Raw genomic sequence first — 71675 nt, forward strand, 5'->3', positions numbered from 1 at the left:
TCCGCACCCACACAGGGGAGAAGCCCTTCGCCTGTGACATCTGTGGGAGAAAGTTTGCCAGGAGTGATGAACGCAAGAGGCATACCAAGATCCACTTGCGGCAGAAGGACAAAAAAGCAGACAAAAGCGCAGCCTCTGCTGCCACCTCCTCTCTGCCTTCGTACCCGTCCCCGGTGGCTACCTCCTACCCATCCCCAGTTACTACCTCTTACCCATCCCCAGCCACCACCTCATACCCATCGCCCGTGCCCACCTCCTACTCCTCTCCCGGCTCCTCGACCTACCCATCCCCTGTCCACAATGGTTTCCCGTCCCCGTCGGTGGCCACCACATATTCCTCCGTCCCTCCTGCTTTCCCGACCCAGGTCAGCAGCTTCCCCTCCTCAGCTGTCACCAACTCCTTCAGCGCCTCCACTGGGCTTTCGGACATGACAACCACCTTTTCTCCCAGGACAATTGAAATTTGCTAAAGGGAAAGTGAAAGGGAGAAAACGAAACACAAGAGACTTAAAGGACAGGAGGAGGAGATGGCCATAGGAAGGGGGGGTTCCTCTTAGGTCAGATGGAGGTTCTCAGAGCCAAGTCCTCCCTCTCTGCTTGACCCCAGGGTCACTGTGGAAGGTCTGTTGGCCAACAGTTCTTTCCGTCCACTTCCCTTTCCTCCCCAGTCCCTATTCCCTTTGACTTCAGCTGCCTGAAACAGCCATGTCCAAGTTCTTCACATCTATCCAAAGAACTTGATTTGCATGGATTTTGGATATATCATTTCAGTATCATCTCCATCGTATGCCTGACCCCTTGCTCCCTTCAATGCTAGAAAATCAAGTTGGCAAAAATGGGGTTTGGGCCCCTCAAGAGCCCAGCCCTGTACTCTTGTACAGTGTCTGTGCCATGGATTTTGTTTTTCTTGGGGTACTCTTGATGTGAAGATAATTTGCATACTCTATTGTATTATTTGGAATTAGATTCTCACTTTTGGGAAAAAAAAAAGAAAAGCCAAGCAAACCAATGGTGATCCTTTGTTTTGTGATGATGCTGTGCCGATTCAGTTTGAAGCTTTTTTTTTGAAACAGCAGTTCTTGGTATTAATCGGAGCATGTGTCAGAGTGTTGTTCTGTTAACCGTTTTGTAAATATTGCCCGACTGTACTCAACGTGGCAAAATACGGTTTGGTTTTTCTCCTTTTTTTGAAAGTTTTTTTTTTTTTTTTGTCCTTTTGGTTTAAAAAGTTTCACGTCTTGGTGCCTTTTGTGTGATGCGCCTTGCTGACACGGCTTGACATGTGCAATTGTGAGGGATGTGCTCACCTCTAGCCTTAAGGGGGGCAGGGAATGGTGATTTGGGGGAGGCTTTGGGAGCAAAATAAGGAAGGGGGCTGAGCTTGAGCTCCGGTTCTCCAGAATGTAAGAAAACAAAATCTAAAAATCCGAACTCTCAAAAGTCTATTTTTTTAAACTGAAAATGTAAATTTATAAATATAATTCAGGAGTTGGAATGTTGTAGTTACCTACTGAGTAGGCGGCAATTTTTGTATGTTATGAACATGCAGTTCATTATTTTGTGGTTTCATTTTACTTTGTACATGTGTTTGCTTAAACAAAGTGACTGTTTGGCTTATAAACACATTGAATGCGCTTTATTGCCCATGGGATATGTGGTGTATATCCTTCAGAAAAATTAAAAGGAAAATAAAATAGCTGTGGTTGGGTGTGTTTCCTGGGCTAGGGGGAGGCCTTTGTAGTTAGCCATCTCTATTGAGGGGTTTGAGGGACTTTTACGGTGACAAGGATATTCTAAGCAGAGATGTACCCAATGTGTGTCACTGGAGTGAATTCTTAGAAAATTGAATGTGGGTCTCCTCTTTTTGATACTGGGCTCATTCCTCAGTCTGGTAGGCTGTAAGCTTACCTTGGTTAATTAAAGCTACAAAAGGCCAGATGTGTAGGTGGAGTAATTGTGGCCAGAGGCAGTGCCATTCTGGCCACAAATGTTCAGCCAGCCCTGACCACCCTCCAACCCATGTCTATCTGGGCTTGGCAAACTGTATTCTAGGGAATCCCTGCCATATGCCCTTGGGGGAGTTAAGGGGTAGGCAGAGGGCACTGGGAAACAGTAACGAATGTGGGATTGCCTTGGTGTCCCCCTCCTGGCTTCTAGGTCCCCAGAAGCCTGAGGGTACTGAAGAAGACTAGAAGAGGCGTGGGCCAGTTCTCAAGCCAAGAATCCTTCCAGGAAGAAATCTCATCACTTGCCAGCTGGAGCTGGGATCCTTGGCAGCTTTGTGACACAGGGCAGAGTGGGCAGGAGGCTGGCCTGCTGTCTAAGGTTCCATCTAGACTAAGTCTGTCCCCATTGTGTGGGAGGCCTTAGGTGCTAGGTTCCTCTGGTCCCCGTCCCTTGAGGGTCCACAACTGTATACAGAGCAATACTCATGGGCTCGTGAGCATTTGTCTATCGTGTGAGAGGCTTTGAGTTGGCCACAACAACAATGCAGACTGTAGGCTGGGGAGACAGAGATGTAAGGCAAAACTTGTAACATGGCGTTAGGTTATATAATATGGGCAAGCATGAGGCTCTCAAACCCATCCAGGGGCTTAGGAAAGGTGGAAAAGTTGAGTTTGTCAGGGCAAGTAGAAGTCAGACTGATTGGTTTGTTTTGTGTGTGAGCCAGGGAGGATGGATGGATAGATTCTTGAAGGGAAGCACAGCCTCCAACCTGCATAGGAGTGTTCTGTGACTTGGTCAGACACCCCTTCCATTGGTCAGTGTACAATAGATTTGGAATCTAATAGTTCTGGAATTCCCAAGCCTTGGCTCCTCTCCCAACTTCTGACCTCCAAATCAAGAACAATGAAGTATCTCCTCTATCCAGTATGGATATCAGGCCCTGGATGAAATGGAGGTCTAATCTGCCTCCACACCTTCTCTTCTCTCTGAGTCTCACTGGTTACCAACCCACACCTCTCCTGGAGCCAGGGGAATTCCATCAGTCCCCTGGCATCAGCCCAATTCTTCCTCTTCCATTCTAGCCCTCAAGCACCAGCAGTGTTGATCTCTGCCCTTTCACAGGACACCAGACTCCTCAGCCTGGAACAGGGGGGAACCAAGCCACCTTCTCTAGCAAAGAGCACATCCCTGTGAGCCTCCTGGCAAAATTGCCATGTCCTGATGGGACAATCCTGTGCTGGCACACCTCTTGCCAGCCCCACCTACCCTCCCCGTATTGGCCCAGAAACACAAGTCTATGCCTGTTACACATTCTTAAGAATTTCTCATCAGACTCCCGAGAAACAAAACATGACAAGAATAAAACACGAAAGAAGGAGTGAAGATACTCACTCTGTTCCTTTAAAACAAAGGGCCTCCTACATTGTTACAGGGCATTAGAGTCAGATTCCCAGGCCCCATTCCCAGAGTGTCTGATACCTGAGGTCTGGAATTGGGTTCCTGGAACTGGCCTTGATTACAAGCATGGCAGGTGATTCTGATGCAGAGCGAGAAATTCTGCCAAGCCTGCTAGCTAATTATTACTAGTCCTGTCACCAGAGTTTCTTTAGGTTCTAACAACTGAGATTCAAGTTTCTTCGCATGGTTGAAATAAGCCAAGACTCACTAATTGCCCCATTTTATAGTCCTGTAGTATAAAGAAAAAGGAAAGTGTTCATTTTAACTCTGGCTCCTGTGAGGGAAATCTAAAACCAAGGGCACAGGGTAGCGCTGATAAAAGCACTCATCATCATAAAAGCTGAGGTTTGGGAAGGAACCCAGAGAATGTTGAGCAATTGATTGTTACCTGGGGACATTGTCTAGGCCTTTGGGGTTGTGGAGAGGGACAGAGAGGAATGGGGTAGAAGAGGAGAGCAATCAGGGGAACTTGGCCAGCAAAGGACAGGTTTCAATTCTGAAACGAAAGAAAGAACCAAATCCTCAGGATCCTTGACCCTTACCTCTTAGTATCTGAGAGAGAGTCTTTTCTCTTAACTTCAGGATTGTTCAGTCTCATCCTTTTTGAAGAATCTTAAGCACTGAGAAAGGCGGAGCTTAGCATTGTCATCAGGCTGGGTTTGAGGTGTGTTTCCTTTGACCTGCCCCACTTACAGCCCGTCCCCAACTTCAGGAAGAAATGGGAGTCAGGAAAGGGTGCAGTAGAGTCAGAGGTCTTCTCTCCAACATCCCCCTCTCTCCTCTGCTGTTTTCCCTGGTGCAGCCGCACTTAATTCAGTTTGAGAGGGGAAGATTGGGCAGAGTAAGATCCTAGTGGTCCTAAGGGGAAATGAAACAAAATCTAAAATAATCAGGTATTGAGCAAATAAGATTTCAACATTCTACCCATACACCTTTGGGTGTTGATAAGATTTTGCGCCCAAACAGCAAATCTATCCCTCCACTGCAGTGATATTTCATCCCATCTCGCTTTTCCCACTACTAGAACGTAGGAGAGACCTTTGAGGCAAAGCTTAGTTGATATGTTCTCATAGGTTAAGTTGGGGGCTCAGCTCCTCAGATCCAAGTAGCATGATCTCATCTTTTTCAGGAAGCCGTCCTGTAAGTCTATTCTCCTCAGCACTTAGGCTGTTTGTTATTATTATTGTTGTTGTTGCTATTATGACTTTATTGAGGTACAGTTGATGTGTATATATAAGTACAAAACACTGATACAAATACAGTTGAGGTACATGTAAAGTGTATAGTTTGATAAGTTTTGATACATGTGTACACAGGTGAAATGATCACCACAGTGAAGGTAGTGAACATATCCATCACCTTCAAAACTTTCCTTATGCCCCTGGGAAATCTCTCCTTCTTCCACCTCTGTCCCCAGGCAACCACTGATCTGTTTTCTGCCACTATAAACATATCAGTTTGCATTTTATGGAGTTCCAGACAAATTGAATTATTCAGTATCCACTGGTTCTGGCCTGGGTTCTCTCACTTAGTGTTATTTTGAGATTCATCCATGTTGTTGCATGTATAAATAAATAGTGACTCCTTTTTATTTCTGAGCAGTATTCTGCTGCGCAGGAATGGCAAAATTTGCTCATGTTTTCATGTGTGCATGAACATTGGGGTTGGTTCCTTTAAGGGCTATTAGAAATAAAGCTGCTGTGGGCAAGTGAGTCCAAGTCATTGTGTAGATGTGGGCCCATTCACTCCCAAACTGCCCCCTCCCATTTCTGGCTCCTTCTTACCATGTCCCCATTCACTGGCCTCTCTCTTACTCAAAGCAATAATCACCTGCTTCCCCCGACACTTACAGAATCAGTACTCAGCCTTCTAAAAAATTTTTGTTTCATTTTTCTGCATGGAAACAGAGCCAGTACCTTCATCATTTTTACTGCTCTATTTCAAACTCCCTCCAGTTTGTTTATACCCTCTTTTAACGAGATGTCTGGGGCTAAACAAGGTATGTTTATTTATAGGTCATTATTTATTTAGCTTGGCAAATATACTTAAGTCCTCAGCAATACTCTTCTAAGGAGAAAAGGTGCCTGGTGTGTGATGGGCCACACACTGATGAGGTGCTCCTACCTCAAAAGGAGGAAGTGGCAAAGATCAGATGATGTGGGAAGCAATCCTGGGAGACTAGTCCTGGGAGCTTATCTGTACACACTGCATTTTGTTACTATCTTCTGTGGGATCTTATCTGGATGGATTTTCTAGAACACAGGCCCCCCTCACTCCCTAGTTATCACAAACTCTGTCTTACCACATTTCCAACTCTCCGTTCCGAGGCAGTCTTGTAACTACATCTTTTGTCTCTCCTCTTTGGGCCGAGGGAGCCTGGGACTGGGCAGCAGCCTGAGAGTGAAAAGACAGCGGGGGCCAGAGGGTAGGTTCCCAGCTCTCATAAGCTGGTACTTGTTGCCTGCCTGGGTATGTGTTGGGATTAGGCTAGAGAGAGGGTAACTTGACTTATTTTAGAAAAGTATCCTTAACATTTACCCTTTCAGACAGACATTACCAAGTGTTAGTGATGTGAACAAACTGGAACCCTCATTCATTGCTGGTGGGCATGTAAAAAGTTACCACTTGAGTCATTTAGAAAATAGCCGTTTCTTCTTCTTTTTTGAAATATTTATTTATTTGGCTGCATCAGGTCTCTGTTGTTGTGCATGGACTTAGTTGCCCCTCAGCATGTGGGATCCTAGCTTCCCTGCCAGGTCTTGAACCTGCATCCTGCCCTGGAAGGCTGATTCTTAACCATTGGACTACCAGGGAAGTCCTTAGTTATTTTTTGTCAAGTTAAGCATACACTTACCATGCCACACCATTCTAAGTTGCTTCAGTCGTGCTCAACTCTTTGGACTGTAGTCCACCAAGCTCCTCTGTCCATGAAATTCTCCAGGCAAGAATACTAGGGTGGGTTGCTGTTCCCTTTTCCAGGGGATCTTCCATATGACCCAGCAATTCTACTCCTGGCTTCTACCCAGAAGAAATGAAAGCATGTTCACACAAAGATACAGATGCCTGTATTCATAGCAGCATTATTCATGAATCAAGAAAGTGGGAACAAGCCAAATGTCTATTCAACTGGTGAATGGATAAATAAGATGGAGTATATCCAAACAAAGAAATAACACTCTGTGATCCTTAAGGAACAAAATATGAATGTGCGCTACAGCATAGATAAACCTTATAGACATTATAATGAAGAAGTTTGGTGCATATTGTATGGTTTCATTTATATGAAATATCCAGAAAAGACACATCCATAGAGACAGAGAGCAGGTTAGTAGTTGCCAGACGCTGTGGGTAAGAGGAGATCTTGAGGGACTTCTTGGTGATCCAATGGTTCAGATTTTGCCCTTCCACTGCAAGGAGCACAGGTTCCATCCCTGGTGGGGGAAATAAGATCCTGAGTGCAGTGAAGCAGCCAAAAATAAATTCAAAAATGACATTTTTTAAAAAGAGTAAGTCTTGACTGCAAATCAACTTGTTATTTTGAGGATGATGGAAATTTTCTAAAAATAAATTATGATATTTGAACTCTGTAAATTTACTAAAAGTTATTGATTGTATTCTTAAAATGGATGAATTTTAGGATATGAAATTATACCTCAGGATTTGCTGGTGGTCCAGTGGCTAAGACTCCATACTCCCAATGCAGGGGGCCCAGGTTTGATCCCTGGTCAAAGAACTAGATCTCACGTGCTACAACTAAGAGTTCAAATGCAAATAAAGTTCTAGTATTCCCCAACTAAGACTCGGCACAGCCAAGTTAAAAGAAGAAAGTCAAAGTATAGTTGATTTAAATAAAAAGAAAGTATAGTATTTTAAAATCCTTTATACTCACTGAAGCCAGATTTTTAAAATCTTTTTCTTCCCTGTCTTAGGTGCCTGTTCCCCAGGTGAGTTTCCCAGCTCACTCCATCCTACAGACTTGTCCTTCTTCCCTGAGGGGGATTCTCATGGGCCTCTCTCCTAGCTGCCCTGCTGGGAGGACACAGCTTTCTAAAATCATGATGTTGATTTGCACCAGAGTCCAAAGAACAGACCTGAGGGTAGTAGGGGTGGAGGCCCTCTTAAGACTCTCATTTGGGACTCATTTTGAGGGAAGGGGCTTAGTTAATCTGGAGAGGCAAATGGATGGAAATGAATCTACGCTGAAGGGTCTCCTCCCCAAATCAGGCTGTCCATCTGGGCCTGGGTGCCTTTTCAGTTCCCAGACAAACCCAGAGGTTTCCATTTCCGCAGAACCAGAAGTGAGTGCCCTCCTCAGAGACAATTATCTCAGCATTCTTGGAAGCTCTTTTCTGCTCAGAGCCAACTTCTCATCCTAGAATCTTTTTGGATCTGAAGACCAGACTCCTGAGAAACAAACTGTGACTCGTTTATTGAACAAAGTAACTAAGCATCTATCGTGGATGGGTTGATTCAGGGGATTTGGAGGAGGTGGGGGAAGGAAAAACAAAAGCATCCCAGCCTGCCAACCACCTCTGAATGTCTTTAATTTCCTCACATCAGCTTGTCAGAGACAGTGACTCTCCAGCTACCTTATCACAACCAGTTTTCAATCATCTCAACACCAATCATCCATCTTAAACTCTTCTCAAAACCAGTTATTTAATATTCTCAGGTCCACCCAACCTGGGCCATTTGTAATTCTTCCTAGATCAGTGATGAGGTCAAGCAGTACTTTGGGAATGTTCTCGATATTCTATGAATGATGGAAACGCACGTTTGACTGCCCCAGGTTGCTGTAAAACAGGAACTCTGGAGTGCTAACTGCTTCTGATCCCATTCCGGAAGGCTCAGAACCAAGTTTGTCCCCTCAGATCTGTGATGACTCCCCTGAATAGTCTCTTCAGAGTCATCTTTCATTCTCTTCAGAGTCAGACTTCATTTTTGGCTAATGAAACTGACAAAGTCCTTAGAATTTTCTTCTTAGAAGCATCTTGATTCTATCCAGAAATACCTTTTTTTCAACATCCTCGGATCCAACCGTCAGGCTTCAAAAAGAACAAGTCTTTTAAAGTTATTCATCCATGGGCCTCATGTTTCTCATCTGTTTAATGGGGGAAATAGTGCTTATTTTCTTCTTCTTTTAAAAAAGAACACGAGTACTTCACTGGCAATCCAGTGGTTAAGGCTCCATGCTTCCAATGCAAGGGCAGGGGTTTGATTCCTGGTAGGGAAAATTCCACACACCACGGGGTATGGCCCCCTCCAAAAGAATGTGAATTATGTTCTGATTACAAAATATATCTTTGTTGTGAGAATATACCTATGTTTTCTTCACACATGGTGAAATGAGGGATAGCACTTTGAGGCACGAAAGTCTCACACACTGATGGAGGGAAATAAACTGGTGCAAGCCTTCCTGAGAGCAATTCAACAACATGCACCCAAAACCTTATAAAAATTCATACCTTTTGACCTAGCAATTCTTCCAGGATTGCTGTTAATTATAGTATATTATTCGTAGTGGAAAAAAAAAAAAACACTGGCAGCAACGTAAGTGCCCTATGGGTGATGGCTGAAGTCGATTTTTATATGATGAACTACTATGCAGTCATTATAAATCATGTTCTAAAATAGTCATTGACCTGACTAGTAACACAATATACCACAGTTGAATATATAAAACTTTTAATGACATGATTCCAATTATATAAAATACACACATGCACACACACATACATCAAATGTTAATATTAGTTTTGGTGTGATTATAGGATATTTTTATCTCATGTTGGGGACCTGTCTGCATTTTCCAAATAAGCAGGTATTTTTTATCATCAGAAGAAAATAATTTTGTTTATGAAAGAAAAAGAGAAAAAAATACTAGGTAAGCAAGCAATTATTTTCTAGAATCTGGTGTGATATAAGGGTCTTTATGAAGGTCCTGTGTTGGAGTACTTTCTTTCCCTGCACAGATCTGCTCCTTCAGTTGTAAGGTGTTAAGAAGAGTGCTAACAAGAAAAAAAGGGAAATTTTTTCCAGGGACTCAAGGCTCTAGGTTTTTGCTGAGGGGACACAGGTTGCCTGTTTAATATTCCCTGTAGGTGGATTGTCTGTCGGATCTGGCAGGATAGAAGCATCAGAGAGCTGCTGCTGGCTTCTAAATTTGGGGGCTGTAGGCTTTTTAAAAGTCAGAAAGTACTATTTTATTAGCTTGTCACCTTCCCTCAACTATTAGAGAACTCTTGAGATCTTGCCCCCAGTACTGAATTATCTCTGTCCTCATTTTCAATACACAATTCATGCATACTACCAGGTTCAAAGTTTTTCTCCTAAACTTTTTTCTTCTGCTTATAGCTGAGTTGTTGTAAACCAGGTGATTTTGTTGGTTGTTCTTGGATCAGACTGTTTGCTTTGTTGTATCCCAGTGTAGCAGGCACATGATGGGAGAGCCCAGGTCTGGGTAACTGTCTTGGGGCCACCCTGAGCACTGGGCCATCCAAAGTCTATGCTGCTCCTCAGTCACTCCATCTATCTATTATCCAAAACATAGTCATCAAGTGCTACCTGCTTTATGTCAGGCCCTGAGATTGTAGAAATAAACAAAACAGAGTCTGGGGCATCACCGAATTGGGTGGGGGAAAATTTAGAAATAAATAATTGCCTTGCACTGTGCCAGAGGTGTGTATAGAGCAGGGAGTGACTAATTCTATGAAGGTGGAGGAGAACAGGGTGTAAAAGGAAGATGAGGCGTTCACAGGAGAGGGATTTGCAGGCAGGGGAATAACAAGTATAAAGGCAAGAGGTCAGGGTGTTCAGGAACCTGTGACTTAATGGTGGTGTGGCCTGAAAGCAAGGAAAGTGAGGAGGGGGCAAGAAATGGGGCTTGAAACGCAGGTTGGGGTCAGAGGCCAACAACTTAGTTTGACTGTGTTTCTGTGTATTTGAAAGGCTGCACTGCTTCCTACTCCACTTCCAACTTGGTTATTGGAATAATAACAACAATGGTAACAATAATTTCACTTGTCCCTTCAGATTTTATACATGATCTTTGATTTCAGCTTTCAAGAAAACATGAGTGACCTCACATTCAATTATTTGATCTTTGCCCATTTTCCTTTAAATAATATATAACATTTAAATATGCCCCAATTTCATGAGTAAGTCGAGCCTCATTTTTACATGTGTGTGTAAATTTTCAAACATTCACAAAAGTAGAAGGGAGTAGTGTAGTGAACTTCTCTGTAGCTAACAATCAGTTCAACAACTGTCAGTTCACAGCTGGTCTTGTCTCATCTACGCTGCCTTTCTTGCTCCCTGCCAATATCCACTGGATTGTTTTGAAGCAAATTCTAGATATTACATAATTTTATTTGAAAAATACTTCAGTATATACTTTTAAAAAATTATTTATTTACTGTTGACTCCAGCTGCAGCGACTGGGAACTACTCTCTAGTTGCCATGTAAGGGCTTCTCATTGCGGTGGCTTCTCTTGTTGCAGAGCCCAGGCTGTAGACGAGTGGGTTTCAATAGTTGTGGTGCATGGGCTTAATTGCCCTGTGGCATGTGAAATCTTCCCGGACCAGGGATTGAACCCTCATCCCTCATCCCCTGAATTGGCAGGTAGATTCTTAACCACTGGACCACCAGGGAAGCCCTTCAGTACACACACATATATATATATATATATATATATACATGCTACTGCTAAGTCACTTCAGTCGTGTCCAACTCTGTGCGACCCCACAGATGGCAGCCCACCAGGCTCCCCTGTCCCTGGGATTCTCCAGGCAAGAACACTGGAGTGGTTTGCCATTTCCTTCTCCAATGCATGAAAGTGAAAAGTGAAAAGTGAAAGTGAAGTCGCTCAGTTGTGTCCGACCCTCAGCGACCCCATGGACTGCAGCCTTCCAGGCTCCTCTGTCCATGGGATTTTCCAGGCAGGAGTACTGGAGTGGGGTGCCATTGCCTTCTCCGATATATATACATATACATATATATATACATATATATATATATATATATATATATATTTATGAGTATTTTTGAAGTTCCTTTGTTTAAATCAAGACCTAAAAAAGACCACATTTTGCATTTGGTTGATATGTCTTTTACGTTTCTTTTCATCCATAATAGTTGCCCTTGCTATTTATTTACTGAAGAAACCAGGTTACATGTCCTGAAGAATTCACCACTTTTAGGACTTGATAGATTGCATTGCTTTTCTCCTCTCATAATGTTATTTACTATGTCCTTCTATCTCATGAGTTTCCTATAAATTCGTTCTACACCTAGAGATTTGATCAAATTTAGGTTCACTTTTTAGGTCATGTGGTATACTTGCTCCTGCAGTATATCAAGAGACATCGATTCTCTCTCTCTTTTTAAAATTTCCTATATATGATTTTTTAATTGAAAATAATTCATATAACATAAAACTAAACTTTGAAGTGTACAATTTCATGGTTTTTAATATAGTCATAATGTTGTAGAACTATTGCCACTACCTAAGTCCAGAACATTACCATCACCCCTAAAGAAATCCTATAGCTATTGACAGTCACTCTGCATTCCACCCAACCCTCCTGCAGCACCTGGTAACCAACAATCTACTTTATGTCTTTATGGATTTGCCTATTCTGGACATTTCATGTAGATGAAATAATAAAATATATGGCCTTTGGTATCTCTGTTCACTTGCTGCTGCTGCTAAGTTGCTTCAGTCGTGTCTGACTCTGTGCAACCCCATAGACGGCAGCCCACCAGGCTCCGCTGTCCCTGGGATTCTCTGTTCACTTAGCACAATGTTTTTAAGGTTTATCCATGTTGTGGCATGTGTCAGTACATCAACCCCTTTTTTTCCACTGAATAATATTCCATTGTATGGATATACCACACTTTAAAAATCCACTTATCAGTTAATGGACATTTGGGTTGCTTACACTTTGGCTATTACAAATAAGGCTGCTGCTATGAACATTATATACAGGTTTCTATGTGAAGATGTTTTCACTTCTCTTGGGTGTTCTCTCTTTTCGTGATGCTAAAATTAATTGATGGGTTCAAGTATTATTGATGTTATAAAATTTATGTCAATCCTTCACCACCCAATGGTTTCAGGAATCCCCGGATTACTGATGATCCTTATCTAAATCTATTATCTCATTAGAGGTTACAAAATGGTGATTTTGTAATTCTATCATTCCATTAGCATTTGTTAACCAGAATGTGTTGATGATGAATTTAGGCTTAATCATAGTTGTTAAAAAAAAAAAAAAGGATAAATCCTTGACTATTTTCATTTATTACATAATAATATTTTGTACTTTCCTGTATCCCTAACAAATTCTGGATCTCTGTATGATTATAGCTCTACAAGCTTTGCAATAAACAGTTGCAAATAAGGAATTACGACCCTGGAGCCAGAAAGTACAATTTATTTCAATCTCTACTTGGGGAATTATAGAGAATCTACTTAATGCCCTATGATACTTTATAAAATTCCTCATACTCTTCCTTTGTACCTTTCTTTCTCCCTCTCCTTCTTTGTTCTTTATTAAATACATCAGCTTAGCCTCTATGCCCAAGTCCTTTCCTTTCTCAGACTCTCAGGCTCTGGCACGCTGCAGTTCACGGGGTCACAAAGAGTCAGCTACGACTTAGTGACTGAACAACAACAACAGGGTCTACATCTCCAACTATTCCCCTCTCCCAGTTCTGATTCTGCATGACAAAATGTCCAGAACTGGACTGCGAAGACTGAACTCTAAACTGGAACACGGGATTGGATTCTGAACTGGAAACCTTTTGGTGGGTTGGTAAGTTAGGAGAGGAGAAAGGCGGTGGGTGGGGGATGCTTTCATTGGAACTTCTCTGGCAGTCCAGTGGTTAAGACTCCAAGCTTCCAATGTAGGGGGCATGGATTCGATCCCTGGTCAATGAACTAACATTCTACATGCCACGTGGAACAACCAAAAAAAGGAAAAAAGGAAGGAACACTCACACTAAGAAACTTCATTTCCATCACATGTATTTTCTGCAATAACATGCATCACACATGGTATGATAAAAATTAAATACATAAAATGTTTTTAAAATAAAAGAGATCTACCAGGGAAGGAAATGCGCACGATTTCTTTTCACTTTCCAGTTACCCTTCCTTTCCAGATACACTGCCTGCTGCATCCTTGACCTGCTGTTCCAGGGAAAGTGAAGTGGAACCTTGCCTCTGACTCAGAATTCCAAGTGTTTCTCACCCCCGCAGTCCTGCAGTAGGGCCGGGAACAATGGAGTCTCCTCATATAATAGTGCAGAGGAGCCTCTGAGAAAGGCCACTGGGAGCCTGCCCAGCTGGAGAGGCTGTTGCTTTCGGTTTTCACTGGTTGAAGTTGCTGGACTCCTCATCCTCTCCTGCAAGAAGCACTTTCCTGGGTCTTAAGGAGACCTCCTGAGGACTGTTCAATTTATACATCTTTGTATCTCTTAGGGAAATCTCAAGGCATGAGGAGGGTAGTGAAGACCTCTCTGGGTTTCCTCCCACCTTGGGAGCCTGGATGGAAGATAGCCAAGCCCCAAGATACAGGGCCCCACATTACCCAGACCTATCTGTTCAGGCCCTACAAAGACTCTGATGGCAAGTCTGAACTAAACCAAGTGAACGCTTCTGGCTGGATTTTCACCTACATGGCAACTACTAGGAAAATGCAAGTGTGGGCAGATATTTGTGGTCCCAGGCTATGTGAGCAGAAGTCCCCAAAGGCATGGAGAAGCCTTGGTAGCAGCAAGACAAAGTGGTCGAGCATGTGTCAAATTCTAATCCCTCACTCTGCCACTTACATTAGTGATCACAGGCAAGTTTCCTGCTTCTCAGTTTTCACCTCCAGAAAATGGGCACAATGGTTCCATCTCACTGGTTCGTGGTGAGGATTAAATGAGACAATATCTACAGAGTGCTTGGCCCACTTCTATTGGGAGCTATGGTCATTGAGGAGCCCCATAAACCTCAGTTTTGTTTTCTCTAAAACAGGGGTACCAGTAAGATCTATTAAAGAGGTAATAAAGAAAGTGTGGTTGACACACTTTGTTTTTTAAATAAATATTAACTATTAATACTATTAAGGGATCCCCTGTTTCGCTTGAGGTCTGATAGTTCCCACCTCCTACCGCTTCCTACCTCACCCTGCTTCAGTTGCCAGGAAATGACTGTTTCCACCTTTGGGATAAAAGGCCAGAAGTCCCACAGAAAGAAGAATGACACCCAGAAAAGAGCATGACAGGAGATCAGTGATCAGTGGCCTTCCTCCCTTCTAAGGTTGCCTCTCATTCCAGCCCCCTGCACTCAAACCTTGGACTTTTCTACTAGCCTCTCTCCCTGGCATACCTTTTGCCCAAGGGTTCATTTTAGAGACTTCTGTAATCTCCAGAGGATCAGTACTAATCTTCCCCACCTACAAGATGAGTGGCAGCTGGAAGCCAAGTGCTTCCCAGCCAGAGAAATTTTTTGTTCGGTGTCTCTCTGCCCCTCCCTTCTGCGGGGGAGCCGAATGTGCTCACTCTGGAGGGACTGAGGGAAGCCGGGGCTGGCGCTAATGCAATTTTGTCTAGATGAGCCTGCAGCTGGGAACCACTTTCCCTCAGCTTGCCCTCTGCCGGGGAAACTCCATGACGGAGACGAGGCAGCTGGTAGCGGGAAGCCTCAGGTTTGAGGACGCTGTTACTGCTGTGCCATGCAGGGCCACACAGGACCCCGCAGTCACGGACCGACGCTGATGCCCATTTCATTCCTGAGGACCTTCTAGAAAGGGAATGCCTTGGGACCTGGGGGCAAGGATTTCTTTACCAGTAGTACAGTCAAAAATACAAAGGAACACAGGACTTTTGTGAGGGCTGGGCGTCTGAAGACCTGGGTTCCAGTCTCAGTGCCATCACTTCAAGGCCATGTATTTCTGGTCAAGTTGCTTGAAGATCTCTGCCCAAATTTTAGTTTCCCCACTTGTAAAAGGAGTGTTTTAATACTTCCCTCAAAGGACTGTGGGAAGAATTAGTTGAAATAATATATGGGGAAACTGGAACTTGGGAGATGGTTAATAAATATTCATTTATTCCACAGGGCATGAGGACAAAGGAAATCACTGGATTCTGGAGGCTTTTTGGTTTAACAGTTTATTCTACAGGGTGCCAGATTTTAGTGAAGATGTGTGCTTGTCCTTCACCACGAGATCCAGAGTGGCTCCCTACATATTCTGAACCTCAGAACTGGTTTCTCTGGTGGCTGAGGATCAACACATACAGAAGGACAGAAGGAACAGAAGGAAACTGTTCCTCAGAGATCCAATCAACATCTCCCTTAAGCCCTTCACTCCATGGGCTTAAGGAAGCCATGGACCACTGGCTCCATGCACAACATCCCCATTCTGGGGGAGGCCAGATGACACAGCTACATGTCACCCTGTGATCTACATGGGGGAGGTGGGGGGAAGAGGCCATGTCCCCGCTGGAACTGAAAAACATCCTTGAGGGCTGCAACTTTTACAGGCAAGGTTACCATGCCAACGACAGCCTCCTTGCCCAGCAAGGATGAAAGGAAGCAAGGCCGTGGGTGACGCATCTATTGTGTGCGTTCACAAACTTGCCTGGAACCTCTTAGGGGCTGCAAACTGCAGCATAGAGCTGCGACTGAGAGGCAGAAAGATTCTGGTTAGATTTAAGTGGAACTCCAGGACAGGCAGAACTGATGAGGGCAGGGCAGGGCCAACAAGGGAGGGTTGGGAAATGTTTTTCTGAGATTGATATCCATCTCTTGGTGAAACATGTGGGTGTGGTACTGACAGCAGGCGTGGGAGGGTATGGTGTCCTAGATACCAGGTTCTGGCTGTGATGGGAACCTCAACTTCCTCCAGGTTGTTTTTGCCCTTGCCAGTGTGTTCAGGTCAGCTAGGCTCTAGGGTAGGCAGAGAAGAGCAGGCAAGGATGGCAACTCACTGGCGGTGGTGGCTGAACTGAGCAAGGGGAGCATTAAGGGCCACAGATATGCCTCTGGAAGAAGAACAAATATTAGCAACAAGGTCCCATACATTCTAAAGAAGGGACAGTCTTCTCCAAGAGAGTAGGACTTCCAGGAGGAATGGCCAAGTTTACTTAGCCCTTCTTATCTCCTCCCCACCGGCAGGATGGGAAAGTGCACAGAGAACGGAAGACCTGTCGTTAATTAAGCACCTCCTCCATGTCAGGGGCTCTCCTTCTCTCTCGAGATCTCTCTCTCTCTTACACACAGACATACACACACACACACCAGTTTCATTTGATTACCACAACAACCCTGCAAATCATGAATTATTATCCCCATTTTACCGATGAGGCAATTGAGATTTAGGGAAGGAAAGTAGCTTTCCGAGCATCAATCAGCTGGAAGGGGAGAAGCTGGGATTGAAACTCCGACTGTCTGACTCCCAGAGCTTGGAAGGAAAAACTCTAGACTTTAAGGTAGCCCTATTTTCTTCAAGAAAAATATCTTCTTGAAAGCGTCAGCTCCAAATAGCCCCCAGGCACCTAGTAGGCTATAAAGAGGCTAAAGGGACACGGCAAGGGAATGGAAACACCTCCACCCCTCTCTCGCCACACAGAATGGTTGGGGTTAATGCGCTGCCACTGAGGGCAGTGCCGCTCCTGGCGGTGCTTAACAGGCATCCTCTCATTTTATCCCCATTTCCTTCGGAGGAAGAGGAATCCGAGGCTCAGAGACCAAAGTGTTTTGCCCAAGGACACAGAGCGAGTGCTGGGAGCCGGGAATCCTTCTCCGCTCTGTCAGTCGTCAAAGCCGGCCTGGACCCCGCCTTCCGTCCCCAACTCCCGTAGCTCTGGAACCGAGGGAGCGGAGCGAGAAGCCGTGCGTACCCCCAGTGGGAGGAGGGGTCGGGCGGGGGCCGCGGCCGGGCGCGGGTGGGGGCGGGGTGGCGCGGCGTGGCTCCGTCTTGCGGCGGCGGAAGCGGCCTCCTTCGCGGGCGCGCTCCCCGCCCCCGGCCCGCCCCCGGCCCGCCCCTCGCCAAATATGGCGCTTCCTCCCGGGGCCCTGCCTGGCGCTTCCTCCCTGCCTGAGGCCCATACAAGGCGCTTCCTTCCCGCCGCGTCTGGCAGGCGGCCCGCAGGCGGCTGTGGGCGGGAGCTCGGCCCTCCGGGTCCGCCCGCGCCCGGGAGCCCGTGGCCAGGGGACTCTGCCAAGGAGGGGGCGGCGGCGGCGGCGGCGGGGCCGGGAACGCGTGGCCTGGCCGGGCTGAGGTAAACGCGGGATAGGCCGACTCGGGCGTCCCCAGAGCATCCGAGGTTGCCACTCTCCCCACCGGTTTCATATTTTGTCCCACTTTACCCCCCGATTCTCTGAGCGCCGCCAACTTTGCTGGAGCTCCTCCGGCGGCTACCGACCCGAGGCCTAAAGCCCACACCTTAGCGTGGTGTAAGGGCCTGGCCTCGCTTGCTGCACGCCAGCGCGCGCGCATTTTGCTAGTCAGTCTTAGGTATTTCTCTGCTTTCTGTTTCTCGCTCCTTCTGCCATTATCAAGCTGTCCCTTCTGCCTGGAATATTCTTTTTACACCATTCTGGTGGAACTGTGCGTCACCTTTACTTGTTTCAGACCTCTGGCTGTCTGGAAGTCCTTCCAACCTCCCACCGATAGGCTTTTTGTGTACCTAACACATCATTTATTTATTGAGACTGTGACTCCATCTTTACATTCCTGGTGCCGGGCTCAGGATGTGAGTTGTTATCATATCTGAGCGAGGGGAAGGAGGGAAAGACCCTGTTGTCAGGCTGGCCTTAGTATCTTTCCATCTTGAACAGGGGTCCCCGACTTCAGGTCTAGTCCCAAATATCTTCACCGCTATGCTCCCTGTCAGTCTGGACCTGCATGAGCCCCAGAATCCAACATGAATAGTTTGGCTCTTTGTGGAAACTTGGAAGGTTGGAGTGGGGGGAGCCAGAGCTGGGGCAGGTGTACACCTGCCATGGCACTGAGGTCTGGAGCAGTGCCCACTGGGTGCTTCTACCATCCAGAATGGCCTCCCTTGCTCAGCCTGACACCTTTGGTTTATCCACTACAGGAAACAGCAACCCCTCCAGGCTCTCCTACAGCACCTCCAGGGACTAAAACTTGCCTCAGCCACGTGACTATCCTGATCTGCCTGCTGGGAGATGAGCAAAGGTCTGAGAGGGACTAGATCTCAGCAGAGACAGCAGTTCCTGAGCACCCACCCCCCAGTGCTTCCAGAAATGCAATGCAACATGGACCAACCTGTGAGCATTTGCTCCTCCTCAGGTGAGGCAGGAAAAGAAAAGCTGAGAGCTTGGGAGTAATGAGTCGAGTAAATGCTGGGGAGGGGGCTTTTAGCACTAAGAAGCCTCTGGACTTCATCCAGAATAAAATCACTCATAGACTTCCAGTCTCTGGTTATAGACACACACACGCACACACAGGGTTAATAAGGTGAAAATAAATGGAATTTTGTCCCTCTCCTTGGCCTCAGATCAGCTGAGTGCCTGTGAATTGAGTATATAGAGAGGAGATGATCTCTAAGGTCCATGACTGAAGGTTTCTGGGTTAGAGTTTTGGAAAAATCTGGGCCTGGGCTGCACACGCAGGCACTAGGTTGCCTCTGGCCTTGTTCCCACCTAAGGCTGCAGGCCCAAAGCAGCCTCTTCTTTCCAGCTATGATCTAGGATTGTGGGTAATGTAGTCCAGTGGCCAGCTTCTCTGTGGTGCTCATTTTGGTCCTCCCCTCAAGTCCTTCCGGCTGCCAGCTACCACCCCTTTCTGCTCCAGGCTGAGGGCAGGACAAGGTGAGAAGGCGGTGCTTATTCCTTTCAGGGCTGAGAGATCCCCAGCTGGAAACCAGCAAGCTATTTATAGCTGAGCCTAGCAGAGGAGGAAGGCCTGAGAGAGGCAGGGGAGCTCTGGCAGCTTCCTCTCCAGCTACAGAATTTGCAGGAACCCCAGGCCTCTTCTGGGGAGGCCTTGTGTTCACTTCTGGGTTGACAGGGATTTGAGCCTGGAAAAACCCTATGGAGCAGTAGGGTTTCTGTGTTGCTCCCTCTCTTGAGAGAGACTGATATTCCAATGGCCCTGGGTCCTAGCTTTTAGGCCTCTCTGTGGTGGGGATATTTAATGGAACCTGAGTTCCAAATAAGCTGAGACTTTGTGCATAAAAAGCCAGTGTGACACCCAATATGACAGTTTCCTGGAATTTCTTTGCACTTTTCTTCTCCTTAACCATATTATTTTCCTGTGCTTACCTCCTAATTCTCTTTTAGGACAGGAACCAAACCTTATTGATTTATTATTTATTTATTATTTATGGCACCAACCCTGTATTTATGCTATAAATGAGTGATCTTGCCCAAAGAAAAGCCAACCCCCTGCAACAGTACTAGGGGTGTGAGTTTTGTTCCCTGCGCCACCCCCACCCCAATTCTCTGCCAGTGCCCTGTGCTTTTCCTATCAAGCATCAAATCTTTGTTTGACTGGGTCTGCCACTAGATTGGATACTCCTTGTTGACATAGGTGATGTCTGCCTTGTTGTCTATTATATAGCTGTTAGCTATACAATAAACAGTTGTTGAATGAATGAATGTGAACCTGTGATAGCTAATTCTCTAGATGGAGTATTTGATACATGCTTCATTGTCACAGTGTTTTACAAATTGGAAAACAGTTTCATCCATTTACATATCTTTCTCCAAGATCTTGATAAGTGGTAGAGCTGTGTTAGGAACTGGTGTGTGACATTGGAGTAGTGCTTAACTGTGGCATGAGACTTGCCTGTTTGCTGGCACCCAGTAGAAACCTCTGGCTCCCCAGCAGCCAAATGGGTGAGATGGGTTAGATGAGATATGTAGGCAGCCATGGGCAAACTGGCTTGGTCCCATGATAGAGCTGGTGCAGCCAGCCAGAAGAGCTGCCAGGGAATCTTAATGAGAAAGACTTGCTCTGAGCTGCCAGAGGATAATTCCTGAGGCAGTGACCGTGGGGCCATAGAGAGGCTAGACAGACTCCGAGGTCTGAGCAGCAGTGTTTGGGGGCTCCTTAGCTGTTACCAGGGACCCCCTGACTCTTGAGTCCAGTAGATTTTTTTTCAGTCTTCATTTTCCTTTAGTAATTCTCACCAGCATTGACTTGTAAGTGACCGTCTGTGTTTTGTTTTGTTTTTTAATTTATTTGACTGCATTGTGTATCTTAGTTGTGGTGCACAGGCTTCTCTATAGCCCAGAGCATGTAGGCTCTTTATTTGCAGCATGCGGGCTTAGTTGCCCCATGGCATGTGGGATCTTAGTTTCCCAACCAGGGATCAAGTCTGAGGCCCCTGCACTGGAAGGCGGATTCTTAACCCCTGAACTACCAGGGAAGTGCCTGATTATCTCTTCTTGAAGGCTTTTCTTTCATTGCTTACTTGTCTTGATGTACAACGCTCTATTTGGATATTAAATGTTCCAGTACGAGAACTTCCCTGGTGGGCCAGTGGTTAAGAATCTGCCTGCCAATGCAGGGGACATCAAAGGATCCCGCATGCTGTGGGGCAACTGGACCCATGCACCAGAACTGCTGAGCCATCACGTCCAGAGCTTGTGCTTTGCAACAAGAGAAGCCACCACACTGAGAAGCCTGACCACCACAACGAAGAATAGCATCCCCACTTGCCACAGCTAGAAGAAGCCCCAGCACAGCAATGAAGGCCCAGCATAGCCAAAAATTTTAAAAAAAAAAAAAAATCCTATTTAAAAGAAAATGTCCCAGTACTTCAAGACTCAGCATCATGCTCTCTTCTCAAACTGCACTGTGGCCAGAAGGATCTTTTTGAGAAGCAGATCTGCATTTGTTACCCTTCTACTTAAAACACCTTAGCAGCCTCTCCCATTTCTCAATAAAATTTCAAGATCTCAGCAAGGCTCTTGAGGCTCAGCCCGGACTGCCTCTTCTGGCTTCCTCCACCACATTGCTTTTTTTTCATTCTTTGAGCTTCATCCACACCTCTCTCCACCTACCTCCTTAACTGTACTCTTTGCCACCGCCAACATATTCTCACTGCCTGGGATGTTCTGCTTCTTCTTTGCCTAGCTAATATCTCCTGTGCTCAATTAAAGCACCAGTGTCTTCAGAAAAGTTGACAGCCAGGTCAAAATACCCTGTGACAGGCACTTACCTGTGGCCCTCCCTCAGGTGATATTTGCATTTGGGGTTTCACATTCACTGGGATAAGACATTGGAAGCTCAATGGCTGTGTCTCTTTTACTTATGACTGCATTGTAGGGTTTAGCATAATGCTTGGCTGTAGTAGGCTGTAGTTATTAATATTTTATGTGACAAATGAAATAGCTTATTTAACAAACATCCTATTTAAACCTTTGAAAAATTGAAAGAGAAGTGAAACAACATGCTGAAAGTCATATAGCTAGTAAGTAGCAGAGCGGACCTAATGTGGCTCCAGGGTGTGTTGCTAACCTCAGGCACAGTGTTTTCCTTCCACCTGTGAAGCACTTTTTTAGAGTAAGAGAAACAGAAGAAGGGAGAAAGTATCTGAGAGACGAAGGGACTCCCTCTCTCTCTACTCATGGAAATATAAAGTGTCAGCTTAAGAATGAAAGATTACATTTCACCAGAAAAGATACATGAATGGCTTGTAAATCAAAACCAGAATGACACTGGCAATGAACAATCCAAAAAGGAAATTAAGAAAACTGTTTCATTTATAGTAGCATCCAGAATACTAAAGCACCTGGGAGCAAGTTTAACCAAGGATGTAAAAGATTTATACACAGAAAACTGCAAAACACAGTTGAAAGAAATTAAAGAAGACCTAAATAAATGGAAATACATCTTGTGTTTATGGATTATGGATATGTTCAAGATGGTAATGCTACCCAAAGCAATTTGGAGATTCAGTGCAATTTCTATCAAAATTCCAGTGTCACTGTTTGCAAATATGGAGAAGTTTCCTCAAATTCATATAGAATTTCAAGGACCCCTCCCAGTACCTTGGTGTGTTCGCCACACTGGAAGCTCTCGATCTGCATAATTTAGGGGTTTTTATAGAAGAAGCATTATGTAGACATTATTGAGTAAATCATTGGAAATTGGTGATTTGATCTCAAGCCCCTTTTGCCTCTAGGGGTAGGGCTGAATGTTCCAACCCTGTAATCCTATTTTTGTTTTTTTATTTGGCAAGCAGCCCACATCTTGAAACTATCTGGGTATCTCATTAGTGTACCAAAGACATTCATCACTCAAGAGATTCCAAGGGTTTTAGAGAAAGTCTTTGCCAAGAATAGGAAACAAAGACCAAATGTATATTGCTTATTATATCACACTACTCAACAATAAAAAGAAACAAACATGCATCTACATGGATGTATGTAAAAAAAAAATCCATCTAAATGAAAAAAGCTAAGTGAAAGAAACCTGATGTAAAAGACTGCATATTGCATTATTCCGGTAACATGAAATTTCTAGGAAAGGCAAAACTATTGAGACAGAAAGCAGATCATTGGTTGCCTAGGGTTGGGAGTGAGCAAAGGTTGACTACAGAGGGACATGAAAGACCTTTATGAGAGGTGGACACTAGATTATGTAATGTTTGCATAACTGTATGAATTTATTTTTAAAAAACCACCAAACTATACATGCAGTGGGTTGAGTTTACAGTTTGTAAGTTATACCTCAATAAAGCTGTTAATAAACAACAAAAATGATAGCAGGTTTAGAAAAGTATTTTAAAATCTGAGTAGTTTCCTGGCCTTTGGGTCAAGTCAGGACCAACATATCTGCCTTTCGAAACTCGCCTCTCACCTCTCCAGGCCAACCCTGGCTCACCAGGCAGCTTGGCCACCCACAGATGAAGTGGAGGTGCCCTCCTCTTATCCTCTAACACTCTTCACTTTTATTATAATTCTTGCTGTCTCCTACTGGAGGGCAGGGACAGGGACAGTGACTGTTTCTCACCGCTGTGCCCCAGCATCTTGCATAGGTTCTGCTGCTGCTGCTAAGTCGCTTCAGTCGTGTCTGACTCTGTGCGACCCCAGAGATGGCAGCCCACCAGGCTCCCCCGTCCATGGGATTTGCCAGGCAAGAGTACTGGAGTGGGTTGCCATTGTCTTCTCCGTGCATAGGTCCTAGAACATAGGACGTTTGTAAATACTTGCTGAATGAAAGAGTGAGACCAGAGTTAACCCAAAGACAATGTAAGGAATAGAAGTGGCATTGAGCAATGTCTGTGAGAAGACTGAATTTCTGAGGACCTTTGCTTAGTTCCTCAGGGAGGAAAGAGCCCATTCCATGTCATCTGTCTGTAGAATCCAAGTTTGACAGGGGTGTGAGGGAGGGCCTCTAGCCTTGAGGACTGAAGTGCAACTCCTCTTCCTCAGGTGATATACTGTCCTTTTAAAAATAGAGTGCCCCTTTGCCGGCCCTCTAGTGGGGATTGCTGTGTGAGGGGGTTGGTTCATCCCAGTCCCCAAGGGAGCCTGGCCTGGGAATGTGCTCAGGTCTGGACAGATGTTTAACTTGGAGCAGGCCTTCTAGCGTCAAGCCCTGATTTCTCCTTGTTCTCAAGGCTGTCTTCCACCTCCCTTCCTCCATGGAGCAGAATATTCCTACATCTTGGGTTTACTTCAAAAGATCCTTGCCGTTCCTGCTTGGAGAGCCTCTGAAGTTTCCACCTCCCTTTTCTGGTTCTCCAAGCTCAGCTGGTAAAGAATTTGCCTGCAATGCAGGAGACTTGGGTTCGATCCCTGGGTTGAGAAGATTCCCTGGAGAAGGGAAAGACTACATACTCCAGTATTCTGGCCTGGAGAATTCCACGGGCTGTATAGTGCATGGTGTCGCAAAGAGCTGGACACTTTGACACTCACTCACTCACTCACTCACTCAGGCTTCCTTGAAAATGGGTTTGCCCCCTAGGTTTCCTTTGGGTGAGGATGAAGAATCAAGCAGAAGGGGCTGAGCCCAGGCAGGGTTTCTCACTAGAGTGCTAGAGCCAGGAGTCTGACTGTAAGGGAAACCTAGATGGTGCTAACATGGAACCCTGGAGGCTGGAGAAGCAAGTTAATTTATACACTCAAGCCAACCCTGACTCACAGCGAAGTGACTTCAAAACAACTTTCATAACTCCACCTGGATGTTGGCCACCTTTCCCTTCCCAGCTCTGTCTTTGGCTTCGTGCCACTGCCTTATTCTCTGATCCTCCCTTTTCTCATCTCTAACAAGGAGAAGAAGGGGCCTAGATGAAAAATAACAAGACCCCACATTTGGTAAGAGCACTGAATTTGGAGCTGTAACAGCTGCTCATGTTGGCTCTCCTCATTTCCTGCATGAGCATGACAGGTCGTTAGGCTGCTCTCTGGGCTTCAACTTTCTCATCCCTTTAATTGGGAGTTTGGGATGGTAAAGTCCAAGCCCCCTATAAGTGCTGAAATTATGATTCCTTAAGTAGTGAAGGGGTGTGGCTGTGGACAGAGGACTAGATCTGATCTCACTCTTGTCCTTTCTATGAGTTTTAGGCTTTAAGATAGCAGCGTTGCCTTCTTCCCTTCATCCCCAGGGTCGCTCAGTGAAGCAGGAGTCAAGGGTCCCCCAAGAAGTCTTGTTCTTCATACTGTCTCATCTCACCCAGCACTGATCCAACTCTAAAGCTGATTTCATCTCTGAAGTGTTTGACTGACAGAAGCTCTTCTCCTGGCACTGCCTCTGCTCTCATCCTTCCAATCTGGGCCCAGTTCTTAGGTTCAGCACCCCCAGCCCCTCTGGCTGGGGATTTCTCCTCAGCTGTACACCCTGCAGCAGAATTAACTCTTCTAATGCATTCTCTACTGTGCAGCCCTATGGATTGCAGCCTGCCAGGCTCCTCTGTCCATGGGATTCTCTAGAAGCCGGAGTACTGGAGTTGGTTGCCATGCCCTCCTCCAGGGGATCTTCCCCACCCAGGGATCGAACCTGTCTCCTATATTGACCTTGAGTCAAACCCAAATTCTGAGTAAAAACCAAACTTGAATGAAGGGTCAAACTAAAGTTGTGTTCTAGATACTTTGTGAATCAACTGGAACCTAAACATTCATTATATTACACTGTTTCTATAATGGATGTTCATGATGACCTTAAAACGTTAGTTAGTTGATGCTTTTAGGTTTTTTCTGTATTTCTGAAATTTCAAAGATTTCCTTAATGAACATCTTATTTTAAACCTCTTGCTACATCAGTGAATATTTCCTATGAGAAAGTGTATTCTCTTAATAACCACATATAGTTATCAAGTTCAGGAGCTCAGAAACATTGATACAATATTTTATCTGTAGTCCACATTCCAATTTCATTAATTGCCCTCAGCATATCTTTTTAAGAGCAGAGGCAGATGCCCTAGAAATTCCATTATGAGAAATTCCATTATGTGTATACATTCTTCTTTGAAGATGCTGGATCAATTACAGGGATCCTCTACAGAGTCCAAGGGAGCTTCTTTTATCCATTCTCAACTGTGGCTGTGACTGAGCTGTCAAAACATACATGTTCTGAGGGAAGGACATAACTGCTGCTAGATGAATGTCTTCCAGATGCAATCCAAGTTGTTGGTTGTCTCTGAAAGCAGAGGTTGGTGAGGTGAGTTGACTGGTCTTCTTAGCAGTAGCAACACCTGTTCTCTCTTCTTGAACGAAGAACGACCTGTATTTGCATTGGCTTTGGAACCAAATGGGCAGATATACAACAGAATGAGACATTGTTTTTCTAAGGATTAAATGCATGTTACATAGCATCTTGTCTGCTACCTGGTAACTGTCCAGCAAATGTTAGTGATTGTAGTTGTTTTTCAGACGGGCCACTCAAAGCCCTGGTTCTCCTCCCTGTTATTCATCCCTGCTTTCTTTGGTAGTTTGCCTTCTCCATATAAGCCAAATCTTAAACAAGCTGTCCCAGGAATCTGTTAATGCTTGTCAGAAATCTCCCCACCGGAAGCAACTTTCTTCCGCAACCAGTATCCTTAACTCTAGCACCACCTTGTGGTTTGCAGTGCAGATTCACCCAGGCCACTTAGAGAAGACCAGAGCTGGTGCAGGTGTGATCATCTCCCAGCTGAGTTCTTGCTAAGTGCCACTGTGTATTTCACGTGCCTTACTGCATGTAATCCTTACCACAATCTATAGGGAGCAGGCATTGTTACAGGTAGGGAAACTGCTGCTCAGAGACATGGCCAAATGTCTCTAGGCAGCATCTCTATTCATCAGATATTAGATCTGCTCACTATTGTATCCTGATAGCTTTACAGTTGGAAAGGCTCTTTGAGATTCAGACTCATCCTTACACTGATACGGCACTGAGAGATAGGAAGGGACTTACGTGAAGTCATAAGTTCAAGTGGCGGAGACCAAACCAGAGATGTTTGCCTAAAGAGCTGATTCTTTGTCCTGGGCTCTTCACTAACCCTGGGGTGAGCTTACCAAGCAGTTTGACTATACCCAAAACAGAGTTCTCAGACATGTTTGGAGTCGAGTGTCAAAGAGTATCCTGGAGATAAACTGTTTCCACATATACTTCTAGTGCCAGTTATCCTCAATAACTCTGGCACCCATTACTTCCATACCTCTTGGTCAGTCAGTTCCTGTGTCCCTGGGAGGCACAGTCCCATCAGGGTGGACTTGGCAGGTAGGCATCCCAGCAGGCACACACTCAAATTGGCAACAAGGGAGAAGCTGGCATGAAGCTTACATTCCATCTTGGCATTCAGCCCTGAATACACTATGTCTGTCTAGGAGCACCATGGCATGAGAACTGGAGCCAGGGAACAAAAGATGGCAAGTGCTGCAGGCCCAGACAGGCAAGCACAACGGCCCACATAACCGGCACTACTGTGCTGCCTTCTAACTTTTGACTTCAAACTGCAACTAGGGGTAGAAAAAACTACCTCTGCCATGCATGGGCATGTCTGCCTCTTCCCATAGGGTGACTGGGTTTCATCAAGGCTATCATCTAAATCAGATGAGAAACTGGACAAAATTATGCTGAAAAAGCAAAGTGACAGAAGAGGTTCCCTTACCGGTCAGTTTTGTTAATACTTCTTAAACCTGGACAAAATCATGTACCACCTTGGTACTTCAACTAGGCTTCCTAAACTAGTAAATAGGAGCTCCACTTTTGGGAAAAGAAATGAAACAAGAATCCTCTTTTGTTTTAACACATCCTAGAAGCCCTGTTCCATTGAGCCTGCCTCTGACTTGCCCTTGAATGAGGTTACTGCTCTTCCACAGGTACCAGGTATGCAAGATCAGAACAGGGGAGGCTTAGTTTGCACCTTTCCATCTGGATCCGCTGTTGACTCAAAGGCAACCAAATGTAGAAAGAGAATTTTGGAATTAAGCCTGGCATAAAATTTTTAGTTTTTTCTACCTCTAGCTGCAGTTTGAAGTCAAAAGTTAGAAGGCAGCACAGTAGTGCCGGTTATGTGGGCTGTTGTGCTCACCTGTCTGGGCCTGAGCCACTGAAGAGCTGCTACTTAACCTCTTTTGGTTAAGTATGCCACCTGCCTCCATAGAATGTTAACAAGGGTAACACCCTTTTTTTTTTTTTTAAAGGCAAGTTTCCCTTTGGCTTGCATAGGGAAGAGAGTAAGGTACAAATTAATTTGGCCCAGGAACTGGAACCTCTTTCCTCTGGTGTTAACTGGGATCATGGCCTTTTGCATATACCCTTCCATAGGCAAATGTAGCGTTAGACAACTAAATCTATGGCTGAAGAGTAACTGAGAAAATTGGACATGCTTTGGAGAGCTCACTCACACAGTCTCCACGGCTCAGACCTTTCTTAGAACAGTCCTAAAAAATCTCAAGCACACGAAGTATATTCTTAAATATGGTTTAATACTCTTCTCCATTTCTGTACATCACAACACCAAGATTTTGCTGTTTAGGATCTCTCTGTAGAGGCTATAGAGAATGCAAAGGCTACGGTTTTCACCCCCTCTTACTTATGTGTTTGTATTGTGTAAGTGTAATACATATCAGTATATATTGATACACACATCAATATATAATGCAATATATATCACTGAAGAGAACACATTGATTAAAGAAATACAAAAATTTGGCATCATTTCCAAACTTAAATAGTAAAAATAAAAACTACAAAAGGAGCTGCATACCCTAAATGTATCATGTGAAACAACAAGCATATTCAAAAATGTAAATTTACATCCAATTTCTCTGATCTTATCATATATCACATTAGACCCATTTACAATGGCAAAACCCTAAGGTACTGCTATGAAGAGAGCATGTTTGCTCGCTCTTGGGTGTTCTGCAAACAAACAGCAGAGCCCAAAGAAAAAGCCTGTTCTGGTGAAGCCTCCCGCATTGGTGAATACCAAAGATTTGACTCTTAATACTGGGGGTTGAGACATCAGGTTATACATTGACAGACAGTCATTTGGACCTCAGAGTACAGTGTTGAGAACCAGAAGCTTTACATTTAAGACATACTCCCTTCATTCAAGTGAAACAGGATTACTGGAACGATAGGCAGGTCTGCAACCTGGGAACAAGGAGCTGGTTCAGACCAATAAAGCTACGAGTGACTGAGTCAAGTCAGTGAAGAACAGCAGTCAGGCACTAAAGTGTTAAAAGTACCCAATTTGAAAATCAAACGCACCCCACTATCCTAGCAGTGTGGGGTGATACCAATCGACTTTTGAAACCTTTGGTCCTTCAAAGTCCATTTGGTATACCTTCTTCCATTGCTACCACTGGGCACATCCTATACACTTTGTTCACTGTCACCACCTCAGGCACCCTGTCCGTGACCTTGCATGTTTGCTGGGGTCAAGTCTGCTTTACAACCCAGCTGTGAAGCCTAAGCTTCAGATTTTCAGGCCCACTTTGGGGTCCAACATGGTTAAGTCCTTGGTGCCAGAAGTTGTGTCCCCATCCCTTCCCACCCCTGCCCTTCCCACCCTCCTCCCATAATTTCTCCTATGAGAGGTGCTTGTAAGTCCCATATTTGAAACAGATGCTCCAACCCCACCAGGAGGTCAGGGGTTTACAATTACATGCACAGTCATACATGTCTCGTCTGTCGTTCCTGTGAAAAACCTTGCAGTTCATTTTTTAAAAATCAAAACATTCACATAATCTCATGCCATCCAACACAAGGAAAACACGACCACCTCCCTTTTGCAAGGACAGACCCAAGCAAAATAAAATATTTAAATGTCTTTGCTTCCACTTAAATTGCATGTTTTATTTCTCCCAATTCCAGCAATAGCATAGAAGTCCCATCATATCCATCCCAAACTGGTTTCTGGTATGCAAGATTATGTGAACCCTTGTCAAAGCAGTTGATGCTAAGGGCTCCCAAACTCTGGGCGCAAATGCACCTGCAAAACAGATGGAAGGAAACAGAGCAGTGGCCTACATGCTTCATGTGTCAGTTTATCTTTGCAATGCAATCTGCATCCTTGAAACTGACAGCCTGGAGGGGACGGGTAGTGTGAGGGAGTGAAGTTGAAATTGCCTGTTAGCTCACCCTTTCGACATTAAACAGAGACCGAGAGAGAAATGGTTCCAACATTTCACCACATATATTTCTTCTTATGCAGTCTAAGCTGAGAATGCCATGTAAATGGGTCACTGCGAAATGCAGCAATTTAATTTTTCTCCAATCAAAATAAACAAACCAGTATATCTCATTTCTATTAACTTTTGAAGGTTTACAGCAGTTAAAGTATTTTTGCTTCTATGTATGAAGGTTAAAAAAATCTTTTTTTCCCATAAAATACAAGAGCAACCAATTTCACCATCAAGTAAAAGTAAAAACTGGGATTCTTTTTTAAATTAGTCCAAAGTGGCATTTAGGAACTAGTTGTAGGCTGCTGCGCTGACACCATGACAAACCAAAGTGTAGGGCTGGGTCTGGTTTTGTTTCGGTTTTCTTTTCAATATCCAATGCTCATGGATCAAGTTCTGGAAATGTTCCAATTGTAAGGCAGGGATCTGTTTGGATTCCACCACGGGTATGCTCCTTGGGTTGGATGCTGGAGGGTGAGGCACGTTTTGCCGGACCCATGTCGACTACCTAGTAGTCATCAAGGTCAAAAAATTCATCATCTCCTCCTTGGTATTCCATTCCCTGGAAATCTACTCGGTACCGCAAGATACCTACGGGAACAAATGAACAAACAATAAATAGCTGTGGCTGACAGAACTGGAGAGTGGGGAGCAATCCCCTTGCAGAATTACAGCACACCTCTCTGGAATAATGATATTTTGGGGATACACAGGAAAGGTGGCTGAGACCCTATCTTTTAGTTTGCTGATTTGCTACTCACCTCCAATTCCACCAAATCCTTTGACAAACTGTGATCCTTCTTGTGACTTATCTGTGACAATTTCCAATGTAGCTCCAAATTTTTTATAGTTGTTGGCAAACCACTCCAGAAGGGGCATGCTCTCAATCAGCTCATGTTCTTGTCCTGTCTGCAGGGGCAGCCATGAGATACAGAAACAGTAGGATTAGGATATATCAAGACATGGATTTGCTAGACACTGCCTGCCAACATTCTCCCTCCTCCCCTCAGATCTATGGTGTGTTAAACAATTAAAATATTCAAAACCAGAGACATTACTTTGCCGACTGAGGTCCGTCTAGTCAAGGCTATGGTTTTTCCTGTGGTCATGTATGGATGTGAGAGTTGGACTGCAAAGAAGGCTGAGCGCTGAAGAATTGATGCTTTTGAAGTGTGGTATTGGAGAAGACTTTTCAGAGTCCCTTGGACTGCAAGGAGATCCAACCAGTCCATTCTGAAGGAGATCAACCCTGGGATTTCTTTGGAAGGAATGATGCTAAAGCTGAAGCTCTAGTACTTTGGCCACCTCATGCGAAGAGTTGACTCATTGGAAAAGACTGTGATGCTGGGAGGGATTGGGGCCAGGAGGAAAAGGGGATGACAGAGGATGAGATGGCTGGATGGCATCACTGACTCAATGGACGTGAGTCTGAGTGAACTCCGGGAGTTGATGATGGACAGGGAGTTCTGGTGGTGCTGCGATTCATGGGGTTGCAAAGAGTCAGACATGACTGAGCGACTGAACTGAACTGAACTGAACAATTAAAAGGGACCTGTGTTGAGCAAGTAAACTTTTTTATACTTAAGAACCAGGGTAACCATCACCTAGCCTCCTTCCTTGAAATCAGACTATTATGTGGCATATGGGAGTGGACCACCTCCTGGTACTCCCACTGCCAACAAGTAGAGGTCTGGTTTCCTGAGGCTGATGCTACTCTATGCTGCCAGTGGTCTAACATACAGATTTATGTTTCCTTGCATGTATCATCAAAGCATATAAACAATCACATACCTCTTTGTCTGTAAAATGAGACTTATCCTTCTCTTGTTCTGGAGTTAGATAGAGAATTTTCTCCTCTGCAGTATTGGGAAAAAAAAATGTGTTAAGCTGCTTCTCAGACACTAACAGGTTTAAGTTCCATGAGGTGAAAATTAGGTTAGATGAAAGGACTCCTGAACTGATTCTATCAACCTTCTTTTCATAAGCACATTAGTCAGTATGCAGTGCATGGAAGTCTACCAGGTATACTGGTCCTATCATAAAGAAACATCAAAGACATTTAAGATACAGCCCTTGTCCTAAAAAATCTTAGGCAGACATTTATCAGTTCAATAGGGTACAGGCTGGGAGTGGGGAAGAAGGTATACATCTGTCTTTTGATTGCTCCTGAAATCAGCCACCTTGTCCAGTATCCACCCCAGGCTTCTTGAATACACAGGTCAGTAACAAATGGAAAACTTATTTACTAATTATCATACCTTCTGTCCCTTGGCAATGAAGAACATATCTCATGATATCCAGATTTTCATAGACTATTAGAATCTCTACAGCTCCCATTTCTAAAGCCTTTAGTGTATCTTCAACTCCGAAACAGTACTTGCCCGTGTCCTGGCTTATTTCATCGAAGTATCGCCCTGTGGTTAGGGACAGGTCAATAAGAATGTATATTAATGTTTCTTTTTGTACATATACACCTGCTTACTCAAAATCAGAGAGAGAGAGAAGGTCAACTTAAAAATAACTGCCAAAAGTTAGTAAAAAATCACACCACTAGTCGAGGCTCCAGAAATTGAGTCTCAAGAGGTACCAGCTGGGCCAAGTACATAATCATTTGGAAATGCATGTGTGTCAAATTGGAAACACAGCCAAACAATGGCCCTATTAATCTTTAATTTGAGCTTTTGAATTATTTATCACTCTAAAACAAAGGATAATATGGGAAATTTGACTGAAGTTTGGTTCCTACTGCCAAAGGGTAAAAACAGTAAGAAAAACAAACATTAATATTAGACGTGACATCTAAAGGATGATTTAAAATAATGATTCCATTGAGGAGGATTTTAGTAAAAATGCTAAACCTTCCTCTTTTACCCTTCTCAGTGTCTTGTTTTGTACATACACAAATACAAAAACTTTTCACAGTAAAGAAGTTGTATTTCACTGATACCTATTAATTTCTTCTCTTGAATGAACTTCACGTTGGAGAGGACCTCAGTAGATAATTCAATAGCTTGATTGAATCCATTTTCACCACCATAAGATATATCAACTAATTTTAAAACTTTTGATTGCAACCTCTGACACAAAACAAAATTATAAAAAGAAAAAGCACATCATCAGTACTTCAAAACACCCTTAACCAAGACCTGTTACGTCTTAATGGCATGCAAAACTAACCAGTGAAACCTCAAGAGGAAGGCTATAGGGGAAGGGGCCCAACTTACTCATGAACAGGTCTCATGAAGATCACCTCCCCAGCCAACTGTATTGCACATCCTATTAGACTTACAAAACCAGCTCCTAGTTTCTTTGAAATCAAACTTCAATTTAAAGCCAATTATGGCAACCTACTAAAATCAGGGGCCAACATAGGGCCAAGAACGATTCCATCCCCAAATGGCTGATTTCAAAAGAAAGTAAGTCCAGATATGGGGGAATATCTCCTAATATTACTAATAATACACACAAAATTTTGCCAACACAGAGTGAGGTTTTTAACATGGAATTTATCACTGTAAAAGAAAGAGATGTGCATGTCCCAGCACTCACAGAACTCAACTACTCCCACCTAGAAACTTACATAATGGAACATCTACTTCTCACTTACCTGATCAAACATATCAGATTGACTTAGTTCAGTTTTAAAGTCAGCTGATCCAGCTAAAACGAGACCAGCCACATTCACCTTGTCCCCAGAAATAAACAGCTGCACAGCAGTCTCAGCTACTTTTCGAACATAGTTATGTCGCTTTTCCATTCTTAAACGGGCAAAACGCAAGGCTGACTGACCTCCTCTACCTTTGACAAAAAAAGTGATGAGAGAAAAAGGCATTTATTAAGTACATGATACCTTGCTAATTAAAAAGTAATTATATAACCATGCTATTTCCCAAGGAAAGGAGAAAATCACTATTCCTTTCAAAATAAAATTGCTTTTAGTGAGTGAACCACTAATTCTGTAGTCAAAAGAGTCACAAGTAACAATGCTTCTCCCATCACCTGAGTTTACTTTCCCCTATTACACAATTTGCTTCCTTAATGCTGGACACAAAGCAAAAGTGTTCATGTTCTCTTCCTAGATTACCATGTTTCTTTGGGAGATCCACAGTGAATTTGTGCAGGACTTCTCTCGTATTTCCTTGGAGTGTGCCAAAAAGTGCACCACTACCATCTATTACAATGAAGCCAAACTTGCTATCATCTGAAAGTAGTGCTGTAAGAGCCTGCAAAGCAAACACAGGTACCACACCATAAATCTCAAGGCTTTGCAAAATTAAGACAAAATTCCAAAAGGTCATATACAAGCCCTTTCCACTCACTCAGAACGGTATGGAGTACTACAGAAAAACCATTTCACGGAGTAATTTAAAGGCTTCAGCTATAAATATGTAACTCACAGACAAATCTGAACCTGATGCAGGAGAAAACCAACAATATCAACGTGAAGCCTTTTTACAAAGCTGACCTAGGCACAGGAACCCAAAACTAACAGAGTTATAGGGATCAAATTCTTCCTAGGTTGTTTTTAGACTGCTGGTGGTCTAGGGAACATAATATTCAAAGTCTAACCTCCAAAAGTTGACTTGCTGTTACCATTAATAACCCCAGCATTAATAAGCAGTATTCACTATGGCTAATAAGAATCTTTTGCAAATCAATTCTAGAATAGGAGTACTCACTGAGGACAAAACCCAGAAACCATCTATAAAAAGATCTAGTTTTGAAATGTTTAATTATGTCTTGAGTAACATTAATGACATCAATATCTAAAATTCAATTTTAAAGGTATTATACATAATACTGAATTTTTATGAGAGAAAATCCTTCTGGGTTAGTATTGTATCATTGTATTTCTGCCTCCTGAAAGAGCAGATCTTTAAATAGATCTGGGACCCATATAGATGGGCAAGAGTTGGCGCCTGTAGACATGGTAGATGACTAATTACTAGGTGGCAGCCTCTATAAAGCTAAGAAATTATTACCCATACCATTTAACTGAGGAAGAAAACAGCTCTTCATGAACTGCCTGGAAAGCAGATTAAGACTAAGAATCACTCTTTAACCAAAGCATACTTGATAATTAGCATTAAGACATAAATATTGCACATATTAAAAAATTTGCCTTTAAGACTCTGTCTTCCAATGCAGGGAGGTACACGTTTGATTCCTGGTCAGGGAACTAAGATCCCACATGCCACAGAGTGGGGCCAGAATTTAAATAAATAACTTGTTTAAAAAAAATTTTGCCTTATCCCAATTACCTCTGTTATATAACTTGATTAATTTAGGTTCTCATCAGGGGATAGACTTATCCCTCATAATAAGAATATATAAATATCCTGATTAAACACAACTTCAGTTGTGTTGTTCAGTATGCCACCTGTGTATGTAGTTTATAACAGTTAGAGCCAAAACAAACAAAGCTAGTTAAGATGAAATGGTATCCTGGAAAAAGAGTTAAGGTTTAGAAAAACCAGTGAAGCTAACTTAGGTAAGTAAAGTAAAACTAGATAACATGAGTATCATGTACTATTTAAATCAAGAAGACTAAAAATCTGCTTTTATCAAAGCAGATACAGTTAATTGGAAGAGGGTGGCAAACTGCCTCCCCAATGAAACTTTTGCCAGAAGGAGGCTGTGACAGCCAAGAGAAAAATCTCCACCATCTATGCAATCGCTCAAGATCTGACTGGAATTGAACTTCCCGTCAAGTTAGCAGAATCATCCATTGTAAACTGTGTCGACAAATGTCAGTTCTAATTCCACTATAGAGGTTTCCCCCTATGTCGATGAAAGGCAAGAGACTGAACTAGAAGCCAGTTGTGAATTCCTGATTGTTCTACTATTGACTGATTTAGGTCACTCTAATGAGGTTTCCTTTCTACCCTTAATGTTCATCATATTATGACAGTTCTGTCACTCAAAAGTTGTTTTTTTCTTTTTAATGGATGGGGGAAAAAAGCTCTTATGGTCCTGACTACTGAAGATTTTTATAATTTGTGAGCTGAAACTAAGAATGCAAGAAATATATTCAAGTATCATGGATACATAGGGAGACCTAGAGATCAGGTAGTCATTTATTTCTTTGCTTCTAATTAGTTCTTCAAACCCAGCTTAGCACTTTCCTCAAATATACTGAATATTCATGTCATTCATTGTCATAATAATGTATCTTTTTTTAAGAGCCAGCCTTATAATATAGAACAGTTATTTGGAAAACAGCCTGTCAATCGTTGAACTGGTTAAACATAATTACTATATGACCCAGAAATTCCACTTCTAGCTTGTATACCTGGCCCCCCAGTGAAAACATATGGACGTACAAAACCTTGTACACGTATGTTCAAAGCAGTATTATTCATAACAGCCAAACAGTGGAAATGACAGTTTCACCAAATGATGTTATTAAGTGAAATGTGGCATATCCATGAATAGATAAAATATGGAAAATAGTATTTGGTAATAAAAAAAGAATGATGGATAATACATACCACAAAATGGATGAACCTTGAAAACACGCTAAGTAAAAGAAACAAGCCACAAAAGGCACAGAAAAACAGATTAAGGGTAGCCTATAGCTGAGAGATCTTGGGGTATGGCGGAAGGGACAGAGGAAGGCCTGGGAGTGACTGCTAAGAGCTATGGTGGATTTCTTTTAGGGTAACGAAAACATTCTGTTTTAACTTCTTACCTCTGTATGGAATTTGTTGTCACACAAATACAATGACGTATTAATTGGTTTGAAAGGTTCAAAGTCAATGTTGACTTTCTTTTCCTTTCCTTCTTCCGTTACAATTGTACCACAGTAAACAACCAGGCCGTTTGGAGGTACTGCAAAGAACAAACAATTTCTCCACTTAAATACACACCTAATTTTCCTCAATTAATAGGAAATGTTCCCACAGCCCATTGTTCTTGCCCCTTTAAATCATAATTTACATGAAGTACAAATATCTGTAAATTTCTCAGGCAGATTTCTCTTCCTAATTTTGAAACTTGGGATGTTTTCAAAAGGATTTATTATTTTAAGTATAGCACATACTACTTAACTTTCAAAAAATAACTTAGGGAAAAAAAAAGACCGAAGGAACACAGCTCATGGCTGGGTAAAGAAAGCACTTGTGACCAAAAGCATCACAGCAGAATAAGTGGAAATACAACCAAGACCAAGTAGAGGAGGTAAATGATCAAGCTCCACATTACCTTTGTTATAAAGTTTGAGTCTTTGTTGTACAGATGTAATGGCTCCCAGGACTGAAAGGCGGTTTACTCGTGACTTAATGTTAGATGCAGTTCCAAACTCATCTGCTAACATTTTTGCCACTCGTGAAATCTGGTCTTTGGGAGGAATGATCAACGATATCATGCTTGTGCCATTGCTGTGGAAAAATAGCATTAGAGGTTTAAGTACTACATAAGTAAAGAATTATCGTTAGTAAATGGAGTTAAAAGTGAGATGCCCCTAATATGGGAAAAATAAATCACTCTAAAAGTGACCATGAAGGTACGGGCTATACCTCTGTAATTAAAGTGTACCCAGAGCTAGAAAAGTGTTCAGAATATGGTAGGTCTATCAATCTTCAACAAAGAGGCAAGACTATACAATGGAGAGAAGCCAGTCTCTTCAGCAAGTGGTACTGGGAAAGTTGGACATCGCATGTAAATCAATGAAAACACACCCTCACACCATACACAAAAATAAACTCAAAAAGCTTTAAAGACTTTAAGACATGAAACCATAAAACTCCTAGAAGAGAACACAAGCAAAACCTTTTCAGATAACTCGTACCAATGTTTTCTTAGGTCTGTCTCCCAAGGCAACAGAAATGAAAGCAACAATAAACAAATGGGACCTAAACAAATTAAGGTTGCTTAAAAACTAAATACACACACACACACACACACGCACAGCCATAAAAAGAAATGAGATAATTCCATTTGATGAAAGAGAAAGACATATCCCATCACTTAATGTAGAATCTAAAATATGACACAAATTTATTTACAAAACACTCAGGAAAAAAAACATGGTTACCAAAGGAGAAAGGGGTTGGGGGAAGGCATAAATTAGGAGTTTGGGAAATGCCTCATTCACCAAGGAATGAAAGGAGAAGCTTTGATAAAGGTGTGACAAGACTGGAATTTAACCCTGAGTCCATGGCAGAGGCTTAGAATCTGGTGGTTCTTCAGAGGAAGATGCAATAATAAGATGGTGCAACAAGTCTAGATGAAATACCAGTTTAATATCCTGGACCCCTCCTTCAAAACTGCAGGCTCACCACGATAACTCAGAATCACTAACTCAGCACCCCAAGTATCCTGATACTGACAGACAAGAGTCTTGGATTCACATAAAATATCCCAGTTAGGAAATCTCTGTCACACACACACCTTTCTCTCTAAATAAATGTATTTTACGTATTAATCACTTTTGAGTTTGATTAAAGAGAGAAATGCAGAGTCTCATTACCTCTGGGTACCCAAGCAAATTAAAGTTTCTACAACTAAAAACCAGGACAAAACCCTAACTTATGGAGGATACATCCCCAAGGCTTTATCCCATGAGAACTCCCTTTTGAACAGCTACCAAGCCCTCTAACCTCAATATTGATGCCAACAACATATCTTTTTAACCTAGACATTCTCAAGACTTGCTACTATTAAAAAAATGTTACCAAAAAAAAAAAGTGTTGGCAGGATGCAGAGATAAGGAACCCATATGCATTGCTGGTGATAATGTTAGATGGTATATAGCCATTATGAATAACAACGTGGCAGTTCCTCAGAAGGTTAAACAGTTACCATGACTCAGCCATTCCACTCCTAGGTATATGCTCAAGAGAAGTAAAACTATATGTACACACAAAAACCTGTGTTCACCAAAGGCACTGTTCATAATAGTTAAAATGTAGGAAAAAACCCCATGTCCAACTAATGAATGGATAAACAAAATGTGGTATATCCAAACAATGGAATTATTCAGTAATAAAAAAAATAGTGCCAGTACATTATTTACATTATACCAATAAAAAGCAGTAACAAAAGACCACACTTGCACGGTTCCATTTATATGTCATTTCCAGAATAGGCAATCCAGAGACAGGAGCCAAGGTGGAATGGGCGATGACTGGTAATGGGCACATGGGGGGTTTTTTTGGGGTTGAAAATGTTTTAAAATCATACTGGTGATCATTGCAGAGTAGTGAATAGTGCTTCCACTGCAAGGGGCATGGGTTTGATTCTTGGTTACAGAACTAAGATCTGGCCTGGTCAAAAAGTTAAAAAAAAAAAAAAAGTGCTATAGGAAAGACTCAAAATAGAACTTAGTAAGATATTTCCTTTAAGGTTTCTTAATCTGCGAGCTTATAAGAAAAGCCAAAGGATTTTCCTGAGAGGTGCTAATTTGTGTTTACCATTAGTAAAAATAATAATCTTATGTTAAAAAAACAATATCCAGTTTATTAAAAACAATATGAACTGAATTAGAAGAACAACAAACATATACATGGGATATTACAAGTCCCAGATGTGCCCTGACCAAATCTAATGGCAGCTTTCTTATGAATATCTATCATTATAAATTGATTCAATTTCATATACCCAGACAAAACCCTACCTGAAAAAGATACACACACCCCTATGTTCATAGCAGCATTATTCACAATAGCCAAGACCTGGAAACAACCTAAACGCCCATCAACAGATGATAAAGAAGACATATATATACATGTAGTGAAAGTGAAGTCGCTCAGTTGTGTCCGACTCTTTGCAACCCCATGGACTGTAGCCTACCAGGCTTCTCTGTCCATGGGATTTTCCAGGCAATAATACTGGAGTGGATTGCCATTTCCTTCTCCAGGATACATGAAGTACATATATACAATGAATACTACTCAGCCCCACCCCCCACAAGACAGAACAAAATAATGCCATCTGCAGCAACGTGGATGCAATGAGAGATTACCATACTAAGTGAATAAGTCAGAAAGACAAATGCCATATATCACACCTTATGTGATAGTGTGGAATCTTAAATATGACACAAATGCACCTACTGACTAGACAGAAACAGATTCACAGAGAACAGACCTGTGGCTGCCAAGGAGCGTACGGGAGGGATGGAATAGGAGGTTGGAGTTAACAGATATAAGCTATTATATACAGAAAAGAATATTAAAGAAAAAAATAAACATATATACATATATATAACTTTGCTGTAGAGAAATCAAATTGTAAACCAACTATGTCAATAAAAAATAAATTGAGCCAATCTATATTTTGAAGGCAAAAGCTGATCTGACATGAGCCAAAGTATGTTAAGAAATGTGACTGTTGTTTTACAAACTGTTTCTACTTGATACTTAATGAGTCTATAGGAAAGTTACTTCCTGAGATTCTTCAAGACCATGATCCTAAAGGCTATGATAAGTTTAATCATTACAAGTTTTAGTGTCAAAATGAAACAGGTGGGGGCTTTCTTTAGATAAACTGGATAGACTGCCAGAAACACCTAAAACTTTTTCCTAATTGCTGAGTGTGTTAACTTCACATATATCTAATGTCTGGTGTAAGTCTGCAAGAAAAAGAAATTAGAAAGATAGCTACAGTGTCAAGTCAAATAGGCTTATGTGAACAACATCAAAGAGTAGAGAAAACCCCTAATATTAGCTTTGTAACCATAAGTGTTTGAAATCTGTAAGCGTCTGGAAACTATCTTCCTAGAATAAAATAATCTTCACAAATGTGCGTCTTGGTACCAGCATTGGAAAAGAACCTCATAGTTTTCTCCTAGTGGCAAAGTTCACAAGTCCCCTAGTCAGACAAGTTTTCTTTAGAAGGAGACAAGACGGCTAGCAAGCCCTTCCACAGTCAGGATAGTTGTCCTCAGTCTGTCAGCTAATGTTGGCTTCAAACCCAGCAGTTTCTGCTGGGCTATCTACTCAAAACTTAGAAGGCTGGTTCACAACCTTTGTGATACTTTCCTCAATAAACTACAAGTAAATTTATGAATTATGAACTACAAATACGTGGTAAAGCATGGTGTGTGCTCTGCTGCCACCCCTTGGACAGGGGAGCAGATATTCTAGTCAAAGCAGAGAATCAAACAAATTCATAATAAGCAGCTTTAGTTGTACAAATATAAGCAATGATCATGAAACTAAAAAATCAGACATATATACAATTGTAGTGGCCATGTTCCAGATAATGAATTAGATGGAAAAAGAATCGCCAAATGAAACAATTTGGTATCTTCTATTACAAAAAAGAAAACGCTCTTTACAATCAGTGGGTGTTCTTTTAGCAATCAACCGTAACAAACTGCTGTACTCCCAATATGTATCCTGCTAGGGACCTAAATTTCTTAAACACTTTTTGATCATTCCTTCTGGAGGCCAAAGAGGAGAAAAGGAGTTTGCTCGAGGAGGGGCTGGAAAAATTAGGCAAGTAAACTTCACTTCAAATTTGTTTCAATTGTAGGTGTCACCTTATGATATGAAACTATACAAGACAGGGAAAAGTTGCAATCTGAATAAGATAGGTGCAATCTGAGCTTTACTGACTTGTATTTGTTTTCAGATGAACAATTCTCAAAAGAGAATTTCTTTACCCTGGGGCTTTTGGACTCTTTAGGGACCAAAAGAGTTTAGCTACTTCTCAAAAGGGCTCAGTTGTAGGAAATGTAATGAGAAGGGGCTAAAAGGATAGCAGGGTAGAGGCTCAGAGATCAGAAAGCTAACAGGCAACAAACCCAAAGGAGGTAAAGTTTGAGGCTAAACAGAATGCTGGGATAAATTAACTGAGGGGCTGAAATGCCTAAAGGCAGTCCCTAAAGCAGGATAATCAAGTGGAGGACAAAGCAATGACCTTAAGATAAGCAGCTATTTACTTTTCACTGTGGACAGGTTAAGAAGATAAGCATCCATTAAGCAACTTTCCTGTATAGCACCAGAGTTGGGCAACCTTAAACTCACATCCATTTAACATCCTAGAAAGGAGTATAGTAGTAGAGATACCTAAGAACATAATCTTGTTATGGAATTCCACTTAAAAAACTGGTAGATTTCTACTAAGTTGTTAAATATGAAGCTACTTAACAGTTAGTCTTGGCTTCTTACTCATTTTGAATTCTGACTAATGTTAAAGAAAAAGTGGGCTTCCCTGGTGGCTCAGACAGTAAAGAATGTGCCTGCAACGCGGGAGACTCAGGTTGGATCCCTAGGTCAGGAAAATCCCCTGAAGGGAATGGCTACTCCAGTATTCTTGCCTGGAGAATCCTATGAACAGAGGAGCCTGGTGGGTTACAGTCCATGTGGTCACAGAGTGTCACACATGACTGAGTGACTTTCACTAGTTTCCCTTTGTGCCTCTCTCTAACCAGTCTTGAGGACTTCCCTGGTGGCTCAGACGGTAAAACGTCTGCCTATAATGCGGGAGACCTGGGTTCAATCCCTGGGTCAGGAAGATCTCCTGGAGAAGGAAATGGCAACCCACTCCAGTATTCTTGCCTGGAAAATCCCACGGGCGGAGAAGCCTGGTAGGCTACAGTCCATGGGGTCACAAAGAGTCGGACACGACTGAGCGACTTCAAGTTCACATTCTACCCAGTCCGGGGGAAACCTTAAGTTTCTGAATTCATCTGACACCACTGGGGATGAGGATACAAGGATTATTTACATAGATGGCCTCTACTTTACAAGTTTAAAGCCTTCATGATTTGTATGCTGGGTTTGATAACAGCAAATTAAAAGCTTTTCCAGGAATTTTATGGCTGTCCAAGTGGTTAAGACTCTTAGTTTCCACTGCAGGTGGCACAGGTTCAACCCCTGTTTGGGGAACTAAGATCCCACATGCCTCACAGAACAGCCAAAAGAATACAACTTAAAAAAAAAAGGGAAGCTTCTGGTTTTTAAAAATTAAAAACAGTTTTTCCAGGAAAAGTTTCCAAACAAAATAAACACTTCTTTACCCCTCACCCGCCCCTCAGGCAAGCCAATCAAAGTTGCTAGACCAGTTTGTGTAAACACCAAAATAAAACCAAGAAAGCTGAGTATTTCATTTGAAGTAGAGCAAAGAGCCCTCAGGGGAGAATGAGAAATAAAGCTCTCACTAAGGAGTTGCTGGCAGTGTAAGCAAACTACACCTTTTAATTTTAATAGTTTTCATCCATGCCTCTGCTTTGTCACCATGTCCTTTTCCCCAAATCAGAAGGCTCTTCTCATTCAAGTCAGTGGATTATGAGGCACACAGCAATGATTCACAGGCAGGCTGTAAAAAAGACACAGCATACAATGTGCTGTGTAAGGTGTCTAGGGGCCTCTGCTCTCAGACCCCTTCCTTGCTGTCATCATTTTAGGGGCACACTCCCTTTTCAAAGAAGAGGTCAGCAGTGCTTCCACTCAGAGGACTAACTACTGAGAAATAAAACAGCTGGGAGACAGAAGGAGTAGTTGTAAACAGACTAAATACGGACAGTTGAACAAACTAGACACAACTTAGGAAAAGCAAGAGAATTTAAAGAGACAGCTGACAGCTTCTCTTCCTGCATTCTAAAGGTGACTGTTGGGTTTCATGGCCCTTAAAACACTACAGGGAAACATTAAGGTGCAGATTACCAGGACTGTAACGACTCCAAAGAAGAAAACTCAAGGTAATCAGAGCAAAGGTTGTATTATGGAGTGTATGTAGCTTTACAGTTTAGCAGTGTTCCAGCCTTTGGATTCAGGAAGCCTGCTCATGCAGTTAGTCATAAGAATGACAAAACGAAAATCTCAGTAGTCTTTGACTTGTAAAGATCTTACCAGTGCTTATCATTTAAGAACACTTTGGAGAAGGCAGTGGCACCCCACTCCAGTACTCTTGCCTGGAAAATCCCATGGACGGAGGGAGCCTGGTGGGCTGCAGTCCATGGGGTCGCTAAGAGTCGGACACAACTGAGTGACTTCACTTTCACTTTTCACTTTCACGCACTGGAGAAGGAAATGGCGACCCACTCCAGTGTTCTTGCCTGGAAAATTCCAGGGACGGCGGAGCCTGGTGGGCTGCTGTCTATGGGATTGCACAGAGTTGGACACAACTGAAGTGACTTAGCAGCAGCAGTAGCAAGAACACTTTAGAAAGGAGATGTGGCACCCACAAGCTTATCCACTGGCCAATTTGCATGAGAGCCCAGAACCCTTGAAGAGCTTTCTGAAAAGGCAAAACAAAAATGCTTAGATACAAAAAGATCTCGTCTTCCTTTATGTTCTGATTCAATAGCTCTTGAATAGGAGGAGTGAGGCTGGTAGTGATTATGGTTGAGAGAGTCTCAATTTCAAATGGATTGATTTAAATAGAATCAGACTTTAATGCATAACTAGGGTTAAGAATCACTGTGTTTGGCTTCTTTTCTATGCTTTTAAGAAGGACCTCTCAGCCAGCTGAAGTCAAGGAGATTGCATGATCTCACCCCTACTTAAAAGAAACTCAGAGCTCATCTCCTGCAGGTAAGCTGCTGTCATGTATCCTAGCAATAACATAACTACAATGAATCGTGATGGCTCAGATGTGTCCAACTTTTCCCAGCCAGAACACTCTCCTCAAGTCACTGCCATCCATCTTATCACTCCTACTTTCAGATTAGGGCAAGGAGCATTTTAGAGACTGCCTACTATCCTTTCTAGTTGGGATTTAAGAGTATATACTCCCCAGGAAGCTATCATCTCAATGTTTGACCAAGATAAGCCTAGGATACGGATGGTCAAGGTTTCCCCTATCCCCTTTTCAAGCTCACAAAGCTCAACTTAAATTTCAGACACAGCATTTCTGGGATTCACTAGCCAACTACATGGTAGGGATCCCAGCTGAATATCAGTTCGTTCGTCTCCAATTTCTACAACTTCTGTTATTTTATTCACTATGGGTTTTCCATTTTTCTTCTTTAACCAAATGCACAAAACTTTAAACTCTGAAACTAAAGCAATTTTTACGTGGGTTTAATATGGGAACATAATAGGATGGTGGTTATGAGCACAGGTTTATGATTATCCTACTGCCACAACCTGGACAAATTAAGAGTCTGTTTCTCCTTACTTCACAAAGTCAGGAGGATTCTATAAAAGAATATATATCAAGTGCCTAGCATGGATAGCAGATAGATCGATAAATGGTAACTAGATGGAACCTGATAGCTTCTTTCGCCCCACCCCCCTGTCCTTAAGAGAACCCAGAAAGAATTAAGGGCACAGCACAGTTGGAGGGCAGGGGAGAGTAGCAACACTGTTAAGTGATGCTATAGACTTATTTGAATCTGAGTAAGCATTTGAATCTGAGTAAGCGTAAAGAGAGAGATATAATAGTTAACTTTGTGGTAGGTGATAATCACCTTTACTGGGTTACAGGACCCGCCAAATCTTCCAACAGAACAAAAGAACCAAGCCAAAACTCAGTTCAAATAATATGGTCAGAACACTATAAGCTGTTTTGGAATTCATCACAAGGGAGAAATATAGAAATTCCTCTCTACTCCTATCTGGTTATCAGTCACGTCAAAGATTTGACCTGTTTTTCACCCAAAGAAAGTGTGTTAGTCGCTCAGTCGTATCCAACTCTTTTGTGACCCCATGGACTGTATCCCGCCAGGCTCCACTGTCCACAGAATTCTCCAGGCATGAATACTGGAGTGGGTAGCCATTCCCTTAACCAGGGGATCTTCCCCACCTAGGGATCGAACCTGGATCTCCAGCATTGTGGGCAGATTCTTTACCATCTGAGCCACCAGGAGTCATTTCTACCAAATAACTGTGAAATAACACTTCTTGATGGCAGAATTCATTTCAGCACTGAGTGCACACTTAAACATTTGAGAATGAATAAATGGTTAATTGCTAACGTAAGAAGCAGGGTCTTCTTTATACAGTCTCTTTCTAAGCAGACACCAAGGATTTTATTCTAAACTATTAAATAAAATATCAATTAAGAGTTTGCCAATCTTTGGAGAAAAACTAACATGTGCCTGGAAATGACTAATCACCTCTGCTTTAGCTTCACTAAAATGCTCAAACCGTCAGTCTTTTACCCTAACAAAAATGACACTTTCAGTATCTTCTTTTGCCACCTTTAAACTGGTTCAACCGCACCTCAAACCTGCTCCCAAATATTACCTATGATGCAGGTAGGAGGTGGGTGGGGCTGCTTTCTATAGAGAGTTTACAGAATACTGAGAGGATTCTGTTACTGTTCCAAGTGGCTAGACAGAGTTACTGGAAACTGGTTTTGTGCTACTGACCTCAGGGTCAGATGCCATTACCAGATGGACAAGGACCAAGATATTAACACACCAAGACATTAAAGCAGCCTCTAACCTAGAAGACACAGTAACTCAAAATGTCCCAATATTTTGCAGAAAGTAAAGTTTACAAAAGGCTCATTTTAGTGTTTTATCCTCAAAAGCATTAAGATTACTACTGTACTCTAAAACAAAACTGTATTTATCTGGTGCAGTATTTTTTTCTACAATTACAGGAATTTACTTTGTCATAAAAGGGAAACTAAAAACAAACAAATCGACACAGTGGAATATTCCACTAGGGAGCAGCAGAAGCTGGAAAATTTCTCTAGCATTCCCACATCAGTGAGAAGCCAGGAGATAGCAATCACAACCAACATTAGGGACCAACTAACCATCAAGGTTCTACACAGGGCGAGGAAGTCCACTTCTTATCTTTCTTGGCCACTATGCAAGTACTTTTCAAATAAAACAAAACCCATAGCCTTCCTGTTAATCTTCTCTCTAATACACACATAAGCTTCTAGGCAAGGATTTAGAAGTAAGTTATTTCCCTCACCAATGATGCTCATTAAGAACATGTTCAGTACCCAAGTTCTTCCTAGGGTAGATTTGCAAACAGTATGCCTGTTCCCTTTATCTTTGCTCTAGAGTCTCTGCACATCTGCTCTCTCTAGTAAATTGAAAATCTCCTTGGACAAGAATCCTCCTTTCAGAAGAGAAGAGGAGATGTTTCTATTCAGCAAAATCAAAGAGCAAGGTAGTGTGGTATAATAGTTAGGACCAGAGGCTCTGGAATCAGTAAAGTGGGGACAGAATCTAGCATTGCCCCTTGTTAAGACTGTTATATTAGCAAAGCTAATAAATCTCTCAGCACTGCAAAATTTTTTCATCCATGAAATGGCAGTAATAGCTTTTTTCATAGACCTGTTGTAAGGAGTCAAAATATATGCTCTTCAACCCATCTTCAGGAAACTACTTTCATTGCTTGATTAAAACTCAGTCTTTCTTGTCCATGAACTTCTAACCCTGTCTTTCCTGAGGATCCTTCTTGCTTTAAGTTGAGTCATAAAAGCCAGAAGAGGCCAGAGAATGGGATGGCCAGAAAGAAGGAAAACTTTTTTTTTCTTCAGTAAAAAGCTAAAAATATCCAGAGGTATTCAGAAATTAATGTTTGGGGATCAGTACATCTTCACTACTTGCAAACTAGTGTTGGGACCGTCACACTTTGTTAAGCCAACTTTACCAGTGAGGCACATATATGCAAATACTCTGCACTATTTCAATACCCTGACAGCTCACCAACTATCAACCAACACAAAGCTTTTCAGTCTAATTTTAGGCTAACTGGCTTTTAATCAAGAATGAATGTCAATGACCACTGCAAAGTTGCAGATCAATTACAGCTCCACTACATCAGTGTATCAAAGACACTGTATCAAACAATGCCCAAAGTAACATTCTCTGACAACATTCACCTGCCTTGTTTAGGAAATCTGCCCAAGTAGTTAAACAATCTCTCCATTTTTGACCATGTCTAATAACTCATTTAAGACCCAAATAATCTACTTACACTACACCCCCATCAACATGTACCGTTATTCTGAGACCGGAAATGGTTCATATCATCACTCCAAGGTTGTGTGTCAGACTATTTTCTCATGGGGTTGCACAATGCTTCCCTAAATGTATAAATATCCAACCTACAGCAGACGTTTGGTGGAGCTTGTAAGCTGACTAGTTAATAGTAAAAATGCATCTGTGGGCTTCATTTTTTACATACTTAGATGTGAAATTGGGGAACAAAGTTAGAAGGCCACAGACATCAAGAAAAGGACAATCTTCTATTTTGACTAGGATCATTCTTCTAAAGGAAACCTTAAAGGATAAAATGAAAAAACAACTTCAAGGGTTAAAATAAGGACAAAGTGAACATGCAAATACTTATAGGATGGGTATTACATACAAATTCAGTAGATAAAAGAGAAACAGCACTGGATTACAGCACAGAAAGCTTGACCAATCTATCAATGTGAAAGAATCAAGTCTGTTTTTATCCTTGTATCCACAAGAAAAACAATGAAATTATGGCTCTTAATCAAACTCAATTATGTTTTGGAAGAGGTGAGAAAAAGAGCAACCACACTTTATCTTGATTCACTTAGAGTCAAAGAAAAAGATACCTGTTCAGGAAGGGGCGGGGGGGGGGGGGGGGGGGGGGGGGGACTTTCATTACTACCTAATAGGCAGTATTAAGAGGAAGCTGTTATGAAAGGGAACTTCATTCATCATGCTCTCTGAGGACAGCTGCCCACAGAACAACCTTGTAATTTCCAACCTGGTGGGAAGCATCTTGAACCCCCTCTAAATCCTTTCTCTTCCTCACTAAAAGAGCAGCCTGCTGCAGACACTCCTATAGAATGTATCCTAGAAGAAGGTTCTATTCTGAGATCCCTGGAGAACAGGGTGGACTCAAAAAATTTCCGCTGCCCAAGTTCAGAGATAGATGGTTGGTTCCAGCAGTAGGCCTAGGGAAAAAAGGCAAATTTTTCCTGACTCTTTAAATAGGGCCTGAAGCCATTTAACCCTGCTGCAAAACCCACATTTTAAGTTTTCCCACAACCAAACTCAAAAAAAGGGCCCTTTGCTAAAAGGGGGGCAGGCAGGTAGGGAGGACACTGGAGACCTACACTGCATTCTGGCTTAAATGGTATTCTAATTATGTACTCTTGCTTACCTAGGAATGTGTCCAGAGCAAACCTTCCTTTCCTGGAAGGATCAATGTATCTGCCATTACAATAAGAAGTCTGTCAGGAGTTGAAATTCAAAGAGAGTAATTGTCCATTAGGTTCACAGTGCACAGAACACCATGCCAGAATACAGCGGCTGTTAGGGCTGGTTCTGAGTCGAGGCCGACAGCCTAATACCCTTGGAGTAGACTGAGGAACACCACCACACCCTATCAACACACTCTTATCTGCCCCTCTTCCCCTTACCTCCTCAACAGGCCCAGACATGGTGGCATCTGTATTTTGACCACTTTGTGGGAAGTCACTGTAGTTTGTGTTCTACACTCATCTCTTCCCAGGAAATTAAAAATATTCTAATTCTAGACTTTTCTCTAGTGGGGTCTTTTACCTGTGTAACAGACACAGGAAAGGCAGGGAAAGCCAGAAGAGGATGAAAACCACCATCTTTAAGAGCCTGAATATCCTGTTATCACTATGAAAAACTACAAAGTATCATTCTTGTTACAGCCACCTGTAACTAGGATGTGGAGAACTAAAAAACAAAACCACCTGAAATTCATTGCTTTGAGACCATTCCAAGAATCCTTTAGGTCAATGTTCTACTAATCAACAACTTCCACTTAGGGAAGGAACCCAAACACATTTTACACTTTAATTTATTCAAATCATATAAACAACCTATCTATATTCTATTTAAAAAACCCATTCATTGATCTCATAAAAATACTAACTTTTAATTCAATATAATATGAGGAATTTTCTGGAGATTTTGGTCTGTCCCTGGCTTTTAGAAAGCTCTTAAAAACCTTAGAATTTCCTGAGATGGGGAGTGTTTTTGTTATTATTCATAAGGAGTCCCCAAGGAGCATACCTGAGTTTATGCCAATGAAATGACTAGGGTGGGGCCCCTAAGCACAATTAGGATGGACCAGTCACCAGAAAGACCAAGTTTTTTGAGGGCTGAACTTCCAGCTCCATTCCCAGACCTACGGGAAGGGGTAGTTGCAGAGTAATCTATATAAAATTCCTGAACAAGATTTAATGAACTTCTGGGTTGGTAAACTCAGGTGGCATACTCCAGTTTCACAAGGACAGAAGCTTCTGCACTTGGACCCTTACAGACCTTGCCCCATCTACCACTTCATCTGGCTATTCATTTATATCCTTCATAACATCCTTTGTAATAAATCAGTTAACATAAATAGTTTCCCTGCGTTTTTTGGACCCTTCTAACATATCATTGAACCCAAGAAGTCACAGGAAACCCCAAGGCCTAGGCTTGCTTTGGCATCATATGTGTGGGCAGTCTTGTGGGACAGCCTTGTGGGATCCGATAGTAACTCTGGGTAGTGTCAGAATTGAATCCAACTGTAGGAATACCTTGTTGGTGTCCAGTGAGACTTGAAGAACTGCTTGGTGTGGGGGAAAAAACCCCACACATCTAGTATCAGAACTTCTCAGAGGAGAAAAATTGTCCCATCCTGCTGTGCATCCTGTGTCCCCACCCCTTCCCCTGCCCATATATATATCTGGGGGCAAGAAAGACAGTCATATAGTCAGGCAATTTATTTCCTTCAAGGTATCTACAAGTTATTTTTAACAAAAGCTTTAAAAATGTCCCCAAACCACCGAAGACTCAAATGAAGCTTAGAAACTGCCCTGATCTTTAAACATGGGTTATCTGACTGAGACCTGATTATATATGAAATATATGATTCCCTGAGGAAGATGAGTGAAGGGGAAAAAAAAAATTCTAATACTCACAGACATAATTTAGCCCAGATTCACCTTGTCCATTCCTTGGTTATATTCACCACTGTCCTTGATATAGCAGGCTCTAGTTATGATTTTATTACCTGAAAACTACAAAGCTTCCAATACTATTTCTGGGGCTACCTCTTGCAGGCTCAGAAACATTAAACAACCTAAATTTGCCACTTACCTTTCTTCTACATATCTTCACCTGATTTAGTTCCTTACTGAAATCTACAATCATGGTTTCCATCCACATGGCTCTAGGTCGAGTTTTGGCTTACGTACACATCTGTCCTCATTTAAGCCAACTATGGCGAATACACCAAGAGCAATCATAAACCAGGAAGAACTACAATTAATTTTAAGTGGGACCTATGTATACGAAAAGCATTAGCTGGTGTTTTTTTTTTAATACCATACACAGAAACCAACATTTCACCAAGCTTATACAAATGCTAAATATGTTATGTTCCATCCAACATAAATTCAAATTATATGTATAACACTGCTTTTAATTCAGAAAGTATGACAAAAAGACAATACCTCTTGTGAAGATTAAATGAAATAATGTATTGCTTAATACAGTGTCTATAATATGCTAAGTGCTTAATAAACTAATGTGCTTGGAAACTTCACTCTGTTCAGATTTACTTAATCAGTGAGTCTATTTTGCAGGTGGTTTTCCTTTAAAGCTACATTACCTTGGGATCATATATCAAGATAATCACATATTGGCTATCTCAGTTTCAAGATTACTCTTATCCCAGCATACCTGAAGAGCCAGTGTTAAAAAAACAAACCAATCTCTGATTCTCATGTCCAGAATTGATGGGGGGCAGGGTGGAGAAGAAATCTTCATTTCCAGAACAATTCTACTAATCTACCACTGTTTCACTATCTGGTACTAATAACCATGCTTGAACACAACCTGTTTTCTCCTGAAACCCACAACTTGCCCCTGCCCCTTAAACATCACCACAAATAGATTCATTGTACCATCCAGTTTGTGCTTAAAATTAAAAGTCCACCATGTTTCTCAATGACTATTTCAGCATTAGGGAAAGAAGGAAAAACAATTCTCACTGCACATTATGATAATCTAATGAGTCTGACTAATATAACTCAGCCATACAATCTTGCTATTCTCAAAAAGAAACTGGTATATACTAAGAAACTTCTGAGTCAAACAGAATATACATATGACTCCCTTACTGATACCTAGCAATGGTCAAGAATGTAAATTTTCATGGGATCAGGATATAACCAAATCATGAAAAAAAGCAAAGTAGGACATGATTATCAACCACATTGTTCATAGGACAGCTTAACCTTGTATAAATCTTCAAACTTAATTACCACTTGCAAGAAAAATTGTGCATAAGAACCTCATTTTTAGCATGCTTTTAACTTTACCTAAGTTTGTTAATCAAAGAACTAAAGCCTTTAAAAGCTTCAAAGAGGAGCTTAAAAGTTTCAAGTGGCTAGGTAACATGGCTAGGAAGAAATTTAAGAATTAGCTCCCTCCATTAAACAGTAGAAAGGAATGCTGTTACTTACTTAGCAGCAACAACAGCAATCTAGAAAAGTCATACTCAGGTGAAGGATTCAAGCAAAACAACAGAAGATGCTAATGAAACAAAAGAATCTGGCTAATTCCTGGTGGTGCATCATAATGGGTCATGATCTATTATATTATCCCTCCTGTACAGTATTCTCACACTTGAGGAATAATTATTCTACCACGTGGCATAGAATCATCTGTGTTCAAGTTCTGGTAAGACTGTATTAACTATGTCTGAATAATTCTATTAAATACAAAGAAAAACAAACCTAAGGAATGAAAAATAAGCTGCTACCTTCAATTTGTACCAGAGAAAGTGAGCAAAAACTCCAGTAACTGAAGAGAACCAAACTTCCAGAAGTTTCACCCCAAACAGAACTGTCACTAATAATTAAGAACAAAGCACAATGGCAAAACTGTCAGCCTTGGGCTTCAATGGAACTAAGCATACTTACTTCATAAAACAGTAACTACTATGAGTTTGATGAATCCCATCACTGCAAATCTGCCCACCAAGGACAAACCTGGGTCAGAAACCAGAATGTTCAATTCATGTACTGAAAACAACTTTCAACACGGTCCCAGACAAGCCACTCTGCTATTCTAAGAATGCTCAGACATACAAATATGTAATGTTCCAAAAACTTTTTCCCTGCCACATAATATAAAGTTTCTATGACTGGGAAAAGAACAAAATAAAGTAATAAAGTGAGAGAACAGATATACCCCTGACACACTCTCCCCTAAAGAGTAATTTTTTTAAAATTTTAAAAGAGCATATAAAGTTAGTTTTAAACTGGTTCACCCTTCCCACAATGGACACACCTAACAGCTGCTTCTCAAAATTTACCAAAGAAAACTCAAAGCCCACCGATTCCAGTTCTGAATTTCAACAAGCATTAATACACTAGGCACTTCTACCCCAGGAGTTCCAGAGAGAGGCCAACAGGGAGCCTGTTCATATCAACAACCCCGTAAGTCGGATTTCTCCTGTACATACAGCTGTCAGCCAAAACCTCCCCTCCGGCGCACACATTCTCAGTTTATAGGTGGATCCTGTAACAGCTAAAACCAGGAAGCTAAAGGGTAATTAGAGGACTAAGAGGAAGTCATCTTGGGAGAACTGTAAAACCCAGAGAAATCAGAGGAAGTCAGAAAAAGGTTGTCCTTGACTACCTCTCCTTCCCGCCCCATCCAGACTTAATCCCACCCGGGTCTCAGAAGCCCGGGAGGGAGAGGCCATTTTAATGAGGCTTGGCTGAAGAATGTAAAGGAAGGGAAAGAGGAAATCAGGGAAGGGCCTTTGGAAAGGAAGGCCTGGCCCTTTCCCCCAACAGCACCCGAGTTGGGTGGAAGCATCTAGAGCTCAAAAAGAGAGGTGCTGGATTCAAGCGCCTGAGAGAAGTACAAAAGTAGTAGTGGCCCTACCACGAGAGGGTCGAGTGGTCTGAGTACCGGGAGCAGGACCCCCTGGCCCCAAGAGGGAGAACTGCTCCTTCTGGGGCCAACGGCGTAGACCCTCGCCCCTGGGGGTGAAGCTACTACCCAGAGGTCCAGAAGGCGGGAGTTGGCTAGTGCCTGGTTCTCCTCATCCGGCCATGCGGCGCGGGGGCGGCCATCCTGAGGGGTCCCGGAACCGAGAGGGCATGGGGGGGCCCAGACGCGGCGCTCACCCGCGGGCCGCCTCCAAGCTCTTGATGAGCTTTTTGATCTTCCAGATCTCCACGTTCCTGTCGGCAGCACTGGGGTCGTCCGCCATCTTCTCGCCTCCTCCTCCCTAGAGCGGCCCGGCGGGGCCCGGAGACACCAAGACCACAGAGTTAGCGCCGTCGCTGGGGCAGAGCGGCCCCCTTCCTTGCCACCCCCGAGAGTCCCTCCTCTTCCCGCCCCGCGCCGCCCGCCGCAGTGGTAGCTGGCCTTTCCCTCTCCCTGGCTTACCTAAGGGCCCAGTCCTGGGCGGCAGCGGCTGCTCCTCCCCGGCGGCGGCTCCGCGGCGGCGGCTCTGACGTAGGACACCGGCTCCCTCTCTCCAGGCAGCTGCATGTGTTGCAATCCGCTCACATGGGGCCTGTGACATCACTTCCTCCGCCAGGGGCTGAGTGGTAGTCGGCGGGCGGAAGGGAGGGGGCCAGCGAGGAAGAGGGGGAGCTCTGCGCGCGCCGCGACTTTCCATTGGCTGTTTGGGCCGTGGCCTACAATGAACCCGCCGATTGGTCTCATCTGGGGCCGCGCTGCCTTGTGAGGTAGAAGCCGGGGGCGGGGAAATACCTCCTTCCTTCCGGTTCGGAGAGCAAAGAGCAAGGAAGCGGGCGGAAGTAGGTGAATCTCGCGAGAATTTACTCTAGTCCTGGCTGCCTAAACCGGGGGTGTTTTTTAAAGGGCAAGGCGCGTGGGTTGTTATTTTCTCTCCCACCTTCTTGAATGGAATGGACTTCTGAGGGTCTGCGACGCATTTTTACTTTCTAGCTGGGACGCGCGTTTTGAATTGCGTCTGAGAAGTCTCAAAGAAGTGCCTCACTCTTTGCTACTTCACAGCTGACGAAGCACTTGGGCCTGCGTGCGTCACGGCTCCGCGGACTAGTGTTCAGACGCTCGGCCAGAGTGTCAGGATTAGGAAATTTCTCCAGGGTAGTCCAGCACCCCGACACCCGCACGAGCAAGAGAAGCACGTTCCTTCCCGGTCCAGGGCTAAGAGGGGTTCTCTTTGAACCTGGAACTTTATGGGGAAGGGGAGAAAGCAGGGGCTGCCTGAGGTTGAAGACATGAGGTATCTGATACCTTGAATGGTTTGATTTGAGCTGTGGAGAGTGAAGGTGGAGAGAATGTTGAAGGAACGTGGGCAGCTGTCTTTTTGACTTTGGAGTTGTTCTTGGCTACTTTATGTCTCCACCTCAGCTGGAGTCATTCAGGTATTTGGGCCCAAGCTGTGTGGCAGGCCCGGTTTTCCTGAGAAGAGCCAGACAGATTAACAGTGCCTACCTTCGTGGTGCTCTCAGTTTAGTTGGATTTATAGCCGTCTGTGATTTTATTCGTTTGTGTCGTGAAATAAATTGCACAAATACATAATCACTTCAGAGGGGTGTGAGTGTGTAATGAAAGAGGAGTGAGTGAAAACTAGAATGAAACCCAAAGGGTGAATAGGAGTTTGTCAAGAGGGAGCATAACACTTTTCAGGAATTGCAAAAGCTCGTGTGGTGGAGCAAGGTTAGTAATTTATGTGAGAGAGAATTTGTAGCTTAGACTAGAGTGGTGACAGTACAGCGAATGATATTTGAGTGTTAGAATGGTTAGGGCTGGATGATAGGTTGGATGAGGAGGAAGAGCAAGAATGACTCCCAGAATATTGAAATGGTTAGCTTTACTTAGATGGGGAAGATGAGCAGGTTGTGGGAGATTTTTGAAAATTTCTTCTGCTTATTAAATCCGAGATTGTTTATGAAACACGCCAGCGGTGGGTGCTCAGGTGGTTGCATTTGTGTGAGCTTTGAATCCTTTTCGCTGGTTATCTCGATTTTATCCACACCTTGGAAATGGGGCTTTTACTCCCATTTAGTAGATTGGGAAACTCACGCAACGAAAAGTGGAAGGAAGTTGGCTGAGAGTGAGGACATTGACTCAGGGCAAGTCTCTCCCCCAGCAAATGAATTCCCAGAATGGAATCGCTTCCATTTTGTAATTTTTACCATATGTTCACTCATAATATAATAGTTATTGTACTTCTACTGTGTGCCATTGACTGTGCTTGGTAGTAGCCCTTCTTAAATAGTCATAAATACTGCTTTACTGACTGGGTGTCTGCTGTGTCCCTCCATTTTCCTTACTTCATTCTCTTTACCCCAATTCTTTGTTTTCATACTAGTTTGCCTTGATTTTCTTTTCTTGCTTATTTTTATGTTTATAGTGTTTTAGGCCCATGTGTGATGGCTTTACAGGTGTTCTAGACTAGCTCACAGGCTTGGTTTTCTGTTTTATGCTGAGGTAAGCATGGTGACGGAGAAGGCAATGGCACTCCACTCCAGTACTCTTGCCTGGAAAATCCCATGGACTGAGGAGCCTGAAAGGCTGCAGTCCATGGAGTCGCTGAGGGTCGGACACGACTGAGCGACTTCACTTTCACTTTTCACTTTTCACTTTCATGCATTGGAGAAGGAAATGGCAACCCACTCCAGTGTTCTTGCCTGGAGAATCCCAGGGACGGGGGAACCTGCTGGGCTGCCGTTTATGGGGTCGCACAGAGTCGGACACGACTGAAGTGACTTAGCAGCAGCAGCAGCAAACATGGTGACATCCCAGATAGAATTGCTCTTCATGTTTTAAAATTAATGTTTATTGGAGTAGAGTTGATTTACAGCGTTGTGTTTAGTTTCTGCTATACAGCAAAGCAAATCAGTTACACACATACATTAATCCACTCCTTTTAAGATTCTGTTCCCATATAGGTTATTACAGAGTATCGAGTAGAGTTCCCTACACTATACAGCAGGTTCTTATTAGTCACCTATTTTATATAGGTGCTCAATTGTGTCTTACCTCTTTGCGACCCCATGGACTATAGCCCACTAGGCTCCTTTGTCCATGAGATTATTCTGGAAAAATACTGGAGGGGGTTGCCATTTCCTCCTCCAGGGGATCTTCCCGACGCAGGGATTGAACCCATGTCTCTTTCAGCTCCTGCATTGACAGGGATTCTTTACCACTGAGCCACCTGAGAAACTCCATTCTATATATACAGCAGTGTATGTATCTCCATCCCAATCTCCCAATGTATCCCTCCCCTCTCCTTTCCCCTTAGTAACCGTAAGTTTGTTTTTACACCTGTGACTGCATTTCTGCTTTGTAAATAGGTTCATTTGTACCTTTTTCTTTTTTTAGATTTCCACATATAAGTGATACCATGATATTTGTCTTTCTCTGACTTTACTCAGTATGACAATCTCTAGGTCCATCCATGTAGCTGCAGATGGCATTATTTCATTCTTTTGTGTGGCTCAGTAATCCTGCAGCTTATTTCTTTGAATATTTTAAATCCAGGCAGTTTAACTGTAGCCCGAAAAGCTTTTTGCCGAGTTGCTGCAGATTCACTATCTCTGTACTTAAGAGTTGGAAATAGAGCATTAGAGACAAGCTGACATGGATCTCTAGTAGACGAGATTTGAGAGGGACAGAGATGCTCTTTCCTTTGGCAAGGAGGAGTCTGACCATTCATTGTCCAGGAGACCCTCCTGTAATATCAGTGATAAAGATTTTTCTTCAAAATCCAGAATATATACCCTCTCTAGGCATGGGTTGTCCTCTGAAAAATGAAAGATTTGTTTTTGATGACCTCGGAACTCCCCCCCCTCCCCCACCACCAGATCTAACATTAGGTAATAATTTTAAATATGGGGTATAGGTGACATTCCTACTAACTAGGTGCAGATTCAGGGGAAAAGAAAAAGATGGATTTTGATGTTGAAAACACCTGTAGCAACTTGAGACTAAAGTGCTTTTAGGTAGAGAATGAGAATTGGTTGCCAGTGTAAAGGCCAGTTTAGGAGTAGCAAAGGTGGAAAAGGTAAGGAAGGGATGGTTCAGGAAAGGTTTGCTCAGGCAAACCTATGACTCTTCTAGAAGTCAGTGGGTTTGTTAAAGAGAAGTCTGGAGCTAGGAAGTCTTAGGGCTGAGCCTTGACTCTCCTTGCCTTGAGCAAGTCAACTTCTTAAAGCTTGAAGAGTCTCAGTTTGTTTAAAATGGAAATTCCATCTGTTTTGTTGGGAGTATTATTATCTTGAATAATTTGTGTGAAGCTCCTAATACCATTTACAGGAAGCATGTGTCACCAATGAATTTTAGTTCTCTTTGTAGTTTCTGCTAATTTGTTCTGTCCTCTTCCACTATTTTCTGTACTCTTTCTGTTGAGGATCTGTGACAGTACTTGCTTCATCAGCAAATAAGTTCAGGAAACTAAGAACAGATCCAAGTACAGTTCTTAGGGATTCTTTCCTTCTGATGGAAAGAGGGGGCCAATAAAATAGATTTGTGGTATATTTCCCCCGACTTGCATGGCTGATGTGTTTATAATTGTTAGAAATTTTCAGAGTTGCAGTGTAAAATCCTGAATATTTATAACCTTAACTGTATTAGTAGAATGAATGATTTTTTTCCCCTAGGTATCTTAGTATATGTTTTCCCTGCTTCATCCACCCATCCATCCATGCAAGAGTTACAGGTAGTATTTTCTTTAAAAAGAAAAAGTGTTTCTGTGCCTAGAAGAATAAAAAATAGAAAATTCTCTGGATTAGACCATCTCTAAAGTGCTTACAAGTTCATGAAGTAGAGATCAATAAAGGAATGTGTAGTCTGCCCTCAATTCTTGGTGTACTTAAGCATAGTGAATTTGAGGAATGAATTGACATAAGGCACAGTGGCTTAACTAGGGAGTGCAGATGTGTGTGAAAGTGACTTGAAATGGGCCAGTGTAAGGTATCATTTCCTCCTCTGTGGACCCCTAGTGTTGAAACATAACCTTTCAGTGGGAAGAGGAACTACAACTAAGGAATGACAGGAGTTTCCTCTGTAGATAACAAAACATCTTTACACTAATTCAAGATTGTTACGTTAATCAGATATTGACCATTAAATGCTTTACCTTAGAATGATTTCTAACTTTAATAATATGTATAGAGAACTCTTTTTCTCATTCTTTGAGCTCTAGAAAAAAATTTTTCTCTTTTTTAGAATTGTTTTAGGGAGTACTCACTAGCTGTTGTACGTCTTCCCATAACATGAAAGAATAATTAGCAGAGTGAGATTGAGTCAGTGCCATTGAATCACCTGAGGAGGAGGTAAGTAATTGCTTAACATTTCCAGTGCTGCCTGTTTTGACTCCATAGAGATCCTTGTAGAATTGCTAGACAGAGGCTAATCTTTTAGTCCAATTCCATAAATATTAATCACATACTAGTTTTCTGTATAGCAGAGTGCTGGGGTGAGTACTGAACAGTTTTAGATGTAGTGCAATGCTTAAATTTATGGTGGTGGTCAGGGGAAAAATGATACAAGAATGCTAAATAAATAGGCAATAGCGTAAGAGGAGAGGTAACTATAGGACTGAGGCAGAAAAGAACAAATTGAGCCTGAAGCACTTTGCCATATCATTTAGAAAGCAAAGGAATAAAGACTACTGGGGTCTTTTTTTTTTTTTTTATGAGTACTTTTAATATCTAGATAGACATTTTTTTATTGAGGTACAATTGACATATTAGTTTCAGATGTACAACCTGATTCAATATTTTTATATATTGTAAAAAGATCACAGTAAGTCTAGCTAAAATCCATCACCACACATAATTAAATAATTTTTTTCTTTTTGTTGGGAAAACTTAAGATTTACTCTCTCAGCAACTTTCAATAATCAATATGTTCAGTTCTGTTGTTCAGTCATGTCTGACTCATGTTGTGACCCCGCGGACTGTAGCACGCCAGGCTTCCCTGTCCATCACCAACTCCCGGAGCCTAGTCAAACTCCTGTCCATTGAGCTGGTGATGCCATCCAGCCATCTCATCCTCTGTCATCCCCTTCTCCTCCCACTTTCAGTCTTTCCCAGCATCAGGGTGTTTTCAAATGAGTCAGTTCTTCGCATCAGGTGGCCAAAGTATTGGAGTTTCAGCTTCAACATCAGTCCCCCCAATGAATATTCAGGACTGATTTCCTTTAGGATAGACTGGTTGGATCTCCTTGCTGTCCAAGGGACTCTCAGGAGTCTTCTCCAACACCACAGTTCAAAAGCATCAATTCTTCAGTGCTCAGCTTTCTTTATAGTCCAACCCTCACACCCATACATGACTACTGGAAAAACCATAGCTTTGACTAAACAGACCTTTGTTAGCAAAGTAATGTCTCTGCTTTTTAATATGCTGTCCAGGTTGGTCATAACTTTTCTTCCAAGGAGCAAGCATCTTTTAATTTCATGGCTGCAGTCACCATCTGCAGTGATTTTGGAGCCCCCCAAAGTACAGTCTGTCACTGTTTCCATTGTTTCCCCATCTATTTGCCATGAAGTGATGGGACCAGATGCCACGATCATAGTTTTCTGAATGTTGAGTTTGAAGCCAACTTTTTCACTCTCTTCTTTCACTTTTATCAAGAGACTCTTTAGTTCTTCACTTTCTGACACACCATAAGGGTGGTGTCATCTGCATATCTGAAGTTATTGATATTTCTCCTGGCATTCTTGACTCCAGCTTGTGCTTCTTCCACCCCAGCGTTTCTCATGATGTACTCTGCATATAAGTTAAATAAGCAGGGTGACAAAATACAGCCTTGACGTACTCCTTTCCTTTGGAACCAGTCTGTTGTAATAGAGTATAATTAATTACAGGGATTCCCTGATGGCTCAGATGTAAAGACTCCACCTGCCAATGCAGGAGACGTGGGTTCGTACCCTGGGTCAGGAACATCCCTTGGAGAAGGAAATGGCAACCCACTCCAATATTCTTGCCTGGAAAATTCCGTGACAGAGGAGCTCAGCAGGCCACAGTCCACAGGATCGCAAAGAGGCACTACTTAGCAACTAAACAACAATATAATTACAATCACCATACTATACGGTACATCCCCAAGACTGACTTATTTTATTTTTTAATTTTTAAAAAATTTGGTTTGGCTTTGCTGGGTCTTCATTGCTGTGCACAGTCTTTCTCTAGTTCCAATGTACAGGTTTCTTACTGTGGTGGCTTCTTTTGTTGCAGGGCACAGGCTTTAGTGTGCATGGGCCTCAGTAGTTGTGGTTAAGGGCTCCAGAGCACTGGCTCAGTAGTTGTGGCACATAGGTTTAGTGGCTGTGTGGCATATGAAATCTTCCAGGTCCAGGGATTGAACCTGTGTTTCCTGCATTGCAAGGCACATTATTAACCACTAGACCACCAGGGAATCCTGATTTCTTTTATAACTAGAAGTTATATAAAATAACACTCCTTATCACTCCCACCCTACCCCTAACCTTACCCCTGGCAACCACCTATCTGTTCTCTATGAACATGAGCATAAGTGAGATCATACAGTATTTGTCTTTTCTGACATTTCGTTTAGCATAATGCCCTCAAGTTATCATAGATAGCAAGAATTCATTATTTATGGCTGAATAGTATTCCATTGTATATATACACCACATTATTTTTATCCATTCATTCATCAATGAATACGTATCTTGGCTACTATAAATAAAGCTGCTGTGAATATCTGGGTGCATACATCTTTAAAAAAATGTTTGTTCTTTGGATAAATACCCAGAAGCAGAATTTCTAGATCCTACAGTAGTTCTACCTTTAATTTTTTAAAGTATAAATTTATTTAATTGGAGGCTAATTACTTTGCAATATTGTATTGGTTTTGCAATACATTGACATGAATCCACCACAGGTGTACATGTGTTCCCCATCCTGAACCCCCCTTCCACCTCTGTCCCCATCCCATCCCTCTGGGTCATCCCAGTGCACCAGCCCCAAGCATCCTGTATCATGCATCGAACCTGGACTGGTGATTCGTTTCACATATGATAATATACATGTTTCAATGCCATTCTCCCAAATCATCCCACCCTCGCCCTCTCCCACAGAGTCCAAAAGACTGTTCTATACATTTGTGTCTCTTTTGCTGTCTTGCATACAGAGTTATCGTTACCATCTTTATAAATTCCATATATATGCATTAGCATACTGTATTGGTGGTGGTCTTTCTGTTATGCCAACACTTGTTGTCTTTTTGACAGTAGCCATTCTAAGGTGTGAGGTGATACCTCATTGTGGTTTTGATTTATATTTCCCTGATAATTAGTGATGATTAGCACCTTTTCATGTACCTTTTGCCCATCTGTGTGTCTATGAAAAAATGTCTATTCATGTCTTCTGCCCATTTTTGCTTGGATTTTTTGCTATTGGTTTGTGTTAATGTATTTTGGGGACTAACTTATCAGATACATGATTTGCAGATATTTTCTCTGATTCAGTGGGTTGCTTTTTCATTTTGTTAATGGTTTCCTTTGCTGTGCAGAAGCAGCTTTTTAGTTTGGTGTACTCCCCCCTTGTTTATTTTTGTTTTTGGTGTCAGATCCAGTAAGTCCAAAATTGATGTCAAGGAGCTCACTGTCTCTAAGTGTTTGGTTTTGGGTCTTACATTCAGGTCTTTAACTCACTTTGAGTTAATTTTTGTATGTGGTATAATATAGTGATCCATTTTCATTCATTTGCTTGTGGTTGTCCAGTTTTCCTAGCAGTGTTTATTGAAGACACTGTCCTTTACCAATGAGGTCTTGTTAAAATTAAGCCAGTATAAAGCGCAATGCATGCATGTGTCCTCGTGTGCTCCTTCACTTCAGTCATGTCCAACTCTTTGTGACCCCATGGACCACCCACAAGGTGGCTCTATCCATGCAATTCTCCAGGCCAGAGTACTGGAGTGGGTTGCCATGCTTTCCTCCAAGGGATCTTCCTGACTCAAGGATCGAGCCCTCCTCTCCTGGGTCTCCTGCATTGCAGGCTTGATTCTTTACCCACTCAGCCAGCTGGGAAGCCCCTTGAAGCATATTAAGCAAGTTAAAACGAATGCGTTCACAAAGACACCCAAGAAATTTCACTGGTCTCACCTTTGATTAATACTACAAAACTAACTCACCTTAAAAACCAGTTCTTTCTCATCAGAAATGTACTTCAGGTTAACTAGTTACTTGATATGAGGGGAAGTGTCTCACTGTAGAGGTATTCCATATAGAAAATGAAGAAAAAATAGCATAGTATACCTTTAATGAAATTAGAGAACTAGGTAATATAATGATCATCAGTGGCTGCTGACATCACAAAAGCGCCAACCAGAGTTGTATACCCTCTGATGAAAGTACATACCACTCAATCTTGTCAAAAAGCTTAGCCTGAATCAGATCCATAGGGGATGAAGAACATGTTGATGACATCACAGGAATGCAATCAGTGAAATGTAGGATGTCAGAGGTTGCAGGACAAATACATTGCAGAGTGGAGAAAAAAGAAGCAGGGAAACCTATAGTTCAGAAGAGACTTATGGGACGTATCAACCAACACAAGGTGTGGGCTTTACTGGCTCCTGACTCGTTAACAGTTGTAAAAGTTACGGAACTTCCCTGGTGGTCCAGTGGTTAAGACTGTTCTTCCACTTCCGGGGGCACAGGTTCAATCCCTTGTCAGAAAATTAAGATCTTGCATGCCCTGTGGTGCAGCCAAAAAAAAAGTTATGAAACTATTGGGAAAATTTGAACATTCACAGTTTTGCTATTAAGGGATTAATTTTTTGATGTGATCATGATATTGTTAATTTTATAGAATAATCCTTTTGGAGGTACATACTGAAATGTTAAAATTATGATTTCTGGAATTTGCTTCAAAATAATCCAGGGGAAGATAGAAAATATTAAAAGCTCTGTTTCCTGAACTGAACATTAAAAATTTGAAAAATAGAGTGTAAGAATTTGAGTGAAACAGCCAGTGTGGGCTGAATGGGGAAGGCTTCATGAAAGAGGGTAGATCAGGGATACCTAAGAAATGGAAAGGCAAGACAGGAGATGGCTAAAGGCAAGGGGGGACATGGATCAAGGGCTATGGCTTGAATTCAGCAGTTAGACTAGTAAGGTAGATTGATTTCCCATTTAGGAAAAATTTATGGTTTTTAACCCCTTTTTGGTCACAGATTCCTTCAAGAAATCATTCTTTGAGAAATCAAGAGCAGCTGACCATTTCCCCAGAAAAAAATAGTATTTGCAGTCTTGCATTCTATATCAGTGGTTTCTGGGTCCCTGAAGTCACTCATGTGGACTCTCCATTTCCCAGCCATTGCCCCAAATATCTACCTTTTGGGTCAGGGGCTACAAGAACCTGTTTAGGAGCTTATGGTTTAAGTGGAACATTTCCTGTTTCCTGAGATCTCCTGTGAGTTGAAACTTGTAATTATTAAAGGTTGGTTCAGTTGCAGTATTCTCTCTAGTGTGAAAATTGAGTTTCCTAACCTAATGCAGCAGAAATGGGATTGATGGTGGTACACTGTAATTAGGTTTAACCATATGAGATTGGTACTTGACTGGTTTTGACCTACTTAAATGGCTGTTTCAGTGTTTCTTTCTATAACTGCTACATTGTCTGCTTCACTGATTGATTGAATAATATAGGTTGCTTTGTAGTTCCTGTATCCAGGGCTTTCACTCATTGTTCTTCTGATACCAGAGGAAAGTGAAGAGGACATAGCCTTACAAAACAGCCTTAGGACTGGAGTATGGAGTCGCAGTGGTATCTGAAATACTGAAGGGTGTTTGAAGCAGTTTATTTTCAAATTTTGTTTTCACGCCCAGTCTTCTCATGTACCATCTGCAAGAACTTTTTTTCTTTACTGCTCCTTCTTGCTACAGAATCTCTAGTATAAATGTTATGCTTAAAACTAAGCCACCCTTACAGATTACTTATTAACGGTAACTTAATGGTGAAGAAATGTGGAACAAAGCACAGACGTTATACTGTTCTCCCTGGTAACTGAGGCACACCGATAAAGACAGAGTATTCCTACCGATAATGTGTACATGACTGAGCAGGAGGAAATCACCAGGTGAATCCAAAGGGCTCTTCTGTAAAACAAATGGCCTATACCCTTCAAAACAACAAAATCAACATCGTGAAAAGACAAAAAGGCAAAGCACCTATTCATCAGTGCTCAATTTCCTGATTATCAGCTGTAGGGAGAATGTTTTGCTCTTAAGTGTGCTATGTAGGTTGCAATGTCATGATCTTCAGAAAACATGTAGAGAGCGAGCACTGTTAAAAAGTACAAATGTGGCAAAATGCTAACTGAATCCATGTGAATGCTGTTTTTATGTGTTCATGACAGCATTCTTCTAGATTTCCTAATAGGTTTAATTAAAAGTTAAGAAAAAACTTGGGTAAATTTTTTTCAAGTCAGCAACAGAATTGTACTTAATACTTAGAAAGTATAAGGGGTGTCAGATTTATTCTGGTCACTCTTACTCCCCCTTTGCTGGCCTAGGAGTACCTCAGGCCACACTTTTAGTTCTATAAACATTATTAATTTCTCCTTGAATTCCTTTTCTAAATAAGACTTTCTAATCTTTCACCAATTAGTTTCTGGGTGTGGTTTGTTACCCCTAGAACTCTTGACAGATGGAGTATAATTTATATGTAAACTTTAAAAGTAAGGCTTTTCTCTCAAACGGAGAAAGCAAACCACCCACAAGTTTTGGACAGTGGGACAGATTGTTTAGACAAGATTTGAGTGCTTAAGTGACAGGCATTGTTCTAATGTTGGGAAGTAACAGTGAACAAGTTTCTGGCTTCTTGAAATTCACAAAAAAAGGGTGGGCCTTAGTTCATTCAGGCTGCCAGAATAAAATAATAGACTGTGTAGCTTATAAACAGAATTTCTTTCTCAAAATTAAGGCTAGAAGTCAGAGATCAGGGTGCCAGCATGATCAGGTCAGGGCCCTCTGGGCATCTGGGACTTCTGGAACCTTTTATTAGGGTCCTATTCCCAATCAAGAGAATGATCTACCTCCCAGAGGCCCCACCATGTAATACCGCTACCTTAGCAGTTAGTATTTTAAAGGAGGGATTTGGAGGACCAAAAAAACTCACATAGCAATGGAGGAAAGACAAATTAGGTGGTGGTAATTGCTGTGGGTAAGGACAGGAAATGACAGGGACTTGAAGGCTGCTATTTATGACTATTTCAAAGCCTTACTTAAAAAAGTGAGGGGAGGAGTCAATTGGAAATATAGAAGGTCAAAGTATAGGAGAAGGGGTCCGACCACATGTGTTGTTCTGTTGTATAGCAGGGGTGCATTTTAAGTGGGGAAGACTACTTGGAATAATCCCAGTTTTCCTTTCGGGACCTTTAATGCATGTCTTGCCACAAGATGAAGACTGTATCTGAATTTAAATTTCTTTTTGCCTTTCAAGGCTGCTTGTGCTGATGTTAGCTTTACTAGTGGGTAACTAAAGCACCATCATATATACAGCAGTTTGAGTTCATAAAGAAATACTGCACGTCCCCCAAGTTTCCCATTAAGTGTTCATGTGGCTGAAAACTTGAGCCTATTCTCATAGCAACCTCAAGAAGCTTTTAAAAGGGTGTTAAAGTCTCCGTAATTTTTAAAAAATAAATTAATTCCTAAAACTTGAGTTACAGATGTAGTCACCTTCCTGGATCTTAAGTTGGTAGCATGTGATATTTAGAACTACATTTTAAAAAGTAGGACATGACAACTTGCTGAGGGTAAAAAAGCAGAACTATAGAAATTACCTGGTTTCTAGACACCCAAGCCTCTTCTGATGTATAAGCCACTGAAATCTCACCTTAGGACTGAATGTTTCATTATCGTGAGCCAAGTCTGAAGTTTTTATTTAGAGCAGAAAGCAGCCTGAAAAGTATGAGGCCTATTTTCATGTTAAAGATCTAACATTCAACACTCCAAACCTCAGACGGGCTAGAGAGAAACTCCTGAATCAGACTCGTCTTTGCTCATAATGATTATCATATCAGCCTTCTCAAGTTTTCAGTTTGTTAGAAATTGAAACTGGCTAGTGTTAGGAAATCCCATACAGGTCAGGGAACTGGGAAATGTAATTCATGTCATATATTTCTGAAGCTAAATTTCAGGTCCTCAGACAAAAAGATCAAGATGGTTTTCCTATTTATTTTTTTTAAAAAAGTCCAGAATGGATCAAAAAGAACAGTCATCAAGGACACAGGTGCCAGACATAAGGCCAAAGGGTAGCTAGGAAAGTATGCCTTCAGAAAATTTGGGCGACTTGTTTTAAAAGCTGGATCTAACAAATAATTAGCTCAGTTTTCTGTTGATCTAGCTTTCCCTGCCCTTCCTCCCAACATGGCATAGCTGGCTTGCTTTGCAAGGCCTCAGTTGATGAATTCCACATACACACAGGCTGGTACAGCAGTACTCAGATCACTAGAAGGATCTCATCACCTTATGGTTTCATTCCAGACCCAACCGTCTTCACTGTGAGATTTCACCCCTTGAAAATATGGCTACTTCAACACAAAAACAATGTTACATCTTTAGAATGATCAATAAGTCATCTTTCCAGCTTTACATGCACCTGAAATGAAAAAGAATGACAGGCTAGGGACAGAATACTGTGAATTTTGTACTGCTGGACTTGTCACTCATGAAATGATCATTAGCTAATGGTCACTAAATTTACATATTCAGGAAATTATATATAGAATACTGCAAAAACACAGTAGAAGACTGAAGTTTGCCCGTTTCAGCTCAGGAAATCCCTTCACTCCCAAGCATGTTGTCCTTTCAACTCCAAACTTTACTGCTGTTACTGTTTCTCCTCCTTTTGATTGTCCTTTTGCTCCCCAGTGCCAGAGCTTCCAGAACCTTCTCGCTCTGATGCCATCTGTAAGAAAGCATTTGAGTCACTCGTTTAATGTTAAGGGTGACAGTTTGTTCTCTGATGAACTAAAACTGAAGGAGCTATATCCTACATGTTCCACTCTCCCAGTTTTAGTGATTTCTTCCCTTTGGGTTCACTACCTCTCCCTCCCAAAGTATTCAAGACGACCAGGAAGTTTACTTCCAAGTCCAATACTCTCAGTTCCATAACTGGCTGTGTAGCAGTCATCAGTGAAAGTGATCAAGAGCAGTTACACTGAGTTAGGAGCAAAATACCTTTTTGTATGCCATTTCGAAAAGCTTCAACGATGCTTGCTGAAGGGAAGATGCCGCCTGCCTTATGTTTTCGCCCGTTTCACTGTCTTTCCGAGCAAGGAGCTCCCTCATTTTAGAGATCTCTTCTTTTAGCTTGTTGCACTTAAAACCAAAACAAAGCCAGACCCTCACTTTTTCTGGTTTTCTTAGCCCAGAACATATAGCAGAATATTTAGAGAGACACTTTTAAAAAGAAATTGCTGTCAAGATCCAGAGAAAAATGACTGTCACTGACATTAGTGACAGTACACCCCAAACTTATTGAGCCGTTTTAAAAGAGGACTTACTTCATCAGCAGGCAGTTGGTCCTTGAATTCTTCCATCTTGGTCTCTGTGTCATGGATGATTCCTTCAGCCATATTAACTGCTTCAACTCGTTCCTAAGAGAAATTTTAAAATGCAGTATGAACGAAGACTTACCAATCAGTCTGCTAATGGCTACACACAGTTAAAGAGTAAAAACAGTTAAGAGGGAGAAATCACTGTGGTCTGACATGTCTTTAAGAGATTTTAGCTGGATTCTATGACAATTTTTATATGAGAATAAATAAGAAAGGCACTTCACATAAGTTATGAGCGAAGTAATCACCTTCTTTCGCCGGTCTTCCTCAGCATACTTCTCTGCATTTTTAACCATATTTTCAATATCATCTTTGCTTAATCCACCAGAAGACTGAATCACAACTATAATGAAAAGGAGGAAATGCATTATTTCCCAGGAAAATGATATGCTTCATATGCTTCTTTCTCTACTGTATTAAGAAAAAGAATCCTCCTGTTCAGAGTAGCTAATATTGATATGAATTACGGAGAAGAGGAATAGCCTACTGGCCTATAATAAGCAGAGGGAAACCAAGGGTCTAATATACAAAGATCAACTAACTGCCCTACCTACCAAAAACTTAAGCAATCCAGAGGTTCAGTGCTTGTTTGTTTTGGGAAATAAACACCATACCTGATAACGAGACACTGATAACTAAAGAGAATGAGGGCAAGAACTCACCATCCTCCCCTGAGGCTGAGGGGGAAGATACACACGAAAAGTCTAGAGTGTAGTTCCTAACAGAGAGGAACTTCAAAGTCTCTTACCTCACTCTTGTTATTTTAGTCACTAAGTCGAGTCTGACTTTTGTGATTCCATGGACTGTAGCCCACCAGGCTCTTCTGTCCATGGGATTTCCCAGGCAAGCACACTGGGCTGGGTTGCCATTTCCTTCTCCAGGGGATCTTCCTGACCCAGGGATCAAACCCACATCTCCTGCATTGCAGACGGATTCTTTACCACTGAGCCACTAGGGAAGCCCTTACCTCACTCTTACAATCTAATAAATAAGAGAACTTACTCTGCTGCTCGCGTCCTGTACCCTTATCTTTGGCAGAAACATGTACAATCCCATTGGCATCAATGTCAAATGTAACTTCAATCTGAGGGACTCCACGAGGGGCTGGGGGAATTCCAATCTAGAATAAATGAATACCAGAGTAAGCTCCTCTCACCAACAGGCCCAGTGCTCTATCTCCAAAACCTATATAATCTGGGGAATAAGTTACCTGTTTTCTGGGAGAAACAAGTGAAACTTACACTTTAAATGTACAAAAACAGGAGTTTGTAGGTTAGAGTAGTATTTTCATTGCTGCCTGAAATAAACAAGACTCATACCAGTGAAGGCTGGCTGCAGCAAGTAACTGTAATGGCTTTATGTACCTAAGAATACACAGTGAGAGCAAAGTTCTCTGTTGCTCATGTCAGTAAGAAACAATAAGCAATGCTGACTAGAAGCTAGTAGCAAGTGATTTCCCTAGCAGTTCACTGGTTAAGACTCTGCTTCCACTGCAGGGGACACAGGCTAAATCCCTGGTCAGGGAACTAAGATCCCACATGCTGTGCAGTGTGGCCAGAAAACCAGCAACAGTATCAAATGTCTTTAAAAGTAGTAATGAGAAATTTCTTCTAATCACTGTTTATGAACATTTCCCTGAAGCTTATAAACTTCTTGACTTAGTTCCCAGGCACAAGAAGCAAGGCAAGGCTTTCAAGTAAAAACTGAAGCTCTGGTTATCTGGCTGCAGCATTCACTTGAATACTATGCAAAAATAACAAAAACTGTGTCAGCAGTTGATGATATAGGAGTCAGAATAGTGTAACTTCATCATAAAAAGAATGATCATGAGCATGAAATTCAGGATTCCTAATACCTACCAAAGTAAACTGTCCAAGAAGTTTGTTGTCTCCAGCCATCTCTCTCTCACCCTGACACACTTTAATCTCCACTTGAGTCTGTCCATCAGCAGCTGTAGAAAACACCTAGGGAAAAGAAGGAAACTTGCTGGGTTGGCAGCCTGATTACAAACTGCTAACCAAAGGAAGAAATTCACATCTCAGCATTGGAAGAATCCTAATGTACACTATGTTCAGAACAAAGGCCCATGTCTTTACAGAGAACAGGAGTAGGATTAGCACAGCAGAAGGGCATACAATAGCTATTGTTTCAGCTAAGCAAACGCATTGTACAAAGATGCAGCACTAGCACATAAGGCCTCGCGAGAAGGAGCTATAAAGTGAGATGTTGAAACATGCTCATCCAGAGAAATGGGTCAGAGAAAGGACATTTATGTTCACAGTCACAGGAAATCATCACTTCTCTTCAGAATGATGTTGTGGCAATGTATCACTGCAAGCATAGCAACAGTCATAGTTCTTTCATAAAAACATCAAAACTCAGAAAGTTAGAAAGTAATTCTAAATCTAAGACCCACTGTCCAAATAACCCTTGGCTTGGTATCTCAGAACTATCATTTACTGGGAAGAGAAGCACACTCCCCTAAACATTTTATTTACTGCCTCTGAGAATAAAGTAGGAATTTTCAAATAATGAGGCTCCTTCTGGCACATTATTGTCCTGTGAAGGAAGACACTTCATGACTTCCCTAAAATCACCACCACTCCTTACAGGTAAAGAGAACTTCTCCAGGAATATAAGAGAATAAATAACAAGATTCTTACCACCCACCCACATTCAACTAGTGTGAACTGCAAAACAAAAAAAAAGTGTTCTAGAAAGAGCTCACAGAAGTGGCTCCAATCACATCCCCCACAGAATCCAGCATCTGTGAGAAAGTAAGGAGGGGTTGGCTTGTACCTGGCTCTTCTTGGTTGGAATAGTGGTGTTCCTGTTAATAAGCTTGGTGAAGACACCTCCCAGGGTCTCAATACCCAGAGACAGGGGAGTGACGTCCAGCAGCAGCACATCTGTTACATCACCAGCCAGCACACCTCCCTGAATGGCAGCCCCTATGGCCACAGCCTCGTCAGGGTTGACAGCTTTACTTGGGGCTCGGCCAAAGAGATCCTGCACAGTCTGCTGAACCTGAGTGCCAAGAAAAAAGAACCTTGTCACTGCTACTCAGGGCAGTTGCCTGAGAATGAGTGAAGCGCATGTATCCACAGACCCCACCAGATCCGGGATAGGTTGCTTCAGATCTAAGAATGTTTACTCAAATCATCATTTTGCAGTTGAGTTCTTATTTAATAGTTAAGTATATTATCTGGTAACACATACTTTACTCAGAATATCTCACTTACAGCCTTTTTAAATTTGGAAACAATTTGCC

At 42.2% G+C, this 71675-nt stretch overlaps 3 protein-coding genes and 1 long non-coding RNA gene across 4 annotated transcripts in view; 2 read left to right on the forward strand and 2 right to left on the reverse strand.

The window, feature by feature from the left end:
• EGR1 (early growth response 1) overlaps window positions 1-1698 on the forward strand; it is a 3812-nt gene extending 2114 nt beyond the window's left edge. The window contains exon 2 of the mRNA XM_052642960.1: window positions 1-1698. This exon is cut by the window's left edge and continues 849 nt beyond it. Coding sequence (XP_052498920.1) covers window positions 1-470 — 470 coding nt within the window. The 3' untranslated portion in view covers window positions 471-1698.
• Window positions 1699-17620: 15922 nt separating this feature from the next.
• Window positions 17621-31706, forward strand: LOC128050471 (uncharacterized). The gene is made up of 3 exons (XR_008199677.1): window positions 17621-17677; window positions 18497-18711; window positions 30903-31706. It is a non-coding gene; the product is annotated as an uncharacterized LOC128050471 (long non-coding RNA).
• Window positions 29397-54378, reverse strand: ETF1 (eukaryotic translation termination factor 1). The gene is made up of 11 exons (XM_052642719.1): window positions 54256-54378; window positions 53991-54094; window positions 37191-37366; window positions 36679-36818; window positions 34072-34210; window positions 33595-33785; window positions 32935-33064; window positions 32246-32401; window positions 31779-31843; window positions 30749-30896; window positions 29397-30578 (listed from the first exon to the last, which is right to left on the reverse strand). The coding sequence occupies exons 2-11, from the start codon at window positions 54074-54076 to the stop codon at window positions 30496-30498; spliced, it is 1314 nt and encodes a 437-aa protein (XP_052498679.1). The 5' UTR covers window positions 54077-54094; window positions 54256-54378; the 3' UTR covers window positions 29397-30495.
• Window positions 54379-66993: 12615 nt separating this feature from the next.
• HSPA9 (heat shock protein family A (Hsp70) member 9) overlaps window positions 66994-71675 on the reverse strand; it is a 14832-nt gene continuing 10150 nt past the window's right edge. The window contains exons 11-17 of the mRNA XM_052644260.1: window positions 71204-71431; window positions 70264-70368; window positions 69407-69524; window positions 68653-68747; window positions 68351-68443; window positions 68025-68165; window positions 66994-67752 (exon numbers count right to left, since the gene is read on the reverse strand). Coding sequence (XP_052500220.1) covers window positions 67675-67752; window positions 68025-68165; window positions 68351-68443; window positions 68653-68747; window positions 69407-69524; window positions 70264-70368; window positions 71204-71431 — 858 coding nt within the window. The 3' untranslated portion in view covers window positions 66994-67674. The remainder of the gene's footprint in view (window positions 67753-68024; window positions 68166-68350; window positions 68444-68652; window positions 68748-69406; window positions 69525-70263; window positions 70369-71203; window positions 71432-71675) is intronic.

This window comes from Budorcas taxicolor, chromosome 7 (assembly GCF_023091745.1).
Source record: "Budorcas taxicolor isolate Tak-1 chromosome 7, Takin1.1, whole genome shotgun sequence".
NCBI classification, from domain to species: Eukaryota; Metazoa; Chordata; class Mammalia; order Artiodactyla; family Bovidae; genus Budorcas; species Budorcas taxicolor.

Bases quoted from the DNA above. Each gene is read 5' to 3' on its own strand.
- ETF1 (XM_052642719.1), bottom strand. From the start codon at position 54,076: ATGGCGGACGACCCCAGTGCTGCCGACAGGAACGTGGAGATCTGGAAG. The intron at 31,844-32,245 runs GTATGATAATTA...CCAATACTGCAG, and splicing joins TCATTGCCAAGGGACAGAAG to AGGAGAAAATTCTCTATCTA. The intron at 30,897-31,778 runs GTATGTGATTGT...CTGCCCCTGCAG, and splicing joins CTCATTTTACAGACAAAGAG to ACAGGACAAGAACATGAGCT.